The sequence below is a fragment of the Hyperoodon ampullatus genome (assembly GCF_949752795.1).
Source record: "Hyperoodon ampullatus genome assembly, chromosome: 14".
Taxonomy (NCBI): Eukaryota; Metazoa; Chordata; class Mammalia; order Artiodactyla; family Ziphiidae; genus Hyperoodon; species Hyperoodon ampullatus.
Genome location: NC_136927.1, coordinates 53,022,786 through 53,086,676, shown reverse-complemented (window position 1 = coordinate 53,086,676; position 63,891 = coordinate 53,022,786). Strand labels below are relative to the sequence as shown.

Genomic DNA, 63,891 nt, shown 5'->3' with positions numbered 1-63,891 from the left:
GGGACCCTGGGGTCCGACGACTGGCAGCCCCGCGCCCCGCACCCGCCCCTGCGGCAGCTTGGCTCCCGCCCCGGCGAGCCCCCGACCCAGGCGTCCTGCCCCCGGCTCTGACCCCTCCGGGCCCCCCTCCCGCGACCCCTCACGCACACAGCCTCCCCCCCCAACCCCCCACACGCACGCACACAGCTGATAACAGCCCCGACCCCCGGCCGCCGCCGCAGTTCCCCGGGCCAACAGTCCCCGGGCCAACCCCGGCCGGCCGCCTCGCCGCGCCGTCCTCCGGACCCTGGCCCCGGGCCCTGCGCGCTCTGCCCCGACCCCGGCTCGGCGCCCCGGACTGCGGCCCCCTCCTTCGGGCGGCGGGGTGGCTCTGCCCCGCCGAGCTTCCCGGGATGCGGGCCCCCGGCGCGGGCACCCGCCGAGCCGCAGGTCGCTGAGGGGCTGGGCGAGGCGCGGAGATGGGGGTGCGCGGTGAGTACTCCCGCCCGCCCGCGGGAGCGCCCGCCCGCCCGGCCCCTGTTTGAGGAGGAATTTACCGCTGGGGCTGTTGGCCCCAGGGTGGCCGGGTTCAAGGACCTGCGACTTGCCAAGGACCCCGGAAGGGCAAGGGGGGTGGGGCAGCCTTCACCTGCCGGCCGGGCTGGGAGAGTCCCCGGGAAAGTCGGAATCTGAGCTGGAGACGCGGTGGAGGATTGGGGGTCCAGGGAGAAGAGGGGCGGCTATGTGGCTGACGAGGAAGCTGATACCTGGGTCTGGGAGCAACAACTCGGATCTGCGAGAGGGGAAGCCTCTGTCACACCGGGATTGAAGTTTGGCCGGGAGAAGTGGATGCCGGTAGCTGGGGGGTGGGGTGTGCACGCGGCCACGGGATTGAATGAAGGCAAAGGAGGCAGAGCCTGAGCGCTCGCAAGGTTCGGGTCGGGAGGCTCGCGGGGGCAGAGCAGCGGGATGGGTGAAGTGCACGTCCAGACCACCCCTTCTCCCGCAAGTCCCAGCCTCACACTCAGCCCGGCTCTCTCTCCTAGAATGTCCTGCCCTGCTTCTTCTGCTGTCCTTGCTGCTGCTTCCTCTGGGCCTCCCAGCCCTGGGCGCCCCCCCACGCCTCATCTGTGACAGCCGAGTCCTGGAGAGGTACATCCTGGAGGCCAGGGAGGCCGAAAATGCCACGGTGAGGCCCCCACCCCAGGACCTTCCACAGAACTCACCCTCAGGGGTCCAGGGTCTCCCCCAAGATCCAGGAACCTGGACTCCACCCTGGCACTTGGTTCAGGGGTGGAAGCGGGGAGCCAGAGCCCCCAGTAAAAGTAATAAGAGTGGTAGTCCCCAGTGCACACCTGGAAGCTAGGTAAGGGGCAAAGCCAGCAGGACCCCCTGGGGCCCCTGACTCCAGGCTTGTGGTGCATTTCAGATGGGCTGTGCTGAAGGCTGCAGCTTCAGTGAGAACATCACTGTCCCAGACACCAAGGTTAACTTCTATGCCTGGAAGAGGATGGAGGTGAGTTCATTTTTTCCTTCCTCTTGGGGAGTCTCATTTTGGGAACTCCTAGGGCAGGAAGGAGAATGATAGAGAGAGAGAAGAAACAGAGCAGCAAAGATGAGGGCTGAATGGAATATGTTCATTCATTTATTCATTTGTTCATTCATTCATTCATTCAACAAAACTTCTGTTTGCTTGGGGCTGCTGAGAGGGAGGAGGGCGGGACTGGCTTGGGCCAGCTCACTCCAAGTCTCCGCTCCCTTTAGGTCCAGCAGCAGGCTGTGGAAGTCTGGCAGGGCCTGGCCCTGCTCTCAGAAGCCATCCTGCAGGGCCAGGCCCTGTTGGCCAACTCGTCCCAGCCATCCGAGGCCCTGCAGCTGCACGTGGACAAAGCTGTCAGCGGCCTGCGAAGCCTCACCTCCCTGCTTCGGGCGCTGGGAGCCCAGGTACGTGTAGGCCCCTCCCTCGCACTTGTGTTTGCCCTTTCTGTAAAATGGGAGAAGGGCCCTGCCAAGGAATCCCTGCTGCAATTCTGTCCCAAATTCCGTCTCCTGCCGGGGTCCCCACCGGTAACCTTCTGTTCTCTCATTGGCAGAAGGGAGCCGTCCCCCTTCCAGACGCAGCCTCCTCTGCAGCCCCCCTCCGAACATTCACTGTTGATACTTTGTGCAAACTTTTCCGAATCTACTCCAATTTCCTGCGGGGAAAGCTGACGCTGTACACAGGGGAGGCCTGCAGGAGAGGGGACAGGTGACCCGGTGCTCCCACCCCGGGCACGTCCACCACCTCGCTCACCACCACTGCCTGTGCCATGCCTTCTGCACCTCCACTCCCAACCCCTGTTGATGGGCCATCAGCTCAGCGCCAGACTGTCCCACGGACACTCCAGGGCCAGCGGTGATATCTCAGGGGCTAGAGGAACTGTTCAGAGCTCAACTCAGATCTAAGGATGTCACAGGGCCAGCCTGAGTCTCCAAAGCAGGAGGAATTCAGAGAGTTCAACTTAAACTTGGGGACAGCGCCATGCTGGGGAGACACTGATACTCATCTCAGTGCCTTGCAGAACCGTGATGCTGCGTGATGCTGGGACAAGCTGGAGGGCAAATAATTCCTTTTGCACCTAGCAAGCAGGGACAGGATGGACTGGAGAATTTAGGGGGCAAGCCATGAATTCTCCGGGTCTCATGGGGACTCCGTGACAGCAGAGCCCGCTGGATAAGGAGGGTGGTGGGAGCCGTGAAGATGGGATGGGGGCTGGCTCCTGGCTCTCACTGGGTCCAAGTTTTGTGTATTTTTCAATCTCACTGGCAAGAACTGAAACCGCAACCTGGCTCTTGGCTTTTCTGTTTTCCCGGGAGACCCCTACTTCCCTGGCTCTGCCCCCATCCTGGCAGCAGGCAGCAGGTCCGGGAAACCAGAGGTGGAGGGGGCCGGGCCCTACGTGCTGCCTCTCATGGCCTGTCTGACCTCTTGACCCCACTGGGCCTGAGGCCACAAGCTCTGCCCACACTGGTCAATAAGGTGGCTCCATTCAAGGCTAGTCCTCAGTAGGCAGCTGCCATCTGGCCCAGGATGTCTTTTTTTTTTTTTTGGCTGAATCGCACGGCTTGTGGGATCTTAGTTCCCCAACCAGGGATGGAACCTGGGCCCCGGCAGTGAGAGCACAGAGTCCTAACCACTGGACCGCCAGGGAAGTCCCCAGGATGATGTCTTTAGTGAGCCTCGGCTGCTGGCAAGGACACAGGAGCCCGGAGGAGGGGCCCCTTTGGGGGCTGATGGCAGCTGCCAATGCTGCCTGCTGGCCCCGTATTATTTTCTGCCTCTTCTCTGTGGCCTCTTCTTCTAATGCCACAACCCCAGCATCAGCCTTTGCCATCTCAGCACACAAGCCCCTTCTAAATCCAGTGGAACTTTCCTTGCCTGGGGATGGTTACCATGAATGCTCTACCCTGAAACTTGCCAAAGGGGCAGTAGTAGATTGGGGTACAGTGGGGACCAACTTCCCAGACAACCATCTTGTTGATCAATCACTCTGCCTAGAGCTACTGCAGGTAGTTCACTTATATGACCTCATTTTATTCCTCACACAGCCCTGGGAGAATGTCACTGCAGTCATTCCCATGGTACTGATGAAGAAGTAAAATACCTTGCCCAAGGCCAAGATGACAGGAATCCCCCATCCTCCCAGCACTCACCCCCTTCCCTCTTGTGCTTATTTCTGCCACATAAGCCCTCCCAGCTCCCCTGGGATGGGGGACACGGGACAAACTCACTCAAACTCCACACTTGATCCCTACTTGCTTCTTTCTTTCTTTCTTTTTTTTTTTTTTGGGCCACACCGCATGCGGGACCTTAGTCCCCCAACCAGGGATCTAACCCGTGTCCCCTGCAGTGGAAGCACAGAGTCTTAACCACTGGACCGCCAGGGAATTCCTACTTCTAATTTTACCCTTTCCCCTGACAATCAATTTCAAATTCCTTCCCAGAAATAATGTTTCAACTGAAAAGTAACGCCCAAGAGAGACCCGTGCAGACAGCAAAAGCTGTCACAGAACTGTGCGGGAACCCCCGATCCTGGCCATTATCGTACATGGTGGGGGGATCGGTCTTTCACTTATATCACAAAACGGAGAAGTCAGCCTGCACCCCGGCAAATATGCACAAGGCAGGGAATGTTTTGCAATCTACGGCAGGAAGAATATGGGCAGGTTGCGGGGTTGCAGGGTATTTGCCAAGTATATGTGTGTGAGAGGGTAGGGGTGAACTTGTGGTGGGAGGAGTCAGCCAAGGGCAGGACCCAAGGAGAATTTTCACTCTGGCCAACACTGCTTCTGGGCTACAGTGCCCTCTTCAGGCCCTCTTGGGAAATGCTAGAGTAATCTACAAGCTATAGAACCCTGAGGACTCTGACCTTGGGCATTTCAATAAAAATTCGTGTTATGATTTCCACACATGCCATCCGGTTCTTGCTCCACCGCTGTGAATCAGGAAAGAAGGAATCTCTCTTTCTCTCTGGCAAAACTGAAGCTAAGAGAGTTGTCCTGAAGCCCAGGGAATCCAGCTAGTAAGTTACAGCTGGGACCTAAACTTGAGGTTTAGGACTCATAACCCCAAAGTCCTGTCCACCTTTCAGCCTGATGTGCTGCCTAAACATCCCCTGGATCTTTTTTCCTCCTGACCTTATTCCTCGACTTTGTTTCAGACTTCTTACTGCTTTCAATTAAAGAAAAAAAAAAAAAGGAGTTAACGGAACCTAAGTATATGACCTGGGTCAGGTGTGATGGGCGAGTAAGTTAAGAACATAATTTTAAAACATACTTTAGTAAAGCAATTATAATTCAATAAAGATGTTAAACAAAAAAATTAAATCACTTTTTCGACTATAGGACTTCTCACAGACTTTAGTGTGCTAGCATGCTTGATAAATCTCTAAGGAAGGAATAGGGTTTCCTATTTCATGAACTTTTAGACAGGAGTCCTTTTCTTTTTCGTGGAACATCTTGCAGGACAGATGGAACAGTTTTAGAAACTCTGATTTAGTAAATAAAAGAAATATTTTTAAAAAACCAAAAGAAACATACTCTATTCCACATTTATGGAGTGCCTACTGTGTTCCAGCCTTTGCACTAAATGCTAGGAAACTTGGAAAGACGGTCTGTGCCACTCACAGCCCACTGTCCTCCTAGAGCGGGCAGTCCCCTGGTGGCAAAAAGACGGGTGCTCATGAATGTAGGCATAGACATAGCCAGCTTGGCATGTGACTGAGTCCTGAGAGGTGGGGGGCCGAGAGGCCTGGATGGGAAGAACCTGGTGACACCCACAGTCCCTGCGAAGAGACACAGATATGCAAGGAGGGCGTTGCCAGATTTCCCAGGTTCTTCAAGTGCGGGCCAGGGGTGTAAAGTTTCTTCTGCACTACTGTCACGATGGTTAAGAACCTATTAATCTCTGGTACTTACACGATCTGCTCTGATTCTCACCATCACACCATGAAAAAAGGAGGATAGTAGGCATCATCCTCTTTTGTCAGACTGGGAAACTAAAACTAAGTTCCTCCAGGTAAGTGACCAAGCCAGCTCTTCTGACTTCCGGGTGGGACAGGAGCCAGCTCAGCCCGGTTCTGAGTCAGCGGGTTACATAACTGTTTCATGGAGATGCATTCTGTTTGTAGAGTGCTTTGCTGATTTCCAAGGTGCTTTCCCGGGCAGTCTCACATTTGTTCTCCTAACCCCATGAGGAAGGCAGAGACAGGAGAGGATCCCCATTTTGCAGAGGAGGAAACCGAGATCCGGAGAGATTATGAATGGGTCTGGCCCAGGTCGTAAGACACTGAGAGGAAGCGTCAGGACCAGGAGCCAGGCTCTCGGACTCTGGGTCCCTCTTCTACTAGAAGCAAGGATCATGGCGAGAAGAGAAAGCAGAGGGAGTGGACAGATGGGAGGAAACAGCTTCAGTCAGAGAGGCATGAGTCCCATCCATTTCTTGCTACCAACTCTTTCCCGCTCCACCCCCTGCCCCTGGTGCCCACTTCCTCCCTGGAAAGGCAGAAAGTGCCTGTCACCCTCCCCACCACCAAACCTCCCAGCACTGGGGCCCACCTCATCTGCCTCCTGCAGCACCAGCTCCCACCTTGACTGCAGCCTCTTGGCTTTGGGTACCACTGGCCTGAACGCTCTTCCTGGGCCTGAGCATCAGGCTGACCAATGCATCCCCCTGACCCCAGCCTCCAGGCCACCTGGGATTCTCCTGGAACTACTCAGTCTACTGGTCTCCCACAGTAGGTGATTGTTGTTAGAGCTGAGTTAGCTAAATGAGGCCTCTCAGACACTGGAATCTAGGCTGAATGTTAACTACATTATTTCCAGCTAGTCAAGGCTCATTCCTCTTAAAATTCCATCATAAAACTGTGACATTATAAAAGATTATTGGCAACAGAAAAACAGATAGCAGGATGGTTTCCCAGCCTATGTGAGTCGTGCCCAAATGTCTATATCCCTCCTCGATTCTAAAAAATGAGTTATTAAAAAAATTATACCACCCACACACAATTTCTGGTTTTAAAAAAACCTTAGCTGTGCTGGTCTCTCCATCTTACAGATGAGGAAACTGAAGCCCAGAGCAGATGAGCAAAGTGTCCAAGGACACACAGGGAAGCCAGGACTGGCTGCAGTTTCCTGGAGTGATTCCCAGGTTCTTCCACATCCCAGGGTCCCTCACACCTATTCCTGCCAGTCTTGTCAGGTGACAAAGCCTCTGGGGTCTTGCCCGTTCAGGACTCCCCAAAAGGCAGAGCCCGTGGTTCCCTCCCACACCACATTCCTTCCTGTCCTGCCTGAGCACCAACCCCCCACCCCTAGACAGGCTGGAAGCTGTGACCGTCCAGCTCTGCGGCGCCAGAGGGAGGTCAGCAAGAGCAGCCCTCAGAGGACTTATTGCCTAACCTGGGGGGCTGGGGATCAATTGGCTTCTGCTGCTCTTCCCTGGGTTAACCCTTTCCTGGCTTTGTCTCTCTGTTGAATGCTCTCTTAACCTGCTCTGGAGGAAGGGGAGATCGGGGTTTGGGCTGGGCATCCTTTACACCCCCAGCTTTGATATAAAGGGGCAGAGGGTCTCTCTTTTTCGGGATTGACCCCTGCGTGGGCTCTGTGGGCGCTCACTTGGGCAGAAGGAGTCCCCAGGACTCCGAAGGGGGTTGGGACTTCCTGCTCCAACACCTAGGGCATGACAGCACCGGCCCCTCCCTGACAGCTCATGAGAATGGCTGGCCCAGGCAACCCTGTCACATGTCAGGGGCCAAGGCCAGGCACACTGGGCACAGATTTGATAGTAGGGACGGGGGCTGCCAAAGTAAAGGGAATGAAACTGAAGATTTCTAGGAACACCTGGGCGTGGGATACAGGAACTCTGGATTCACGATAGTTCAGGTTGCTGCCAGGCCAGCCCACCAGCCAAGATACAGCCATGAGCAAGCGTCAATGCTGTTTTTAAAGAGCGGCAAAACCACCCTCTTAGCTGCATTCTCATGTAGACTTGCTATTGATGAAACTGATAAAGGCAGATCTGCTCTGGCTGGGATGGGACCCCGCCCCCATTTGGATGCACTTCAGGGAACCATGGGACTTGGCAGGACACCACGTAGGGACCATGCCCTTCTGCTGGGCAATTGACATCAGTTCTCTAGAGCTCAGTTTCCACATGCGGAAAATGAGGACAAGAATTTTGTGATGAAGAGAACATGAGATTGGCACATGAAACAGGCACATGAAAATACGCTCAACATAGCTAATTATTAGAGAAATGCACATCAAAATTACAATGAGGTATCACCTCACACTGGTCAGAATGGCCATCATCAAAAAAATCTACAAATAGCAAATGCTGGAGAGGATGGGGAGAAAAGGGAACCCTCCTACACTGTTGGTGGGAATGCAAACTGGTGCAGCCACTATGGAAAACAGTATGGAGGTTCCTCAAAAAACTAAAAATAGAATTGCTGTATGATCTAGCAATCCCACTCCTGGGCATATATCTGGACAAAACTATAATTCAAAAAGATACATGCACTCCTATGTTCACAGCAGCATTATTCACAATAGCCAAGACATGGAAAGCACTTAAATGTCCACCGACTGATGAATGAATAAAGAAGATGTGGTACATATATACAATGGAATACTACTCAGCCATAAAAAAGAATGAAATAATGCCACTTGCAGCAACATGGATGGACCTAGAGATTATCATGCCAAGTGAAGTAAGTCAGAAAGAGAAAGACAGGGACTTCCCTGGTGGTCCAGTGGTTAAGACTCCAAGGCAGGGGGACTGGGTTCAATCTCTGGTCAGGGAACTAGATCCTGCATGCTGCAACTAAAAGATCCCGCATGCCGCAACTAAAGACCCAGCACAGCTAAATAAATAAATATTTTTTAAAAAGAAAGAAAGGCAAATACCATGTGATATCATTTATAAGTAGAATCTAAAATTTGACACAAATGAACTTATCTATGAAACAAAAACTAATGAAACAGATTCACAGATATAGAGAACAGACTTGTGGTTTCCAAGGGGGAGGGGGCTGGGGGAGGAATGGGGTGGGAGTTTGGAAATAGCAGATGCAAACTATTATATATAGGATGGATAAACAACAAGGTCCTACCATACAGCACAGGGAACTATATTCAATAGCCTGTGAAAAACCATAATGGAAAAGAATATGAAAAAGGATATATATATGTACAACTGAATCACTTTGCTGTACAGCAGAAATTAACACATTGTAAATCAACTATACTTCAATAAAATACATTTTTTTTAAAAGAGGGAGAACATGAGATTCAGTTAGGTGAGCCGGCAAGAATTGCTGATTCTGACTCCTGGAAAGCTCTCGATCCACTTGCATCCCCACTCCCGCTACCCTGACATCAGCGTCCATCGGCCCCTCCCATCTCTCACCTTCCACAACCTCCTCTCCCGTCTCCCTAGCTCTGCCCAGCCCCTCCTTGATCCATATCCACCTGGGGATGCTGGAGTAGCCTTTTGAAAATGCAAGTGGAATCAAGTCACCCTCACTGCTTCAAAACTTTTGGTGGCTCCACAAAGCTATGGCATTCAAGGTCCTCCAAGACAGGGCCCCTGCCTACACACACACACACACACACACACACACACAAACACATGCTCAGCTATCTTCCAAGTGTCATGCTCCCTCTAAGCTTGAACATTCCCTCTTCCTGCAATGTGCCTTCCCAACTTCTTTGCCTAGTTACCATCTCTTGGTATTTTTTTTTTTTGGCCACACCGCATGGCATGGGGGATCTTAGTTCCCCGACCAGGGATCGAACCTGCGCCCCCTGCAGCGGAAGCTCAGCATCTTAACCGCTGGACCGCCAGGGAAGTCCCTCTTGATACTTCAGAAAGCCCCTCAGGTGTCACCTCTTGCCAAAAGCCTTCCCTAACCAGCTCCCTTCCCTTCCTGTCATCAGTGACCTGAGTCACGGATTCCTTTTCCACGCTCCACTCCGTAGCAAAGCACTTATCTGCCCAGCCCCAGGAATGCACATTGATACAACTGTCAAGCCTGGCAGAAGGTGGGAAGGGGTGGGCGGTGGAGAGAGGGCTAGCGTTGGCAGGGCTGGGAGGTAGGGACTTGCTGGCTGTGGGCAGTACCAGCAGGGAGCTCGCCTGGGAGGGGCACTCCTGTGACCTTCTTGCCACCAGAACCTTCTCCATTCACCTCCTACTTCACAGATAAAACAGAAGCTGCTAAATGTGCATCGGCCTGGTGCATCCCTCCACCACCCCCCATCACAGAGCTGGCTTGCCCCTCCTGCTGTTTTCCTTCTGGACTCTTCCCACCCACCTTCCCATGAGTATTTACACAGGCTCAAACTTCTCTTATTTTGAAAAGACCTTACCTCGTCCTAACTTTGGCACCTGCCCTCCGAGTCTCCTCTAGGTGGCCAAACAGCCCCAAAACGCTGTCCCCTCCTGGTGGGATTCCTTCTTCAACTTCCGGTCCCTCCTTGAACCCTCCAGTCTGATTTCCTCCCAACCAGCCCCCTCAAATGGCTTTCACTAAGGTCCCTATAATGAACCACATCTGTTACACAGGAAGGCCTGGAAACATCCTTGTCGTGTGCATAAGTATGCAGAATGCATGGAGAGCCCGGCCACCTCCTCCCGGAGGGAACCATCATGAACAGCTGTCTGTGTGTCCTAGTTCCATCTCTACACCTCTACTCAAAACACGTGCGTATGAAATCAACACGACATTGTAAATCAACTATATCTCAGTAAAAAAAAAAAAACCACATACATAAACATATACCTTTGTTTGGGGAGTTTACATTAATGGGATCATACTATAATTTTTTTTCCTGTGACTCACCTCTTTCACTTAATAATACATCCAGATGCTCTTTCCACTGTCGGAATATATGATCTACCATGATTCCTTTTTTCCTTTAGTCAGGAATGAACTTTAATAAACAATATCATAATATTAATATTTTTATGTTATTTTTTAAATTGTGGTAAAATATACAGAACATGAAATTTATTTTCTTAACTGCTTTTAAGAGTACGGTTCTGGGCTTCCCTGGTGGCGCAGCGGTTGAGAGTCCGCCTGCCGATGCAGGGGACACGGGTTCGTGTCCTGGTCTGGGAGGATCCCACATGCCGCGGAGTGGCTGGTCCCGTGAGCCATGGCCGCTGAGCCTGCGCGTCGGAGCCTGTGCTCCGCAACGGGAGGGGCCACAACAGTGAGAGGCCCGCGTACCGCAAAAAAAAAAAAAAAAAAAAAAGAGTACGGTTCTGCAGCATTAAGTACATTCATATTGTGCAACCACTACCAGTGTCCATCTCCAGAACTTGTTCATCTTCCCAAACTGAAACTCTGTCCCCATGAAACACTAACTCCCCATTCCCCTTTCTCTGGGGCACCCACCATTCTACCTTCTGTCTCTATGAGTTTGACTACCTTAGATACCTCATATAAATAGAATCATGCAGTATTTGTCCTTCTGTGACTGGCTTATTTCATTAGCATAATGTCCTCAAGGTGCATCCAGGTTGTATCAGGTATTTCCTTCCTTTTCAAGGCTAATATTCCATCGTATGTATATACCACATTTTGTTTATCCACTCATCTGTCTATGGGCCCTTGGGTTGTTGTCACCTTTTGGCTATTTTGATAATGCCGCTATAAACATGGGTGTACAAGTATCTGTTCAAATCCCTGCTTTCAATCCTTTTGGGCATATACCCAGAAGTGGAATTGCTGGGCAATATGGTAATTCTACTGTCAATTTTTTGAGGAGTGCCATTCTTTTTAATACCTGTATAATATTCCTTCATATAAATAATATTCCTTGAATACGATCCAAACACACATCTCCTGGCAAACATTTAGGTAACCTCGATTTCTTTTCCTAATGTAAACGATGCTGCAATTAACGTCTTTAAGGTATGTACATCTTTGTGAAAATACGCACGTATTTCTGTGGGAAGACTCCTACAAAGGTAATGCTGGGTCAAAGATAAGCACATTTGAAAGTTAAATGGTCATTGTCAAATTATCTTCTAAGACGTTTTCACCAACTTGCAGTCTTAGCATCAATGTATTTGAGTGTGTCCACCTGCATCCTGGCCAACACTCAATGCTTCAATCTTTTAAATTGTTGTCAACATGAAAGTTGTAGTTTTGATTAGCATTTCCCTTCTTATAACAGAAGCAGAACATTTTAAAATTTTTTATTTAATATTTATTTATTTATTTTTATTTGGTTGTGTCAGGTCTTACTTGTGGCTTGCTGGCTCTTTAGTTGCCGCATGTGGGCTCCTTAATTGTGGTTCACCTGCTCCTTAGTTGTGGCATGTAAACTCTTAGTTGTGGCATGCATGTGGGATCTAGTTCCCTGACCAGGGATCAAATCTGGGCCCCCTACATTGGGAGGGTGGAGTCTTAACCACTGCACCACCAGGGAAGTCCCAGAAGCACAACATCTTTTCCAACGTTTACTGGCTGCTTGTAGGTCTTCCTCTGTGACTTGTCTTTTTCAATTCTTTGCCGAGAAGCATTTTCAGTCCTCACTTTACTCCATCTTTCCGTCGCCTTCGACACTGTTGCTAGCTATAGAACTTTAGGTTTGAAATGGTTTTCTGTTGGAATTCTGCAGACAATGTTCCACTGCCTCATAGAATCCATGGTTGCTATTGAGAAGTCCCATGTCACGCTGATTCCTGATCCTTAGTATGTGACCTGCTTTCTTATGTCTGAAAGTGTTTAGGATCTTCTCTTCAGCCCTGATGTTCTGAAATTTCATGACATGCCTTTCATGGGTCTCTTTGCCTTCATCGTACCAAACCCCTTTTAATCAAGAGACTCATACATCTGTTCTGGGAAATCTGTGGTTTTTCTTAAGTAACTTCTTTTCCTTTGTTCTTTCTTTTTTGAACTCTTCTGGTTGAATGTTAGGCTTCCTGGACCAACCCTCCAAGTCTCTCTCTTCTTTCTTTCTTTCCTTCTCTCTTGCTCTCATTTTTATTTCTCTTGATTTCAATGTATAACTCTTCTACTGGCTTTTAAATTTCAGCCCTCATAGTTTTCATTTCCCAGAGCTTTCTTGTGTTCTCTGTCCAGTTTTCATGGCATCCTCAGGAGGGTGCCAAGCGAGGAGGGGCGGGGGTATAAGGTGGCGTGGGCCCCTCACTCTGCCTTCCTCCTCTCCCCTGAGAGCTGCCTCTGAGGTCCTGCATGGCTCCTCCAGTCTGGACTCTGATGCTGCTGCTGGGGGCTGCCTGGGGCCAGGGCCATATGCCTGCCCCTGCCTGGTAAGCTGGGCTCAGGTGGCAGCTGGGGGTGGCTCTGAGGAAGAGCGAGGGGCAAAGCTGGAAGGGGCAAGCGGGCTAGCGATGAAGGGCACAGCCCTGGGAAGGAAGGCGGGAGCCTGATGGGTGTGAGAAGGATGTTGAACAGGAGTGGGTGGAGCCCCGCAGCCCACAAGCCTGGACCTGAGACGTGTGAGCAGCTCAGTGGGAGCAGGACAGAGCTGAAGTGCGAGGACAGAGGAAGGAGGTGCAGAGCCGGAGAGACAGGTCTGAGGATGGCAGGGGAGGAGAGAGAGGTCGGGCCCTCAGAAAATGGACAAAACCCAGAGCAGACCCAGCGGACAGAGAGACAGCAAGTAGGAAGCAGCAAGAAATGATGGGTGGCTTGGTGTCCTGGAGCTTGTTTGAGGGGATTTGAACGAGCAGGACTTGAACTACTAAAACAAGGGGCTGTTCTACGTGGCCCACACCACCTGGAAAAGGGCAGCTGGCTTCTCTGTGGGATTTGTAAGGTGTTGCTCATTGTGTGTTCAGTTGGGGCAATACCATCCCTGACACCTACCTGGCAACATGGGGCCCATACAGTCCCTACTCTGTGGGGGAAACTTGGGCTATAGCACAGGAAGACCTCGACCTGAAGGAAGGAGATTGCTCAGGTTCCAATGCTTAGGCGCTGTGTGAGAATTCCTATATAAAGAAACTGGTACAAAGAAACTGGTTCTTTCTCATGCAAGAGAACCCCGTGTGACATCCAGGGCATAGAGGGGTGGAGGGACCAGTGGGGATGTGGGGAGCTTGGAGGGGAGATGCTTTCTAGGAGACAGACGACAACTTAAGGTGAGAAGGCTGTGAGTGACCTTTTTGGAAACCTTCAAGTAAATATATGTCACTGCATACACGCTGATTGATACAATATGGATAAAAAGAAAGGAACAGTCCTCCAGAAAGCTCACAATCCTGGAGGCTTAACAGTTCTTGGTAATGACAAGGATCACATTTTTTTTTTTTCTCTCTCTGTCTCCAAATCAATGCCAAGGAAAGAGAAGCCTCTGGATTGGAAGCCCGTCTCTCGCAGCTCGAGGGAAAACTGTGAGTTGGAACCCAGGGCTGCTCAGTCCCTCCCAGGGGTGGCCACCCCAGGTGCCCTCAGGCAGGGTGATGACATAAATATGTAATAAATGTGTGAAGGGCGGCCCTCAGAGGATGGAGGGTGGAGGGAGCCGGGGAGGAGTCGAGTACAAGTCCCTCTTGAAAGATCCACATTCAGATGAACAACAACGGAATGTATGTTGCCCAGACAAGCCTGCCTGACTGGGACCTCCGTTTGCAACCCCTGACCTAGTCATTCTGCCCCTCACCGACCCCAGCCCTGAATTTCTCCTAAGAGAAGACTTATTTCTCAGCTTCTCTTTCCCAAATCTCTGCTCTGGACCCTAAATCTTAGTGGCCACCTTGCAACCCTGCTCTGCTTCCCTCCCCCCACCTCCTACCCCCCCAGCCCCATTGGCTCTGCAGCCGACCCCCTCCCCTCTGCCCTCTCCTGGCCTCACAGTGGCCCTTTCTTCCCAGCCGTTCTCACCCAGTGTGATTTTGAGGATGACTCCAGACCCCTCTGTGATTGGAGCCAAGTGTCCAAAGATGACGGGGCCTGGACTCGGGCCAGTGAGCCCTCCCCCACCAGCAGCACCGCGCCCCCCGGCGGGTATCCCAATGGAGGTGAGGAAGCCAAAGGTTTAGGGAGGCACCTGGGAGGTGGACGCTGGCGGATCTGGGCGCAGGGAGGCGGCCGGAAGTGATACCTGGGCTCTGGGAAGGTGGGGGGCAGGGCCTCACCATCCCTGGCTCTGCCTCCCCCAGAGGGCTACTACCTGCACATGGACTCCAACACCTTCCCCCCGGGCGGGGCGGCCCGCCTGCGCAGCCCCCCCATATGGGAGCAAGGCCCCCTCTGCGTGCGCTTCGCCTACTACATGTTCGGGCTGTCGTGGGGCGCCCAGCTCAAGCTGCTGTCGACCACGGGCCCCAAGGGCAAGGGCCCCAACGTGCTCTGGAAACACAGGAACACCCAGAGCCCCTCCTGGATACCCACCGCCATCACGGTGCCCATCGGGCGCATCCTGCCCAGTCAGGTGAGGCCGAAGGCACAGCCTGGGGTCCCAGTGGGAATCTGGCTGTGGGGAGTCCAGGAGGGGCTGGGCTGGGACAAGGAGGGGGCATGGGGGCATGGGGGCTGGGCCACCTGAATTCAGGCGGGAAAGTGGGAGCCCGAGGCGAAGGGGCTCACAGCGTGGGTGATCCCTCCTCCCTCCCGCAGCTGACATTTGAAGGAATCAGGGGCAGCACGGCTTATCAGGACATCGCTCTGGATGCCATCTCTATACGTTGGGGCTCCTGCAATCGGGGTGAGCCCCCGCCCCTCCTCCTCTTTCTCCCCACGCCTGTACATCTGCCCAGGTGGCAGGAATAACTCAGGGACCATGACCCTGGTTTCTTCCAGAGTTGGGGCGACTTGCTTCCCTTTACTTCCACACCCCACACCTTTGACCCCTGAAGCAACCACATCTAAAGAGAGGTTCTCCTGGAACACAGAATTGTGGTGACACCTGTCCTAGAGTGACCAGCCATTCTGATTTGCCCTGGGCGGTCCCTCTTTTAGCACGAAAGTGCTGCATCGCAGGAAACCCCTCAGTCTTTGGCAAACCTGGACATTTGGTCAACCTGGCTGTTACCCCAGATCCATCCAGAATTAGCACTCTAGGCTGATGTTAGAGATTTGAGGGGAACGAATTCAAGGGAAGGAACATTCCAGAAGCTGCATGTAAGGAGCCAACACTTACTGAGCACAGGAACTGTGCTAGATGCTCCCACACGTGGTGCAACTTACAACAGGCAAGTGCTATTGTTCCCAGTTTATCGATGGGGAAACTGAGGTTTGGGCAGCCTAAGTAATCCGTGCCAGGAACACAGCCGCTGGGGAGCAGGACCATATCTGCCTTGCAAGCCAGCCATGGCTCACATTAGGACTCAAGAGTTCTGACTCCAGACTGAGGCATACTTTTCTTTTTTTTAATTTTTATCTTATATTGGAGTATAGTTGATTAATAATGTTGTGTTTGAGGCATACTTTTCTGAGCTGCCTCCCCTTAGAAAAAGCTAAATCCTTCCTCTTTTCTTTTCCCTCAGTCTGCATGATGCAAACGTGCAGTTTTGACACTCCAAATGATCTCTGTGGCTGGAGCTGGATCCCGACGGCCTCTGGGGCCAAGTGGGTCCAGAAGAAGGGGTCAACAGGGGTGCTGAACGTGGGGCCTGAGGATGACTTCTCTAGCCCTGGTAGTGAGTAATGGCCATGCTTCTTCCGTCCTTTGACTTTCTGAGCTTCTAGTGACCTTTGCGGGAGTTTACGATGTTTGCCTGACCACCCTACAATAACTCTCTTGGGATGGCCTGGGGCGAACGTCAGCAACCTCAGACCTCCATCAGCTTAAGTTACAGGACAGAAAACAGATTCTAAGCACCCAGCCAGCTTCCCCCACTGCCACCCCAAAAGCCCTATACCTGGTAGACCCAACACAGCCGACTCCTCACCTCTTTTCCCTGGCACCCTTCCTTCTTCATTCATCCAACAAATATTTATTGAGCACCTACAGTATGCCAAGTCCCAGGCCCTTGAGATGCATCAGCTTACAAAACAGACAGAGGACGGTGGGGGACAAGGAGGAGACAGTTCCTGAAACGATAAAGAAGTAAATTATATAAGCTTTCAGATGACCAGTGCTATCAGGAAAAAAAAAAAAATTGAACAAAGTAAGGGAATCGGGAGAGCAGGGTAGGGTGGGTTGTAAGTTTTAAATAGGGTGGTCAGAGTAGATCTCAGACAGGTCACATTTGAGCACAAACTTTTAGGAGGTGAGGGAGTGAGGCATGAAATTATCATCGAGGGGAAGAACATTCTAAACAGAGGGGCCAGCCATGCAAAGACCCTGAGGTAGCAGTGGGTTGGGGGGTGGGTGTTGAAGTGCAGCAAGGAGCCACGTGGCTGGGATGGAGAGAATGAGCTCAGAAGGGTCCTAGGAGGGGCAGACCATTGTCAGGACTGATTGTGGCTTATATTCTATGTGGATGGGGAGCCTTTGCAGGATTTCGAGCAGAGGAGTGACCTTATCTGACTTAACGTTTAAAAGGGTCACCTGGGGGCTTCCCTGGTGGCGCAGTGGTTGAGAGTCCGCCTGCCGATGCAGGGGACACGGGTTCGTGCTCCGGTCCGGGAAGATCCCACATGCCGCGGAGCGGCTGGGCCCGTGAGCCATGGCCCCGGAGCCTGCGCATCCGGAGCCTGTGCTCCGCAACGGGAGAGGCCACAACAGTGAGAGACCTGCGTACCGCAAAAAAAAAAAAAAAAAAAAAAAAAAGGATCACCTGGGTATTTTTGTACGAGAATCCACTGAAGGGACGGGGCAAGGACAGAGGCCATTCTTCTCCATCCTTCCCTCCCCCCAAATCCTTGCTCTCCTTCCTCTGATCTTTCCTGCTGCCTGAGGTTTGCTTTCTAGAAAGACCTGGTGAAAACCCCACCCCACGTTCATTCTAAGTCCCTGGAGAGCAGGGCAGGGCCAGCCCATCTCTGCATCCCCCTTACTATTTAGCACCAAATCCCATGCCCAGCAGTTTCAGTAAATGTTGCTGGGTTTGTTTGTTTTTTCCATTTTCTCTCTCTTCCTTTTTCCACCTTGCTCCCTTCCTTACGTTTTTCCATCTTTCCTCTTTTTCTCCGGCATCTCCTTTTCCATTTCTCAGACGTCCCAGTATCGACACTTGTTGCGTTCTTTCACCATTTTACTCTTTCCCTCCTTCTCTGTTGGCTCCTTTCTTTTCTCTAGCAGTTCTGCCCACTCCCTCCTCTTCAGCCGTCTTCTCTCCCTTCAGAAGCCCACCTTTCCGGGCTTCACTCTCCAGGCAGAACCCCGTGGGGCGTCCGGCACGTGCGTGCGCGCGGTCGGAGGCCTCTTTAATTCCCCCCTCCTTCCCACGGCTACCAGTTGCGTCACGGAGCGAGGTCCAGGCTGGTTGGCTGCGTGAGCTGGCGGCAGGGGGCAGGAGATCCCTGCCGGTCAGCATCAGATTGGGACTGTCACTACTTTGCGTGAATCAGCTGTGTCCAGTGGGTTAAGAAAAGGAAGAGGATGTGACTGTGAGGGGACCTCAAAAGTCTGAATCCAAAGGACAGGATTCTGGCTGCTTCTGAGAGGATGCCGCGTTTCCTGGGCGGCGACCGCGTCCTCACCCAGACCTGCCAAGCACTTCTGGAAGGAATCAAGGCCTCAGCCAGTCGTGTGATGGGTTTAGGCCCATCTCAGCGCTGGCTGATCCTAGGCAACTGTTAGGGCTCCCCAGGGCCAGGCTCCCTGCCCTCGCAGCCCCTATCCCTGTGCCACCCCCCACTTTACTGGCCTTTTCCTTCCCAGGTGGCTTCTACATGCTCCTGGACCCCAAGAATGCAAAACCAAGGCAGAGATCTGCCCTCCTGAGCCCTCTGATCCAGTCCTTCGGCTGCCTAAGCCTGTCCTTTCACTACACCCTACATGGCCAGTCTCCTGGCGCAGCCCTCATGGTCTATGCTTCTGTCTTGGGTGAGAGTGACAACGTCATGGCATTTACACTGTCCTGAGGCTCTTCTCCCAGGGTTGGGTTGACGAGGAAACGTGGGGGCATCTCTCGGGGTCTAGGGAAATCTGGGATACTTGCAAGATGATTCTGCGGAGTGGAATTTGGGAGTGGAAGGCACAGGGTTCTGGAAAAATAGATAAAAACGCCAGGAGAGTGAGAGAGAGAGAAGGACGTGCTTGCACGTGGGGGAGGGAATCCACTCCAAGTGGTCCCCCTGCTACTCATCCTTCTGAGTATAAGTTTGAAGTCATTTTCCAGCCCCCGTCATCTCACCGCTCTCTTGGGTTCCTTCCATTGTAGGCAGCATCCGGAAACACACACTCTTTTCAGGACAACCCGGACCCAACTGGCAGCCTGTTTCTGTCAATTACACAGGCCAGGGACAGATTCAGGTACAGAGGAGCAAGAGATCAGGTCTCCTTGGACATGGGAGGCGCACCTGTTATTGACAAGGATTGAAGTTCTGGGCCCTGGAAGCCAGGTGCCTGGGTCCCTGAAGAGAGTAAAATCAAATGGAGGGGGCTGAACATTTGGGCTGTTTCCTCACGCCCGGCCCCTTCTCCCTCTCTCTTCAGTTCACCGTGGTGGGTGTGTTTGGAAAGATCCCAGAGCCAGTGGTGGCGGTGGATGCAATCAGCATTGCTCCCTGCGGGGGTGAGAGCAGCTCTGAGAATGGGGGTTGGGGATGGGGGAGGAATAGAGAGCATGGCCCACATTTCTCACATCTCCCATTTTGATCCCCCAGAGAGCTTTCCTCAGTGTGACTTTGAAGATGAGGCCCATCCCTTCTGTGACTGGGTCCAGGCATTACAGGATGGCGGGCACTGGACCCAGGGAAGTGAAAACACGCTCATCCAGGGTACAGGCCCCTTGGGAGCCTCCCTTAATGGAGGTGAGGAGATGGAGGACCCCTCAAGCCAACGAGCTACTGAATCTGCTCCGAGCTAGGGGGTGGACTGGTGTGACTGACGCAAGATGTAGGTGGTGAGGATCAGCCAGCGGGTGTTTACTGGGAAGTCGCCATGGGGCCAGAGCTGTGGAGGCGACAGAGGTAGAGTGAGTTGAGGATTCTCGTGGTTCTGGGGTCACTTGAAACCCCCAGAAGATCCAGGTATAGTGCTTCATTGAGCCCAAGGCCTCAAAATCCACTGGGTCATTTTCAGTCAAGACATTTACTGGTGCAGCCAACAAAGGAATCTGGGTTGCTGGCTTGGTTTTCCCTTTCTTTCTGATCCTGCCTTCTTCAGTTAGAAGTCTAAAATGAGCAGAGGAAAAAACAAAACAAACAAACAAAAAACCCACTGCAATGTGGGGAGTTGGGGTGTTTGCATCAAATCCCCATTTGGAAAGCAAGATGTCGCTCAAGAAAGCACCAGACTTGTCCTCTGGAGGTTTCTCACCTTGCCTGTTCCCTTCTTTTGCCCAGAGGGTCACTTTGTCTACCTTGAGGCTGACAAGTTCTCCCAGGCAGGCCGGTCTTTCAGACCGGTGAGCCGGACCTTCTGTGCCCCGGGTGCGATCTGTGTGGAGTTTACCTACCACATGTATGGCCTCGGAAACGGCACGAAGCTCAGGCTTCTGCTGGGGAGCCCTGCGGACAGTTCCCCAACTTCTCTCTGGGAACGAGTTGGGTCTCAAAGCGCTGACTGGCTGAACGACTCCATCACCGTCCCTTCGGGACATCAGCAGCCCATGCAGGTGAGAGACAGAGAGAGTCGCTCTTTAAGTGTCACTGTGAGGCCAGGTGAGGGGGATATAACACCTGGGATCAGGGAGCACAACCAGGGCTGAGAGGATGGGACACTGGAAAAACAGCAGAGCAGAGGGCACTCTGTGTTCCCTGTGAGGCTCTCTGGCTCCTGGAAGGGGCCCGGGCCCCCTTTGCACTGTTGAGGCCAGAACAAGGCGACATCTTAGCAGAGGACAGACCCTCTGCCTGGAGAGTCACTGAGTTGACGGGGATTCACTTTCATTTCTCTCTTGCTCCTTTCTCCCTCGTACCTTCAGCTGATGTTTGAGGCCGAGAGGGGCACCAGCACCGCCTTCATTGTTGCTCTGGGTTTCATCTTGATCAGTCACTGGACCTGTCAAGGTAAGACAAAACCCCAGGTCCCAGAAAGGGGGCCGTGCTCCAGGATGACCATCTCTCGGGCTTCTCTGCATGAGCTGCTTAAAATGCAAGTCCTCTTTTGTGCTCAAGTCCTCACGCAGCTTTGTCTTCTATATTCTGCCCACCTGTACCTTCCCAGCCCCATCAGAATGCTTGCTTGAGTGAATGTGACTTTGATGCCGTGGATTTCTGTGGTCAGACCCCTTACCTAGTGAACGGTGATCCTGAAGGGAAGGCCGATATCCTATTTGTTATTTGTTTCCTGTACCCGGCGCAAGATCAGACATATGTTAGGAACGGTGTTTGTCAGTGTTACCTGAGTGGAGGCTGGGGCGGGGAGGAGAAGGAGAGGTGTGAATGAGTTACTGCTTTGAGCGCACCCATTCCAATTAGATGTGAGTCAAGGGGGTGGTGGTACGATTCTGACTAAACTCCAGGGATTTATTTTCTTTGCAGGACCTGCATCAGTAGCGCCTCCTTCCAAACCTCCCATTACCTGCACTGGCCCTCCTGAAACCCCTGTCTGCACAGAGAAATCTGTGGCCCCTGAGGAAACACCCACCGTCCCCACTGAAATATCCACCATCCCCACAGAGAAACCTGTGGCCCCCACAGAAAAACCGACTGTTCCTAGTGAAATATCCACGGTCCCCACAGAAAAACCCATGGTCCCCACTGAAAGGACCACCATCCCCACGGAAAGGACCACCATCCCCACGGAAAAACCCACGGTCCCCACTGAAAGGCCCACAGTTCCCACGACACCCCAGCCCAGCCAAACTCTTGTACCCACCTGGCCAACAGCTTTCATGATGCCAAGTACCTCCATGACCACTGTGACCCCGGCCACCACTGCAACCCCGAGACCTACTCCAGGTTTGTGGTGGAGCATCGGACAAAGAGCTGAAAGTCAGAGACAGTGATGAGGAGAGAGGGCTGGGGAAACGTATGCTTCCAGTAGGAAACTGCAGTCTCAGAGGAGAGAGGAACCAGACACGATGACTTTAGAGAGAATGATGAGAGTGACCCTGAGTGAGAGGGCCGGGGTGGGGGGCATGGGGGAGTGGGAGTTGTTGGGAACCAAGCGCTAGACTTACTATTGCTTTTTTTTTATTGAGATATAATTCACTGCCGTAAAAATTCATCCTTTCAAAGTGTACGATTTGGTGGTTTTAACATATTCACAAGACTGTGCAGCCATCCTCACTTTTCCATTTCAGGATTTTTTTTTTTTTTTTTTTTTTTGCGGTACGCAGGCATCTCACTGCTGTGGCCTCTCCCGTTGTGGAGCACAGGCTCCGGACGCGCAGGCTCAGCAGCCATGGCTCACGGGCCCAGCCGCTCCGCGGCCTGTGGGATCCTCCCGGACCGGGGCACGAACCCGTGTCCCCCGCATCGGCAGGTGGACTCTCAACCACTGCGCCACCAGGGAAGCCCCATTTCAAGACATTTGCATCACCCCATAAAGAAAGCCTGTACCCGTTAGCGGTCACTCCCATTCCCCCCGCCCCCCAGCCCCTGGCAACCACGAATCTGCTTTCTGTCTGTTCGGTACTTTTCATACCGTGGAGCCATATAATCGGTGGTCGCTTGTGACTGGCTTCTTTTTTCTCGGCATATGTTGTTGTCAAGGTTCATCCAGATTGTAGTTTGTGTCAGGACTTCCTTCCTTTGAATGGCTGAATAACATGGGCCTCCTTCTTCAAGAAGAACGGGAGTGGGAGGTAAAGGGGAGACAGGAGGAAAGCCGGGGGCTTGACGGAGGCTGTTTTCCCCTCAGTGAGCTGCCCGCCGAACGCCCACTACGAGCGCTGCGCCTGCCCAGAATCCTGCCAGAGCCCCACGCCCAACTGTGAGCTCCTTTGCAAGCCCGGCTGTGTCTGCGATCCTGGCTTTCTGTTCAGCGACTCCTGCTGCATCAATGCCTCTTCCTGCAATTGCTTCTACAATGACAATTACTATAAGGTGAGACCCCAGGATGCCCAGATCCTCTGAGGGAGACTGTGAGCTGAACACCTGGGGTCCAGCGCCACCTGCTCCCCAGGTGACATGAATTTGGATCCATGGGACATTCCCAAGGGGTCAGCTCTCCGGCAGCTGTGACACGGTGGTGGAGTCATTCATTCGGTGTGTGGTTTTTTTGCCTTAATTTTATTAATTTTTTTCTTGGCCAGGCCACACGGCATGTGGGATCTTAGTTCCCTGACCAGGGATTGAGCCTGTGCCCCTTGCAGTGGAAGTGCAAGAGTCTTGACCACTGGGCCACCAGGGAAGTCCCTCGGCTCTGTTCACACAATAAATACTTGTTAAGCACCTGCTTTGGCCCAGCCTGACACTAGGCTGTGTGGAAGATCCTGTCAGCCCGTGGCCCTGTCCTCGGTGCTCCTGGCAGCTTTGATATTTCTGTATTTCTCCATCCTGCACTGGCAGCCATGATGCATTTGACCATAGACCAGCCAGGTGGTGCAGGGCCCTTATCTCCATCCTGAGGAAAGTCAGGGGTCCCTGAGTATACAGAGAGCCCTGGACACTGAGTGAGTTCAGGCATTTTCAGGGCAGAATGAGGCATTCCAGAACCTTCTTCCAAAGGAACTTGCAAATTTTGATAGGCTATGTCAAAGGAGAGGAGATACTGTTCTTGTCTCTCCTAATTGATGCCCATCCCCATCCCCCCGGGAGATTCTGGTGGAGCACAGGCTCTGGGCCAGCTCTGTCCAAAAGGGATGGCGTGCAAACCTCACACAGCATTTACTTGTCCTAATAGTCACATTAAAAAAAAAAAACTACAAGGAGGGAATTCCCTGGCACCCCAGTGGTTAGGACTTCACACTCTCACTGCTGAGGGCCCGGGGTTCAATCCCTGCTTGGGGAACTAAGATCCCGCAAGCCGCGAGTGAGGCCAAAAAACAAAGAAAAGAAAAAGTACAAGGAAACAGGTTAAGTTAACCCCAGTCATCTACCTGTTTTAGCATGTAATCAATGGTTATCAATGAGATCATTTACGTACCTTTTTTTTTTTCTTACTAAGTCTTCAAAATCCAGTGTGTATTTTACACTTACAGCCTATGTCAGTTTGCACCAGCCACATCTCAAGAGCTCAGTGGCATGTGACTGGTGGCCATTGTATTGGACAGAGCCGCCCAAGAGTCAGGCCAATCTGAGCTCAAATCGCCGCTCCGCCACTCGTTTGCAGAGTGACCCTGGGCAAGGTTCTTTCTTGACTTCTTCAAATCTGTTCCCATATCTATAAAATGGGCACAACAAGATTTTCTACCTCATTAGGTTGTTGTGAAGGTGAGATTAGATCCTGACACAGAGCAATTACTTAATAAATGCTCATTGTTATTGTTAGCAATTTATGGTAAATATATGTGACCTGTAAATTAAAAGTTCAGTCAGCTATTCATTTAGCATCCAGTTCCTCTTCTCAGCTCCGGCGTTCTCCCCATGGGGCGTCCGAGTTTCTTGCTTGCCTCTTCGGGGGCCCCTTCCTCCTCCAGCCCTCTTGACCCGTCTCCCGGCGTCCCTGCGTCAGTGTTGGGAGTAGCTTCAGCTGCAGCCCGGGTAGAACTATCTGTCACAAGCATCAGGACCAAGCATCTCTTCCCTCTGCCCCGGGAGACACATATGAACTTATTGTATGATCACTTATGCATTCAATAAATGTTTATTGGGTACCTTCAACCCTCTCAACATTGGGGTCACCACGAATAGGGCATGTCCTTGCTCTCCTAATGCTGTCAGATTCCGGGGGGCACATAGGATGTTGGTTCGTTCTTTCATTCGGTAAGTATTTATTAAATGAGAACTCTTTGCCAGGCACTGTGCTACATGTTGGGGCTGAGATAGTGAGTAAAGATAGACATGGTCCCTCGCAGGGGCGCTTATCAAATAATCACAAAGATGAATATGATAGTGCAATTGTGGTAAGTCCTGGGAAGGAAAGGTACCCAGAGGTAGTCAAGGAGGTCTGGAGAGTCTTCCTGAGAAGGTAGCAACCCTTGAGCTGAACTCCGCTAGTTGCACAGGAATGGGTTAGAGAGAGGGAGAGGGACACGTTCCAGCACAGCATGTGCAAAGGGCCTGGGTTGAGCAGGAATATGTGGTAGGCGATGAGGAGAGGAGTCTGAGCAAGGTGAGGTCTGCAGGAGGAGAGGGGACTACAGCACGGGATGACAGAGTCTGCCCAGGAGCTACGGCCTCATGACTCCGGCCCCCTTGTCCTCAGCCAGGGACAGGGTGGTTCAGCCCCAACTGCACAGAACGTTGCCGCTGCCAGCCTGGCAGTCGGACGGAGTGCCAGCCCTATAAGTGCGGGACACATACAGTGTGCCAGCTGAAGAATGGCCAGTACGGATGCCACCCCTATGATGAGACCCTCCCCTCAGGCTGTTCCCACGTGGGTGTGACACCAGGGTCCCCATCCCTCCCTCGACCAGGGGAGCCCGGGCAGGCCACTGGGTGGGTGAGGTGGGCCCTGGGGCCTGGCCTGGTGAACCAGCTTCACATGTCCCCGGTGTCCCCTCGGCAGGCACTGCCACCTGCTTCATTTACGGAGACCCTCATTACTTCACCTTCAACGGGAGGCACTTTAACTTCATGGGCAAGTGCACCTACATCCTGGCCCAACCCTGTGGCAACTCGACAGGTAGGACCCTGGAGATGCCCCCCCACGGCCTGGGCGTGGGGTCTGAGATCAGAAGAGCTGGGCATGGGGTGCACTGGCTGGCAGAAAAGGGCCAGAGCCGCTGGCAGGGGCAAGATGGGAGCAAGGCCGGTGGTAGAGCAAGGGATGACACGTCCATCCCCAAGCAGGACTTTGTGAGGACCAGACTATGGGGGAAATGCGGGTTAGGACTCCTCTCTGTATCCATCACTCCCTTGGCTGGCTTGGACTAGGGCGTGCCTGGCAGAGGAGGCCCCTGTCCCCTGGGGGGACAGATTCGCGGCACACAGCCCCACGCTGTTCTGGACAACACCCCACTCCTGCCCCTCTTGAACCGTAGAGCCGCCACCTCTGTGGCCCTTTATCCTCACGGGGTGCAGGGCCGGTTGGGGGTGGCACCCTCAGTGGGTGCTCAGAAATGCTTCTGGAATGAGCCCCTGGGAGCTCTCCACCCCTCTCCCTGCCCAGAGCCATTCTTCAGGCTGACGGTGAAGAATGAGGAGCGAGGACAGGAGGGCGTGTCCTGCCTGAGCAAGGTCTACGTGACTCTGCCCGAAACCACCATCACCCTGCTCAAGGGCAGACACACGCTGGTGAGTCCGTTCTCCACTCAGCCCTGCCGGGCTGCTGGCCTTGGCTGTGGCCTTGTCCCACCCAGCTCCTCCAGAGCATTCCACATGGAGCAGAAGAGGTCATTAGCGTGGCGGTGGGGATCTGGGAGTCTGCTGGGGGTCCTCCTTGACCCCCGGATCTGTCTCTCTGTCTCCTCCCTCGGCCCCTCCTTCCAGGTTGGGGGTCAGCGAGTCACCCTCCCAGCCATACCTTCTAAAGGCATCTTCCTGACTCCAAGTGGGCGATTTGTGCAGCTGCAGATGGCATTCGGTCTGCGGGTGAGATGGGATGGTGACCAGCAGCTGTCTGTGAGAGTGCCCAGGTGAGGGGGCGACCCAGCGAGGCAGCTAGCACTCCTCCCACTCTGCCCCTCCCTCTCCCGGGACCCTCCCATCCCCGGCCCCTGCCATCCCAGGCGCTTATTCTCAGTCATGGGTAGGAGACACCTAGCTCAATGGGCAGGCCTCCCTTTGGTTGAGGAGGGGGAGGAAATGGTTTCAGAGCAGTGTGATAGTAGCAGGATATATACACAAGGCTTTGGGAATGTTCTAGAAGGAGTTGCTGATGAGTCGTGGGAGCCTTCAGAAGAGTGGTCCCTTGACTGCAGTCTTCAAGGATGAGTAGCTCCCCAGCTGGCCAAACAAGGGAAAGAAAGACTATAGAAATAGTGAACAGTCATTGCGAGGGAAAAAGTAGAATGTCTTAGGGGCTGCAAGAAGTTTGTTATGGCTGGAGATGAAGTGTGAGCAGAAGAGGACGAGGGGAGACGTCAAGATGGCTCGAGAGTGAGAGCTTGAGGTCCTTGCGCGCCTGGCGCCTGGCGTGGAACCCTTGTTCCGAGCCTGCACCTCTTCATCCTCCACCGGCCTCGTGCCAGTGGCCTCCGCGACTCATCCCCTCTCTGCTGTAGTCCCTCAGATGCTGGAGGCCCCTTCTCTCCACTAACGCCTCCTCCTCCCCTCCCACCGGCCCCCCGCAGCACCTACTCCAGCAAACTCTGCGGTTTCTGTGGCAACTATGATGGCGACAGTAGCAACGACAACCGAAAGCCGGATGGCAGACCAGCGCGAGATGAGACGGAGCTGGGTAGCAGCTGGCCGGCCTCGGAGGATGAGGATCAGGAGTGAGGACCTCCCCGTCCCCGTCTCCGCCCTCCTGCTCCTTTGCCCCTTCGAGGAACTAAGAACCCCGACTGGCATCACCCCTTTTCTCCTCTCTCCTCTGCTGCACACCCCCACGTCTGTCATTCTTCTCCCCGCTCCCGTTCCCAGCAGAGTTCATTGCCACCACGTTCACCCCCAGCCCCACCATCCGTCAGTCGTCCCCAGGCGATTCTGGGCAGCCCCGCCTCTTGCTCGCCCGGCTCCAAGTTTTCCCACCTCTTGGTATTCAGATTTTCTCCACTAGGGGATGCCGAGAGCTGGGAGACTGCTGGGGCGGGGTGGGCATGGAGGTGAGCCTCGGTCCTTAGGGCGTTTGGGGTGGGTCTCTTCCAGGTGCCAGGAGAACCAGGCATCTCCCCCATCTTGCGACACTGCCTTGAAGGACACTGTGTCGGGGCCAGAGTTCTGTGGACGGCTCACGGTCGCTCACGGAGCTTTTGAGTATGTGCAGGGGCGGGCGGGGTGGCGGGGGCGGTGGCCAGGAAGGGCCGTAGTGGGGGACCAGGTCCTCCGTGGCAGGAGGCGGGAAGTTCTCCCCCTCATTCCTTCTGACCTGGCCTCTCTCCTCAGGGCCTGCCTGCCTCACCTCAGGGCCTCTTCCTTCTTTGACAACTGCATGTTTGACATGTGTAATTTCCAGGGGCTGCAGCAGATGCTGTGTGCCCACATGTCGGCCTTGACTGAGACCTGCCAGGATGCCGGCTATGTGGTGAAGACCTGGAGGGGACCCCAGTTCTGCCGTGATTTGTACCAAGATGAAGGGCCCCTTCTTTCAGACGCAGACGCGGTGGAGGGCCGGCGGCATCTGAGAGTGGTGGCACAGGCTGGGCAACGCCCTGGTGGAACCCCTTTGCCTCCACACTAGGACAGGGAAATCTGCAGAGTCAGAAACATGCACTGAGAAAATCACACGGTCACCTGCAAACTCAGAAAGCCTTCCCAGGGTTTGCTCCCAGCTGTGGATTTTCCAGGCAGCATTTTCATCCTGGATTCAGCTTGGTTTTGTTACCTCTGATTTGGGCCCTGACTACACTTTGACCTCTTTTTGCTCTATTAAAGTCTTAATTAAAGCTCTTTGGGGGAAAAAAAAAAAGAAAGAAAGAAAGAAAGCTTTCCCAGCTACCTGAAGGTACGGGTATGCAGAGCAATGCATATGTGTGTAAATGCACACCCATGTCGAGGGATGCACACGTAAAATACACAAAATGTGCATACAGTACAGACTGGTGGGTGGGATGGCGCGTCATGACGGCCCCACAGCTCCTGGTCGTGGCCCAGCCCTCTGGGGAGCCTGCTTTGGGGCCTTGATGGGGCCACATGGGTTCCCTCTGCTCCCCTCCACCCTACACAGCAGTGCTGCTGAGGCTTCTGGGTCAGTCTGCTCCCGTGGTCCTGCCTCTTGGCAGTTCCCTGCAGGCCCCCTTCCAGGCCCAGGACGTGGAAGCTGAGCTCCTCGGTGGTTTCTACCAGCCACTGTCTTCTTCTCAAGATAGGGCGAAAGCCTCTAGCCACCGGCCTTCTGAACTCTGGGCTGGGAGCTACCTCTTTCCTCTTTTCCCCATCCCGCCTCACCTGTGCTCCCCCCTCTGCCAGCACTGGCCTGTCCACCCAACAGCCGATACACCCTGTGTGCCAAGCTGTGCCCCGACACCTGCCATTCCGAGTTCTCGGGCATGGCCTGCCAGAACCGCTGTGTGGAGGGCTGCGAGTGCGACCCGGGCTTCATCCTCAGCGGTCTCCAGTGCGTCCCCAGGTCCGAATGTGGCTGCCTTGGCCCCACGGCCGGCTACTTCAAGGTGAGCTGCTGGGGCTGGGCGTCTCTCAGCCCTGCAGCCAGAAGGCACTCATTCCAGCTCTAAAGTCTACGGCCAGCTTGTGGGCAGGAGAGAAAAGGCGGAGGGTGGGGTGGCGGGGGTGGTGGGGGTGGCGGGGGTGTTGGGGGTGGCAGGGGGGAGGGCAGGCTGGGATTAAGGAACTTCGGGCTTAGGTCTAATTTTCCTTTTTCTTTCTTCAGTTCTAGTACTTTTCATCCCTGCAGACCGGGATGGAGTCATAGCGCAGTTATTTCCCACGCTGCCCAGCAGAGCCTGGGACCCCTAGTTCTCTCCCCTCCTATCTTCCCTGCCCGTCACATCCCTGAGTCACTTTCCCGGTTTCTCATCCTCTGAAGGCCCAGGCATGTCTGCATCTCACCTGTACTCTTTCTCTCCTACTGAGGGTCCCTTTCTCTGCTGAAGGATTTCAGCCGCTACCTGGGCCCCATCTTCACCATCTTCTCAGAGGCAGCACTTGGAGCTAGACTCTCATCCGTGAAACTTCTCTCTCTCTTCCTTTGCCTGTCCCTCACCCAAGGCCTGGGGATGACACTGATGTCCATCCCAGCGCGCACCCACTTGGTGTCCCCTGGGCTCTCCCTGCTTGGTGCCGCATTCCAGGCCGGCCCACGGAACTCTCCTCGTCTGCGCTTTGCTCTCTCAGCTTCACCTTGTTTTCAGCCCTTCCCCGCGGCTCTGCCTCCCAGGCACTATGCCTGTTAGCCACCTTCACCTCCTTTGGGGCCCTGTTGAAATGCTGCTTCTTCCTTAAAGCCCTCCTGAGAAGCATCTCTAAACTCTCGTGGTGAGTGCGGATTGTCTGTGTCAATGGCACGAAACTCTCCCTGGGTGCCCTGACTATCCTCTTTGGGTGCAGAGTGTGTTGGACCACGTGATCTATCTGTTTACATGTCAACTGCCCTCTCTGGACTGTGAGTTCTGTCAGGGCAGGGACCTCATCCATCCAGCTCATTACTGAATCCCTGACGCCTGGCACAAGGCAGATAATAACTGTCTGTTGAACTAGTGAACAAACAAACAATGGAGTGACTGAACGAGTGAGTGGATGCCAGAGTTTTGCAACTAAGCCTGGAGCTTTGGGATGACATGAATGCCTTCCTGGTGAGCAGGTCAGTGATCTGAATAGCAGTGCTAATAGATCAGGGGATAATTTATTTTCCTTCCTTCGGTCCGTCCGCCAGGTAGGGGAGCGGTGGTTCAAGCCAGGCTGCAGACAGCTCTGCATCTGTGAGGGCAGCAACAGAACTCGCTGTGTGCAGTGGAGGTGCCAGTCCCAGGAGGTGTGTGGTCGGCAGGATGGCATCTATGGCTGCCATGCTCAAGGTGAGTAGTCGAAAGAAGGTGAGCATGGGGGCTGCCCATGTGACCTCGAGCAAAGGCATGGTCCTGTCCTAAAGCAGAGAGCTGGAGCATAACCAGGGGGCTGGAAGGCAATTGCCCAGAGCCAAAGCAGGGTCTTCAAGGACCCAGAGAGTGAGGCTGGGGCAGTCCCTGACCTTGACCTCTCCAAGTCACACCGACCACCCCGATGAGCCATGGGTACCATTCCAATGTGGACTTGCCAAGATGGCAGCTCAGGGTCAGTGCCTCTCTGAACGCCATCTCCTCCTGCCCAGGGTCCGCTACCTGCACTGTCTCGGGGGACCCCCATTACCTGACATTCGACGGAGCCCTGCACCACTTCATGGGCACCTGCACCTACACCCTGACCCAGCCTTGTTGGTTGAGGTCCCCAGAGAGTTACTTCGTCGTGAGCGCCACCAACGAGTTCCGCGGCGGAAACTTGGAGGCCTCCTATGTCAAAACCGTCCAAGTGCAGGTCTTCAACCTCAGAATCTCCATGATCAAAGGCCGCAAGGTCATGGTGCGTGCCTGCGCTGGCCTCCCCGGCCCCACCCGAAGCCCACGCTGCCCGCGTCTCCTTGCCTGCAGGCCCACCTGTCTGGCAGATGCAGCCCCCATTTCTGAGACACACCCGCCACCCCCCTCCTACTCCCTGGTCTTGGCCCCGTTGTTGTCCTTGTCCCAGGCACCTTTCCCTACAGTGTCCTCCCTGCCTCTGTAGCTGGACGGTCGCCGGGTGGCCCTGCCCGTGTGGCCTGCACAAGGCCGGGTGAACGTGAGGTCCAGTGGCTCCTTTATCCTCCTCTACACGGACTTTGGGCTTCAAGTTCGCTATGACGGGAACCACCTGGTGGAAGTGACCGTGCCCTCCTCCTATGCTGGCCGGCTCTGCGGGATGTGCGGTGAGTTCCTTGGGCACCTGCAGGTGAAGCCGGGGTAATGGGCTGGAGCCTATCCCGGTCCTATTCATCCACACATCTGATTAGGCGTCCTTGGTGCTTGTCGACCTCTTACTTGGTTGAAGGTGTCGTGCGCTAGGGTAGGCATGAAGGGAAGCCGAAGATGAAGGAAGAGAAAGGGCTCATCTTGGTTGGTTGCGTGAAGAGGGAGGGATGCTTCTTGGTCCTGGGGCTGAGCTCAAGGCCTCTGCTGACTGCTCCGTCCTGCAGGGAACTTCAACAACAACAGCCTAGACGACAATCTGCAGCCTGATAAAAGGCCTGCAGTCAGCTCCGTGCACCTGGGGGCCTCCTGGAAGCTAAATGAGTTATCTGAACCTGGGTGAGCCGAACGGGGGAGGCGGGGAGCTGGACCAGGGGAGGAGGCTCGGCGGGCAGCCTGGAGGTGTTCCCTGTGTGTCCCCAATCTTTCCTGGAGTTGATGACTGATCTGTCTCTTGGGAAGTCCACCCTGAGATCTAACCTTTTGCTTTCCTGCTGCATCTGCTGACCTTACTACTTGAGGCCATCACTGTTCTCCTCTCCCGTCCTTATTCCCCTCGCTGTTTCCCTCTCCACTTTTGCTTTGGCTTTTGGAAAGCTTCCTCCAATCCTAAACTCCTGTCCTTTCCCCTCCTCCTCTGTCAGCTGCTTTGCTGCGGGTGGCAAGCCCCCCAGGTGCCTGGAGAAGAAAGTGACGGAGGCCTGGAATAAGAACTGTGATATCTTAATGAACCCTCAGGGTAAGCCACACAGGGGGCCCCTTTTTGCTCCCCGGGGGCAGGAGACAGAGGAGGGGCACTGAGCAGGGAGGGAGGAAGGGTGAGACAGGAAGTAGTGGCCCTCAAGAGGCAGGCAGAGGGAATGCAGGGGCAGTGGTCACCTGGGAACGCTGATGGATCTGTGGGGTTTTTTGCATCTCAGGCAGTAGATTCTCAATAATTACGGGTTTTGATGGAAATGGATGTTGAATTTGCCCCAGAGCAGTCGCGTGGTTCTGCTCCCTCCCCAAGCTTAGTCTCAGCTACGTTTCATCCACGACCCTTCTCCCATTGCCACGGGGTGGTGGCCCCGCACTCCAGCTTCACCAGTTGCGTGTACGGCCAGTGTGGGACCAAGGGCGACGCCTTGACCCTGTGCCGCTCCCTGCAGGCGTATGCGTCCCTGTGCGCCCGCGCAGGCCAGGCCCTCGCCTGGCGGAACACCACCTTCTGCCGTGAGTGACCTGACAGCCAGGAGGAGTCCCCGGAGCCCTGCCCTCTCTTCCTCTCCCTAAATTCTGCTCCTTCACTCTTCCCTTCGCAGCCCGGCCCCCAGGCCCCACGTGGGACCCTCCTCTGTTCCCGTCTCCCCAGTCTCTCTGAGCCCAGCTCCCATCCTCTACTTGTCTCCCTCTTCTGGGAGCCTCCATCCGATTCTCACTTCACCAAAAAAATTCTGATCTCCCAGGAATTCCCTGGTGGTCCAGTGGTTAGGACTCTGCCCTTCCACTGCAAGGAGCACTGGTTTGATCCCTGGTTCAAATCCCACATGTCATGGGGCGTGGCCCCAAAAAAAAGTTCTGATCTCATTTGGTTACTGCCTCCTTCCCTTCTTCCCTGGGCCAGCTCTGTGACCTTTCTTCTTTCCCAGAAATGCTTTTTTTTTTTTTAATTGTAGTAAAACATACAGAACATAAAAATTACCATTGTGACAATTTTTAAGTGTCCAGTGGCATTAAGTGCATTCACCTTGTTGTGCAACCATCACCACCATCGCCCCCAGAACTTTTTCATCTTCCCAAACTGAAACTCTGTCCGCATGAAACACTGTAAGTCCCCATCCCCTCCCCCAGCCCCTGGCAACCACCATCTACTCTCTGTGTTTGTGAATTCGACGACTCTAGGGACCTCATCTAAGTGGAATCACACGGTATTCGTCTTTTCGTGACTCGCTTATTTCACTTAGCATTATATCCCCAGGGTTCACCATGTTGTAGCAAGTGCCAGAATTTCCTTCTTTTTAAGACTGAATCATATTCCGTTGTATGATTGGACCCCATTTTGTTTATCCATTCGTTTGATGGACATTCCCAGGAACTCTTTTTTTTTTAAAGATTTTTTTGATATGGACCATTTTTAAAGTCTTTACTGAATTTGTTACAGTATTGTTTCTGTTTTATGTTTTTGATTTTTTGGACTCGAGGCATGTGGGATCTTAGCTCCCCAACCAGGGATGAAACCCATACCTCCTGCAGTGGAAGGCGAAGTCTTAACCACTGGACCGCCAGGGAATTCCCTCCCAGGAACTCTTGATGCCCCAAGATCAGAGAGCTGGAAATCACTCTTCCTTCCTAAACACCGATTTCTTCTTAGCTCTGAACTGCCCACTGGGCAGCAGCTACAGCACCTGTGCCAACCCCTGCCCCGCCACCTGCCTCAGCCTGAGCACTCCATCATACTGCCCGTCCTCGCTGCCCTGTGCCGAGGGCTGCGAGTGCCAGAAAGGCCACATCCTGAGTGGGACCTCCTGTGTGCCCCTCAGCCAGTGTGGCTGCACCAGCCAGAGGGGCTCCTACCACCCAGTGAGAGGCCAGACCACAGGGGGTGCCCTGCCCTTCCCAGCTCCCCAAGTTTGGGGGCCAGAGGGCTCAGAGCCTGCAAAGGGGTAGGGTGGGCCAGTGCTGGGGGCTGGGGGGCAAATCCAGAAGCCAAGAGCCTGAGGAAGGCTAGCGATGGAGATGGGCAGCCAAGGGCAGCGAGCCTCATGGGGGCCCTGGGGTGCGGGTGGCTCCGACCACCTCTGGCTTCCAAGTTTCTATCTGCTCCAATGATGCCTGCGCCCCACAGGTCGGGGAGAGCTGGTACACGGACAACACCTGCTCCAGGCTCTGCACCTGCTCCGCTCACAACAACATCTCCTGCCTCCAGACCGCCTGCAAGCCTGGCCAGATGTGCGGGTGCCAGGATGGGCTGATACGGTGCCGGGCGGCAGGTAGGCCTCCACTGAGCGTGGAGGAGGACCTTCAGCCACCAAGACGAACTCTCCCCAACTCCTCCTCTGTCAAGAAGGGCTCCTCGGGGTTCACTCATGGTTCCCTGTGGCAGCCGTGGACTTAGACGGGATAGTATAAGTCTCTCCCTGGCCGAATGACACCTGCCCACCTCCTCGTGTCTTGACTCTTTTCTTTGTCTCCTTCCCTTCTGAGGCTCCCTCTCCTCCCATCCTTTCCTTGAGGCAGGGGAGAAGGCCTGTTCTTGCTAGAGGCTGGACCACTCCTCAGCCACCTGTCTGTCCTCCAGGGATGGGAGAGTGCCGCATCCACGACACGTCCCACTACGTAAGCTTCGATGGCAGTTACCATGCGGTCAGGGGCACCTGCACTTACGTCTTGGTGAAAATATGCCACTCCACCATGGACCTGCCTTTCTTCAAGATCAGTGGCAAGAATGGGAAGCGGAAAGACCAACCCCACACTTTCTACCTCCGCCAGGTCCACTTTAATACCCTGGTCACCCTGAAGAAGGACCAAGTGCTGGTGAGCGAGGCAGGCGGGGAGGACATGGGCTCTGGGGACGGGGCTCTGGTCCTTCTTCCTGCTCACGGGTCCTGCCCTCCTCTGTAGATCAATGGCACACGGGTCACCCTCCCGGCGACCACCCAGATCCGGGGAGTCAAAGTCATTTCCAGGGACGGCTACACCATGCTCACCATCAACATTGGGGTGCAAGTCAAGTTTGACGGCAGTGGCTTCCTAGAAGTCGAAATCCCCAAAGCCTATTATGAAAAGGTGAGGAAAACACCTGGGTCTCTTCATAGGGGAGTCAGCCTGCAGGGACGGGCGTGCCTTTCTCTTTAAGGGGATGCCAACAAAAAATGCCCTCTGCCATCCCTGGCACTGAGGATCCCTCAATCCCCTCTGCCCACCCAGACCTGCGGCATGTGTGGAAACTTCAACGGTGAGGAAGAAGATGAACTATTGATGTCTAATGACGAACTAGCTCTGGATGACGTCATGTATGTGGATAGTTGGCAAGACAAGGAGATCGACCCAAAGTAATTGTCCCTGAAGAATCTCTGCCTTTGCATAGGAACACGAGTTGGGATTCTAGACTGTATGGCCCACCTGGGATGGGAAGACCAGAGTGGTCCTTTGTGCATGTAATTTGACAGGTGGTGGCGTCTGGGTCCCAGGAACCTATATGGGGAAACGAGAAAGTCTTCCTGTCTTGGCTTCAAAACGTGGGAGGAGACCGAGGCCACGTGGAAGGCTGGCCAGAGCCCAGGCCAGCTTCCCGGTGAAGACAGGAGGGGTCTTCAGGGTGTGGTTTGGGAGCGCCAAGTCATTATCGTAGATGAGGCAGTGGCTGTCCCTGTGATGATGCCCTTTCCCTTCCCAGTTGCCAAGAAGATGACAAGAAGACTGAAGCAGAACCTCAGGAGAAGCCAAATACAAACTGCCGGGCGGCTGACCTGTCAAGAGCCCAGGAGCAATGCCAGGCGGCTTTTCAGGCTCCAGCCTGGGCGAAGTGTGCCACCCGCGTGATTCTCAGTCCCTTCTTGCTCAGATGTACCCACAGCCTCTGTGAGTTTGGAGGTCTCAACCATGCCCTCTGCTAGTCTCTACAAGCCTTCGGGGCCGCCTGCCAGGCCCAGGGGATCAAGCCTCCGATATGGAGAAACAGCAGCTTCTGCCGTGAGTGTGTCCTCAGGCCGCCCCCAAACTGCTCCCAAGCCCTCTTTCCGTCTGTGTATTGCTGAAAGCTCCCCCATTCTCCGTTTCAGTTGTTCCCAACCTATTTCTGACCTCATTTTCTCTGATGTGGACCATTTACAGCAAGCTCTTAGCTAGTGCCCCATACCACCAGGACCGCATGGGCTGCTTGTCAGCAGCTCCTTTCCAAAAGAAATGTGATCATGTTAGGCCCCTTCACGGCTGTTGCCTGCAAGTCCAAGCTCCTCTCTGAGATGTTTGAGAGATCCTGAAAGCTGTGCCCCTCCCCCACCCCCCTTTCCTGTGCGCCAGCATCACCTGCATCAAACCATCCCATTCCCCACACAGGCCTCGCTTTCCCACACCCCTCCCTGCCTTTATACATACCACGCCCTGCACCCGAAAGGTTTTCTTCTCCCCTCCTGGCAGACTCTGAGGCATCCTCCTCTAGCTCTTTCCTTTAAAAAATTTTTTTAAAATTATTATTCACATACCATATTCTTCTACCCTTTAAAAGTATACAATTTACTGATTTTCAGGATCTTCACAAAGTTGTACAACCAGCACCACTATCTAATTCCAGAACCTTTTATTTTTATTTATTTATTTAGGCTGTGCCGGGTCTTAGTTGCGGCATGCGTGTGGGTTCTAGTTCCCTGACCAGGGATCGAACCCCGGGCCCCCTGCATTGGGAGTGCAGAGTCTTACCCACTGGACCACCAGGGAAGTCCCCAAGAACATTTTAAATTTTAAAACAGTGATTACGGTGTTTTTCCTATGTGATGCATTCCTATGGTTCAAAAACTTTGAAAGTATTAAAAGATTCCCAGTGAAAAGTCTCCCTCTCGCCCTGACCCCAGGGGCCCAGGTCCCAGCCTGAGTATTTTTCCAAAAGTCTTTTATTTCTGCACATACAGACAAATACAAATTTATTTTCTGTATTTTCTTACAAACAGGAGACAGGACACCGTAGTTTGCACTTTATTTTTTTTCACTTGACAAACTAGCTTGGCGGTCCTTCCCTGTCAGATATGTAAAGAGTATCCTCATTCTCTTTTGCAGCTGCGTCGTAATTCATTTATCATAATTTATGTAACTAGTCTTCTAGCGATGGACTTTCTAGTTGTTTCCAGTCTTTTGCTATTGCAAACAGTGCTGCAGGGATAACCTCATGCAGATACAATTCTCTACGTGTGTGTCTCTTATCTGTAGGATAAATTTGTAGACCTGGAATTGTTGGATCAAGGATTGTGTGGATTTGTGCTTTTGAGAGATGTTGCCAAATGGCCTTCCATAGGGGTTGAGGAATTTACATTCCCACCAGCAACATACGAAAGTGCCCATTTCCCCACAGACTGGCCAACACACAGCATTATCGTGCTTTTGGATTTTTGCCTATCTGATATGTGAAAGATAAAAAGAGTCTTAATTTGTATTTTTCCTATTATGAATGAAGTTGTGCATTCTTTCATATGTTCAGGAGCAATATGGATTTCCCTTTCTGTGATTTCTTCATACCCATTCACCATTTTTTCCACTGGTTTGTTGGTCTTTGTTGAAATGTTTTATAGATGTCCTTTGTCTACTACAGAGAGTAGCCCTTCATTAGTGCCATGAGTTACAAAAATTTTTTCCAGGTCTCTTTTTTCATCTTTCACTCTTTTTTACCGTGCAGAAAAAAAAAAAAAAAAATATATATATATATATATATATATATATGTATTTGTGAGGTCAAATATAATAGTCTTTGTTTTATGGCTTCTGTAGTTTGAGCCTTAGTTACAAACGGCTTCCCCACTCTGAAGTTAAAAAAGAATTTGCCTATGTTTCGCTCTAGTGTTTGTATGGTTTCTTTTTTTTTTTTATATTTAAATGTTTGATCCATGGGGATTTATCCTGGTGTGTAGGATGAGAACAGAATCAACTTTGTGTTTATTTTTTCCCAGTATTATTAAATGACCAGTCTCTCTTTTTCCACTGACTCAGATGCCATGATTTATATTAAATTCCCACACGTATTTGGATCCCTCTCTGGGCCTTTTTCTCCGCTTCCACTGCTCCATTTATCTTCATTTACTAGCAGCGCAATGCTGTGGTCATTGAGAGTTTAGATAGTGTTTAGATTTCTGGTAAGGACATACACTACCTACTGTTGTTTTTTTTCCAGTTTTTTTTCGTTTTGTTTTAGAATTTTCCCAGCTTTTCTGCTTTGTTTATATCCTCATTTCCACGTTGATATCATCTTGTCCTATTAAAAAACAAAACAAAATCCTGTTGGTGTATTTTTGGGGGATCGTATTAAATGTATAATTAGGGAGGGACTTCCTGGCAGTCCAGTGGTTAGGATTCTGTGCTTCCATGGGGGGCACAAGTTCGATCCCTGGTCGAGGAACTAAGATCCCATGTGGCGCATGGCGTGGCCAAAAAACTAAATAATAATAATAATTAAATTAACTTAGGGAGGACTGACATCTTCCCATTTGTGAACATTTCCATTTGTTTGCAACTACTTCTACTTAAAGGACTTTATTTAGCTCCTCCAGCACAGTGGATACTTCCCTGCCCTGTGCTCCTGTCACACCTCGTACACACACATGCCAGTCACATGCTTACTGACCAGATGCACCAGGGTCGCGCTGCTGCAGCTGCTGGCTGACCTCGGATTCCCACGCCGAGTGGGGAGAACCGTTCTTGCTCTTTTCTGTCCTCGGAGCCAGCACACAGCCCACGCTCAGTCAGTGTTCCCCCCGCCACCCCTCCAGCTCTGGACTGCTCCGCCCACAGTGTCTACACCACCTGCGTTCCCTCCTGCCCTCCTTCCTGCTGGGACCCGGAAGGCCAGTGCAAAGGCTCCAGAGTGCCCTCCACCTGCGAGGAGGGCTGTGTCTGTGAGCCCGGCTACGTGCTCAGTGGACAGCAGTGTGTGCCCAAGAGCCAGTGCAGCTGCAGGGACGCCCAGGGCAACTCCCTCCCTGTGAGTGGGGGCAGGAAGTAGGGGTGGGGGCAACACACCTTCAGGATGCCATGTTCTCCTTTCCTGTGCCTCTCTCGGCCTGGGCCACCCACGCCTCTACCGCTGGCCCTGGGTGTGAAGGCTGGTGATGGGGCAGGGTGGCCTCCTGCCAGGCCTGGGCTAGAGGGTACGTGGTTTGGGTTTGGGGACTGAGAAATGCGAACCACAGGGATGCAGCCAGTAGGGTGGCTTTGATTTGAATCCTGATGGTACCACTCACAAGTCAGGGAACCTCTGTGACCTCAGTTTCCTCATCTGTAAGATGGGTTCAGTACCTCCTGAGCAGCTTGTGTGAGACACACCGAGCACAATGCCTCTAGGGGGCGGTACAGGTCCATAAGGGTGCAGATGGCACCGGGACTGCCTCTGGCCGGAGCCAAGTGAGTCACCAGACTGTAGGCTTAGGCTGAAGTCCTGAAGGAAAGAGAGCTGGCCCTTCCCTTCTCACTCCCCGTTCTTCCTGCGGCGTCTGCAGGTGGGTAAGTCCTGGTTCTCCAGAGGCTGCTCCAAGAGGTGTGCCTGCAGAGCGGGCACCGTTCCGTGCTGGCCCTTCACCTGCCCCTTGGGCTCCCAGTGCCAGCCCAACGAGGACGGCAAAGACTACTGCGCACCCGAGAGTAAGGGGGCCCTCGGGGAGGTGGAGCCAGAGGGGCCTGGGCTGGGGGCTCTGGAGAGGGAGGGACCCGGCACGGGCAGGGGTGGGCCTAGGCTCTCAGGCTCTTACCAGCTCCCTGGTCGCCTGCATGATCCTATCTGGGATCTGCTATCTTAAGGGCAAAAAGAGGGAACCAGACAAGGAGATCCTCTCAAGCTGGGAGAGGGAGAAAGTGGAAGATCAAGTCCACGGGGATCCCAGGGCTAAGAGGGAAGGTGACAGGAGGCCCCAGGCAGGTGAGGGGCTCTGGGGCAGTTACATCGCTCAGGGTGCCTTCTGGGCGTTGGCCCTTCTTTTCAGAGTCGGAGCAAAGCACAATTTATGGGGACCCCAGTTACCACACATTTGATGGCCTCAGCTACCGCTTCCCGGGCCGCATGTCCTACTTTCTGATCAAGACTTTGGACGTGCTCCCTGATGGGGTGGAGCCCTTGGTCGTGGAGGGCCGCAACAAGGTGTATCCGTCCTTCAAACCCATCTTCCTTCACGAAATCATCGTGATGGTCTACGGCTACACAGTCCAGCTCCAGACGGAACTGGGACTTGTAGTAAGAGCCAGGCCAGGCTGGGAGGGTCTGGGGAGGCAGGTCGGGCCATGGGAGGCCACCTGGAGCAGGTGAAGCCAGGACTCTGTGTTCCCTGGGAAGGTCCCAGCAGAGGCTGCCTGGTTTTGGAAATCAGAATCAGTGCCACACTCACCTCCTTGGGGGTTGGGGGGTGGGCAGAGGAGGGCAGTGGGATTACACACAAGGTGGAAGAGAGGCAGGGGGAGAGAGAGAAGGGAAGCTCACGCAGTGTGAGGGTGGAGCTGTGCTGAAGAAGTACAAGGGCAGTTGTACTGCCACCTGCCACCTGCCAGTTTCTTTGCAAGGAAGGGGCTGAGGCTCCAACAGGAGCAGACCTCAGGGAGGCCTTTGCCACTCGGGGTAGCAAAGCTTCCTGCGGTATCTTGTTCCCCGGAATGACGGCACCGAGAGGTTCCAAGATGTGCAGAGAGACAGAGGCCAAAGCGGCAGAGGGTGACCTTGATTCAGGCCTCCGTGCCGCTCCTGTCTGCCTCCTCCAGGTCAACGGTCAGAAGATGGCCGTCCCCTACGAGCCCAACGACCAGCTGCGGGTCACCATGCGGGGCCATCGCCTGTATCTGATCACAGACTTTGAGCTGGTCATCAGCTTCAATGGAAAGAACAATGCAGGTACCTGAGCGTGGGGACCGGAGGGCCGAAGGGACATTCCAAGGATGGGGGTAGGGAAACCGCATCTTGGGCTGAGCGTGGTGAAAGGACCTCTGCCTGGGAGTGGGGCCCCCGAGCTCCAGGGGAGGACCCAGGAGGGGTGGGAAGTGACGAGATGGGGAGTTTCGATTCTGGGTCCCCTTCCTACTGCAGTGATCTCCCTGCCCATCACGTACCGGGGGCTTGTGCGCGGCCTGTTCGGCAACTACGACCAGAACAAGAGGAATGATTTTATGCTGCCCAGCAGTGCCCTCACCCAGAACCTCCTTGTCTTTGGCAACAGTTGGGAGGTGAAGAAGACCAAGGGAGGCCTCCCCCGCTTCTCAAGGTGAAAGGGCTGGGGCTCTGAGCAGGGAGGCCCAGGCCCGGAGGTGGAGGGGCGATGAGCGACACCGTAGTATCTGTTTACACCCTGCTCACCCCCGTATCCTCAGCAGAGGAGTGAACCCCGAGGTCAAGGGCTCAGACTGGCCTGATTCTCCTAATCCCATCGTTTCTTTCCCCTCTCACTGACTGTGGGGCACCTGCCCTGTGGATCCCGGTCTGTGCCCGAGCCCTCCCCTCCCATCTCCTCCTCGGTTCTTCCTAAGTTCACAGCCATGGTGGGCCTCACCTGGCCCTTCACTATCTCTGCCCCAGGGAGGTACAAGAAGAGGAAGTGAAAGAAGAAGAGGCGTCAGGTTTTAATGTATCAGAATGCAGCCCGGAGCAGCTGGAGCTCATCGAGCACACACGGGCGTGTAGGGTGCTGGTGGACCCCCAGGGCCCCTTCGCTGCCTGCCACCACCCTGTGGCCCCAGAACCCTTCCTGGAGTGAGTTGGGGACCCAGGACACGTGGGAATGGCCTTTCTCCAGGTCCTGGGGCCTGTTCTCTGATAGGCTCTCTGTTGGGTACAGTTCTCTCTGTGGCCTTGGTACCTTGTCTCTCTCTCTCTCTCTCTCTCACACACACACACACACACACACACACTTACACTGCCTGGTGGGGCTTCCAGGGCCTCTTCTGTGGGGCCAGGTCTCCTTGCCTCCCCCTCTCTGACAGCACCCAACTGTCCCTGCCATCTCCCCAGGCACTGTGTGTCTGATCTGTGTGCCGCCCGGGACCCCAAAGAGCAGGACGAGCGACGTTGCCAGGTCCTCAGTGGGTACGCCATCATCTGCCAGGAGGCGGGAGCCGCCCCGGTCAGCTGGCGGGACCACACCCGCTGCGGTGAGGCCCTGACTTCCCCAGCAGCGGACTCCTGACCTCCTCCCCCGCCCCCGGCCATTTCCACCCTCTGCTCTGCTCTGAGCCCCCACCGGTACCCGCACCTTGGCTTCCTGCCTTGGTTCCCCCAGGCCTGAACTTTCCCCTTGTCAACGCCCTCCCGAGCTAACTCCTTCTGTGCCCTCACCCGAAGCCTCAGCCCCGTCACCCCGTCACCCCGTCACCCCGGTGCCCATCCTTGCTCCACCTCATGCGCTGGTGTCACAGACATAAAGACACGTAAATCTGGTCCACTCTTCTGGCTCCCCTGCCTCTACCAAGCTCTGTGCTCTGCTGGGTGACCTCGTTCCCCATACGTGGGGGGCCAGCCCCAGCGCAGCCACCTTCTGACTATGACTCTGTGCCCCCTGTCCCCTCAGCCTTGCCGTGTCCAGCCAATACCGTCTTTCAGAGCTGTATGACACCCTGCCCAGCCTCCTGTGCCACCCTGGCGGCTCCCAGGGACTGCAAGGGCCCCTGTGTGGAGGGCTGTGCCAGCCTCCCAGGCTACATCTACAGTGGTGCCCAGAGCCTCCCCCTGGCCCACTGCGGCTGCACCAACAATGGCATCTACTACCAGGTCCGGGCTGGAAGTCGGAGGCCTCGGGAAAGCAGAGATGCACAAGGAGAGCCAGACTCTGGAGGTGAACCAGAACCCCACCTCCCGCCCCTTCTCCCTCTCCAGCAGGGTGACAGCTTCGTGACCGAGGATTGCTCCCAGCGCTGCACCTGTGCCAGCTCAGGGGTCCTGCTGTGTGAGCCCCTCAGCTGCAGCCCTGGGGAGATCTGCACCCTGGGGAACCTCACTCGTGGCTGCTTCCGAGGTGAGCCTGGACCGGTCCTTGGCTTCAAGCTGCCCTCATACCCTTGGGAGCGGGCTGGGGGTGGGGGTGGGGGTGAGGGTGGAGGTGTGCCTGGACCGAGGAGCACCTCCCAGGCCTGTGCCTGGTACTCCATCTCATCAGTGTCAGGAAGCTCATGCCATGCGATCCCACTGTCTTTTTCGGGAGGGGCAAAGGCACAGGCCCTGCCTTCTCTGAGCCTCTGCTCTCTGCCGGGCACTGTGCTGGGCCCTTTGCCCAGCGTTAGCTTCCCAGGATCTCCTTTAGTCCTTACTCACCACTTGGGGGTAAGCACAGCATCCCCACTTTATAGGTAAAGAAAATGGAGTTCAGAGAGGGTAAGCAGTTTCCCCAGAGCTCGGGGCGTGTAGAGCCAGGACTGGAAACCTGGCCAGCGGACCCTGGCGAGTCTCTGTCAGCTGCTGCTTTCTTCCCTGGCGTCCCAGCCCCCAGGCCCCTCTCCCTGGCTGTGGGTGTCCTCTCAGAACCCCCCTCCCAACCCCTTCCATCCTTGCAGACAGCCCGTGCCTACAGAACCCCTGTCAGAATGATGGTCGGTGCCGGGAGCAGGGAACCCACTTCACCTGTGAGTGTGAGCTTGGTTACGGGGGACACCTCTGCATGGAGCCTCGGGATGTGCCACCCGCCAAAAAGCCAGGCAAGAACTTCATCCCAGGCCCTGTATCCTCACAGCCCCTTCCCCACAAACAATGGCCGCAGAATTATCCCATATATATATTAACCTATAATATCTATTATAGATGTATAATAGATAGTATAGTATCCATGTCATATATTACTATATGAAATATAATAATATAATATTATAATATGATCCCTACAGATTAGCCGGATCAGTGTCCTCCAAGTATCTCAGAGTCCCTTTGCCCATCTCCTACCCACACACTCTGGAATCTTCTCTCTGATCCTGAGCTCCCCACTTCTGAGATCTGTATGCCTCACCCTGCTGTTATTCCCCTCTCTTGTGTCCCTCTGAGCCTCCAGTACCTTTTATTGGTATTCTCCATCCCAAACTGTAATTCCTGTGAGCCTCCGGGCCAGCCGTTCTCCACCTTTATCCTCGTGCCTGAGATCGGGGTGGAGCAGGGCTGTCTCCTTCACCTTGTTCATTCCGGGACTTGTCCCCAGAGATTTGGATTCAGTAGGTCTGGAGGGGGCCCCAGAGATCTGCACTTTTCTCAAGCTCCCAGGTGACCGATGGAAGTGATGCCTGGGCTACTCTTTGAGAAGCACTGACCGACATAATACCCTGGACTCCAGGGGACCAACTGGATAAACATCCCCTTAGAAGGTTCATGAGAGTTCTGTGTCCAGAAGCAGGAGGGCAGTGCCAAGGCCTTGAAACCCCTGGGAGCAGCAGCCTCCTAGAGGGAGAACCAGCCACCAGGGATGTAGGGGATGTAGTCCCTCCAGGGTGGCAGCCAAGGACTGAAGGGGAGTGTCTCTGCCACCCCTTCCTATCCCACATCCCTATTTCTCTTCCCCACGCCCCAGAAGCCTCCAACTTTGTGGTCATCCTGTTGGGATTGCTGGTGCCTGTGCTGGTCATAGTGTCAGCAGTGACCAGAGAATGCATTTCCAGGAAGAGGAGGAGGTGAGTTTCAGGAAAGGGGAAGAGGAGGGGCGGCTGGTAGGAGAGCAAACATGGGGGGCGGGCGCCGACCTTCAAGCTGGTGTCTGTTCCCCACGCCCTCCAGGGAGAAAATGCACAGCCAGACCAGAGACAAGCTGCCAGGTACCGGTGAGCACCAGCCCCACCGTCCACAGCTTTGGCTCCGGGAAGTCGAGTCTGCCTCTAATACAAGGTTTTCTCACTTTCTCCTCAGATTTTGCTCCAGAGCATGCCTTCAAAGTCGCTCAGTTTTGAGTTGTCCACAGAAGAAGGAGACATAAAATTATTTATTTTTGAGATGTGAATTTGTACATGGTTCTGGTGGAGAAAGGCTCTGTGAGGGGGGTCTTGAGGGGAGAAGTAAGAGGGAGATGGGGTGTGAGGGTCTAGGGCTGGGGGCTCCACAGAGTGTCCAGAAGGAAGGGGAACAGAGGTCTGAGGAGGTGAGGGGCTGTCTGTCCCTTAGACAAAGCCACGTGAGGGTGGGCCACCCGCCCTCAGGCTTAGGGGATACAGGAGAAAAGACTTGACGCCAGGAATCCTCGTTCTTGGCGGACTTGGCCTCAGAGGTCCCCACCGGCAGGTAGTGAAAGGTGATCCTGAGGTTTTACATTTCTAACGATGAGACTAAGGCGCTGGGCAGAGGCTAAGGACTGGGAATGTGGCTTTTTCCAAAGGGTGAACCGGCCGGCCTGTGATCAAAAGGGCCTTGGGGTTCCTATGGTAACTGAGGGTGGAGTCTGAGGGCTGGCTTGGGAGGAGTTTGGAGCTCCATCCTATTAGGAGTGAGCAGCTCACCTCAGCCAAAGGCCAAAGTGCAAACACTCCCACCCTGACCCCTGTGCCTCGTGCCTCTCACCAGGCAGGTCCTGGGGGAAAGGGTGGGACATCCTGCTTGGGCTCTAAGAAGAAAAAGAAGGTTGTCAACTGGGGGCGCTCAGGATGTGGGACCCCCAAGGACAGGGGACGCCAAAACAGGCAGGACCCTGGGTTCTAGAGAGGAATCCTTATTCTGTGCTTGTCCTCCAAATGACCCCAGCAGCCACCTTCATGTAAGGAAGCAAGACCCAAGTTGGTTGGGGAAAGGGCTCCAAGGGAGGGGTGCCCCTGGCCAGGCCACCCTGCCCCTTAGCTGGGGGGAGCAGCTCACGCTCTGGAGCTTGTGACAGGAAGGCTCAGGCATTCTGGAACTGGGCTGGACGCCACGGGGCTCCCAGCTGCATGCCTGCCCCCACTGAGCGCCCTTCTCCTGCGCTTTGGCCCTTTGCCTCTCTGTTCTTCATCTATATCCTGCCCCCTTGATGTTGGTTCCTCCCCTCACCCAGCTAAGGTCTCCTTATCTAGCCTGGATGTCTGGTTGGCAGCGAAGGAGGTGGCCTGGACCAGCATCCTCGAGATAGACTTCCTCCTTCCAGAAGTAGGGGGACCCAGACCCCCGCTATCATCAGCAGGACGGACTCCCACCCACCCCCTTTTAGGGGTACAACACCTGGGCCATGTCATCGAGGGAGGGGACAGAGGATTCCAGAGTATTATACTCCCAAAGGCAGTTGAAGAGGCAGGAAATCAGGGACAGGATCACTGCCGGAGGCTTCCTGCGCTGGGAGAGGCAGAGATTGTGATTTGGGGTCCTGTACTGACCCCAACACGACAACAGGGGTCAGTTGAGATGCAGAAATGGCAGGGCTGCACCAGCTTGACAAACCTGACCAGGTCCAGGCCTCCCCCTGCAGTTGTCCCCTGGGGCGGGCAGGCTGGGAGACCAAAGAAGCTGAGAAAGACTTCAGGGGATTGACCCCCATCCTCATCTCATCTTCCTGTTTGGGAGGGAGAAGTTAGGGGAAGATACTCAGGTGGTTTCCCCTCCCTTCCCAAAAGGCTGGGAGAACCTGCCTGGGCAGCATCTTGAAAGGGGGAATTGTCCTCCCAACCCAGCACACTGTCTGTACACACGTGTGTGTGTGTGTGTGTGTGTGTGTGTGTGTGTGTGTACTTGTGGGGGGTCCACGTCCTCCACTCCAGCCTCTGCCCCTCCTCCACAGCCAATGCAGACACGCCCCCCACATTGCCTCTAAACCAACCCCAGCTGTCAACATCTGGCCCACATCTGTCTCTTTCATGTGACTGGACCTCCACCCGATTCCCCCCTCCCCCGTTCAGGGAGCTGTAGGGCAGGGCTCTGAGCTCAAGGCCTCCCCTGCCTCACAAAGCCCCCTGCCAGGGCTAGGGAACCAGGGCAGGGGAGGGAGGGCAACCCCATCCCGGAGGTGCCCCAGGCTATTGGCAGAGCCATCTGGAGCCTTTAGAAGCAGCTGCCGATGACTCATCTTCCACTGCCCCCACCCTACCACCTCAAACACACCGTGGGGCCGGGAACCAAGCACCCAGCCCCGTCTCCAGACCTCCAACCCCTCTCAGCCTGGCTCAAAAGCTCCTTCACAGCAGTCCCCACCCTCCACAGAAGTCTATCCCCCCACCCAACCCCACTCCCAATCATCCCCAGAGCCAGGACACTTCCCATTTTCTTTTATTTATACAAAACAATTGTTTTAAATATAATTTAAGAACCCCTCCAAGCACCAGTGTCTGTCTCTTGTTTCTACCACCACTGCCCCCCACACCCCCTCATGGACACAGCTTAGGGGTACTTGGGGGGGGCAGGGAAATGTCTGGGGTTGTGGCGTGACCAAGGCACTGTTCTGGAAACACACAACGATGGGTCCCTGTTTCAACTTGGGCAAAGGAGGTGATAAACAGGTCCCCTCTAACACAAAAAGTTACAAGGACGGTAAAAAAAAAAAAAAGGGAAGGAAAAATAAGACCGAAAACAAAAAATAAAACTCAAAAACCTTCAATATGAAGGCAGCAGATGGGGAAGGGGCATTTACAAGGGAAAACCGAATTCGGTGGAGACAGCAGCAAGGTTGGCACATCCAAGTCCAATGATTTTGTCACTGGGCCATGACGCCCCTTCCTGCCTCACGACTCGCAGGCTAGTCCCCCCTTCTCTTTGGTCTGCAGGGTCGCTGCCCTTCAAGGTGAGGAGGGGCACCTGGGGGCTCTAATTGGGGATCAGAGGGAGGCCGTGGGGATTGTGCCCAACCACCTCCGGGATGTTGGCAGATTCCGGGCACTTCTTTTCCTCTGGTCAGACCCAATCCCGAGGGAAGGGCTCCCACACCCTCAGTTTGGGGTTCCCCGCTTGGGGAGCGTCAGATTTCTACACTCCCGTACGGCAGAATCCCCAAATCCCGTCTCTCCAAATTGCCAGCTCCCCGCCCCCATGGGTTCAAAGTGCAATCCAGTGGGGCCCGGGGGTGGGAGCCTCTTGGGTCCCCACCCGATTCTGCCCCAGGAAAAAGGGGAGCGGTGTCTCCAGCGTGGGAGTCCCTGCTGCTCCAGAGCTGGGGGGCTAGGCGAGGAGGCGCAGGTCAGTACTGGGGCGCTGGTGCTCCCGACCCTCCTGAGGCTCCAGGCTTGGCCTGGGACTTCATGTGCTGGACACTGGCCAGGATTTTTTTCTGATGCCCCGCCAGAGTGACTCCGATTCGGAGCAGGTCCCTGGGGAAGAACGAACAGCTAGGTGAGGCCACTGGGCTCCCGGGGCGGCTCTCCTACCGAAACCCCATCCTCGCCTCGGGATTGTCCGCCAATCAGAATGGCCGGCGGGGAAGGGGGCTGACGCTAATAGTTGCCAGTCAGTTTCCGGAGGATTTAGGAGCCGCCACAGTTCTGCGCAGCCGCAGTAAGGGGCGGGGCTAGGTACCCGCGGGGGTCGAGAAGCAGGAGGTGGGGCGGGCTGAGAGAGAGAGAGAGAGAGCGAGCAAGAGAAAGAAAGAGCTGGGTGGGTGGAGAGGAAGGGGCGGGAGAAGACAAAAACAAACTGCTCCCAGCCCCACCCTGATGCGGGGAGACAGGGCTAAGGAAAAAAGAAGAGGTGAGAAATGGAGGGCAAGAACTCCTGTCAGGGAACCCGTGTCAAGGCGAGGCTGGAGCAAGTCAGGGAGGAGGTGCCCAGATGTGGTGGGGCAGACTGGCCCGGGACCTGCCTTCCAGGGAGAGGGATGGCCTCCTGGACCCTCTGTGTCTGGATTTATATTCCTTCTATTTCTGTGATTCAAACCCGGGGCAAGAAGAGTCGTTGGGAGAGAAATGGAAAGGCAGAAAGGAGGACCAGGGAGAGGCCAGCTAGGGAAAACCAGTATTTGGGAGGCGTTGGAATCATAAAACCATTTAACATTAAAGCTGGAAACGACCTCCAAAACCTAGTCCAACCTTCACCTTTTATGGGTGGGAAAACATCCAGAGTTGACACATCGTTAATGTGAGAGCAGGGTCTGGAATGCAGATAGATGCACAAAGATAGATACAGATTGCGAGGTGCGAGCGAGATGGCCCCGGGCTGAGATGGTGCAAGGGGGTGAGGCAGGCACAGCTGACTGGGAAGAATCCTGGGGCTCTCAGCCGCTGCACCTGTTACTGCTTTGGCAGGGGAGGGGCTTTAGAAAACAGAGTTGGCACCAGGAGTTGACCCCAAAGGCCCCTGCTGAAACTGTGGGCCTGATTCTGGTCCCCAGGCACCACCCCTCCTGGCTGCTTGGCCCTCAACACTCCCCCACCTCCATCTCCTGCCACGACTTACTCAGTGGAGATCTGGCTGACCAGCTCGAAGGAGCCAAACCCAGCGGCTGCAAAACTTTCTTCGTATCTTCCCATCTTGATGGCTCGAAGCCACTCACCCACAGAGCCAAAAGCTGAATAGTGAGGCTGCCGCTGATCCAGGAGGGGGTGCGAGGCCCTGGGAGGCAAGGATGGGGAGGACACACTGAGAACCAGCCTGTGTCAGGGTGCGGACGTAGAGCCCAGCCCTGGAGAGGTGGACAGGGACCATCCCACATACCACCAAAGGGACGGATACTTCTCGGGGGGAAGCGAGGTTCTCAGGGAATGGCAGAGTGCAGGAAAGAGGGCCCATCCTCTGGGGTCCTCACCCGCCATTCTCGCGGGCCACGATTTTGAGGCTGGCAGGGTTCCGGATCATCTTGTCGAGGGCACTGACCACCTGGGGGAAGCGGGGCCGTGCGTTCCGGTCTTTCTGCCAACAGTCCAGCATAAGCTGATGCAGGGAGGTGGGGCAGTCTGGGGGCGGGGGCAACCGGTAGTCCTGTTCAATGGCATTGATCACCTGGAATGACAGGCAGAAGCACTGGGTGAGGACATCAGGGAAAACGAGGCTGCCAAAGGACCCCAGGGAAATGGCGACTCAACAGACGCTGGGATGGCTGCTACAGCCCCCCCAGAAGGGCAGATTTGGGGGGTGCTCCTGGCCAGGGCCGAGGCCACTGGCTGTGGCTCAACGTCCCAGAAGCTCTTGAGCTATGATCCAGACATGTAACTTCCCAAGGCTGCCCTCCATCACTGTGTCCTTCTGCGACCAGATAGGCTGTATCGAACTCTTGGATACAGAGATCAGCTCCTTAGAGCGCCACCCTCACCACCTCAAGGACCAAGCAATGATGAGCTGAGAACCAACTCCCCCCACCACCACCCATATCCCAAGAGAGAGGACGTTCCAGGAAAGCTTGGTAGGACACTTACATCCTGATTGCTCATATCCCAGTATGGCCGTTCCCCAAATGACATGACCTCCCACATCACAATCCCATAGCTCCAGGCATCACTGGCAGATGTGAACTTCCGGAACGCAATGGCCTCAGGGGCTGTCCATCGGATGGGAATCTTTCCTCCCTAAAGATGGGGGAGGAAAAGGTGAGCCGAGGGACTCACAGGACTCAGGCATTCTGCCTCCCACCTTTGCGTTTCCCCCAGCTCGGGCCTCCTTTCTTTCTGGGACCCAAACACCCAGCTCCCCAACTCTTGTTCTTTTCCTAGACACCCGGTAGCCAGGTTCCTTAAGCTGACCCCCCTGCCCCGACAAGGTCTACTCTTACATCCTGTCTTGGACCAGAGCTGTCAATCCCTCAGCCTCCCAACTTTCCAACCTGCCCTGCTCACCTGGCCCTAAGAACCTAGCTCATATGCCTGTGTCCCAGCCTCACCAGAGAGCTCGTGTAGGTGGGATCAGAAGAGTTCTCCTCCAGGAAGCGGGAGAGGCCAAAGTCTGAAACTTTGCAGACAAGGTTGCTGTTGACCAGGATGTTGCGGGCAGCCAGGTCTCGGTGGACGTAGCTCATCTCAGCAAGGTACCGCATGCCCGAAGCGATGCCCCGTAACATGCCCACGAGCTGGATGACGGTGAACTGGCCGTCGTTCAGCTGGAGGTGGACATGGTGGGGGCATGGTTCAGACAGCTCACCCACCGCTCCCCCTTTCTTCCATGTTCTAAACAGTATTTGTCCCTCCCAGACCCAACTCGCAGACCCACCTGTAGGACAGGCCTGCTGACGTCCCAGGTAAACCACTCCCTTTCTTTTTTTTTTTTAAAAAATTTATTTTTATTTATTTTATTATTTTTTGATTTTATTATTTGAAATCTATAGACGGTTTATTTTATTTTATTTTTTGGTCATGCATGCGGGATCTTAGTTCCCCGACCAGGTATCGAACCCGGGCCCCCTGCACTGGGAGTGCGGAGTCTTAACCATTGGACCGCCAGGGAAGTCCCTCCCTCCTTTCTTTTACCCTGAGTTCTCTCAGCTCTTACTATGGTATCGTGACACAATGCTTAAAATGGTCCCACTTTCAAATATTCGCTTTCAGTCTCTCGTAATTAGATTATAAGGAGACATTTTAAGATTTTCTTCCATTTAACCTAGTACAGTGCTTCACATCCAGGAAATACTCAACAAATGCTTTTGATCTATGTTCTCTTTATTTGACAGCAACAGAGCACTGACAGTTACGAGTGTGCTCTGAAGCCACCCTTCTACAGGTGGAGATGCATGTGTTGGTGCTGATCCTCCCATAGTCTCACTCAGCCCTCCTGGACCAACTGTATGCAGGACGCAAGGGAACAGTGAGGAATTGGGTGTGATCAGTGACCACAGCACCAAAACCAAGGTCTAAAGCCCGACCTTGAACTTTATAGAGTTGGCTCTCACCAGGTAAGCCAACCAGTCACGGACAGTTAACTCAGCCCATCTTCTGGGTTCAGCTAGCATGCAGGGGACCCTCGGCAGCCCTCCAGGGCCAGCAACACAGAGTTCAGAAACCGAATTCTGAATCCATCCTCCAAGCCTGCACCCACCCCACGCCTCGCATCTCAGCTGGTGGACTCACTTCCAGACACTCAGGGTAGAGACCTCGGAGTCTCCCGCATCCCTGGCTTACAAGTTCTGCTGGCTGTGCCTCCAAAACGCACCCCAAACCAGCCACTTCTGCGCATTCACTGCAGCCCCCATGGCCTGAATGATGCCAGTCTTCTCATCGGCTCCTATCCCTCAGCATCCATCAGAGAGATCTCCTGAAATCACCTCCCTCTCCTGCTGAAAAGCTTCCCCTCAGACTTCTAATCACATCCAAATTTCTAAGGTCACGAGGCCCAGCCGCCAACCACAACGTGATCCACTATCACTCCTCTGCTGACCTGGTTCAGCTTCACCGGCCTTTCTGCTTCTTAAACAGGCTGGGATTCCGCCCACCCTGGGTTGCTACTCTCTGCCCCCGACACGCTTCCCCCCCACCTTCTCATGGCTGGCTTTCTCATCTACCCAAACGTCATCTCTTCTAAGATAGACCCCCTTCCCTTTCCTGCAACCGGACAATGGAACAGACTCCCGTATCCACAAGGGAGGGTCGGGCCATCCTGGCAATGCTCCAGGGTCTGCCTCAGCATCCCTCGTGCTGGGAGCCGGGTAGCCTGTGTCTCCTGATGCGGTGCCACGGGAAGTACACGGCTCCCCCTGATGTAGGCTGGCCACAGAAGTTTAATTTTGAACTTATCACAACATTAGACATTGCTTCCCTTACAGGAAACACAGAGAAACAAGCTAGATGACCCCACAAGGAAGAATCCGATAAATCCAGAAGATAAGACATTCAAGTGGACAAGTGGCCCAGCCCTTCAGTGTATCAGAACCCCAGCAAGGGACTGTCCTAGATGTAGAAAAGGCTCAAAACAATAACCACAGGTGCAATGCTTGATCCTGAACTGGATGCTGGGACATTTTGGGGACAACTAGAGAACTATGAGTATCAAGTGGGCATTAGGTGATACCAAGGAATTGTTGTAATTCTGTTAAACACAATGTTACTTTGCTATGTAGAAAAACGTTTTGGGGACTTCCCTGGTGGTCCAGTGGTTAAGACGCCGCACTTCCACTGCAGGGGGAGCGGCTTCGATCCCTGGTCAGGGAAATTCCGCGTGCCGCGTGGAGCGGCCAAAAAAAAAAAAAGTTTTGTTTTTTTCCAGAAGATGCATAGTAAAGTTTAAAAAATAATAAAATTTCATACAATTTTGTTAAGGTAGCAAAAATGAGCTCTTCTCTCTCATTTCTATGATCCTGTTCAATTTTTTTCACATCTGAAATCACGTTTACTTTTTGTAAAACCTTGCTTGTACTTGTTAATCTTCAGTCTCCCCCATTACGCCACCAGCTCTCCAAGAGCAGAGGTGCTCACGGCTCTATCTCCCGAGGCCCAGTACAGGGGCTGGTACACAACGAGGTGCTCAGTAAATATTTGTCACGAGGACAGATGACAACCCCTCCATATCCCAGGGTCAGCCGGTCCCACAGGGAGACCAATCCCAGGACTCAACCTTCCCTGGTGGAGAATGAAGGGTAGAGGGGCGGTGATGCGGGACCCACCGTCTGTCCCGGGTTCTGAGCTCCTTGGCTGCACTGCGGGAGCACAGGGTGGATGCGGAAAGCCGGGAGCAGGGGGTCTCACCCTCAGGAAGGAGTCCAGGGCGCCGTTCTCCATGAACTCGGTGAGAATCATGACGGGCACGCTGTTGGTGACCACGCCCTCCAGGCGGATGATGTTGGGGTGCTCGAACTGGCCCATGATGGAGGCCTCGCTCAGGAACTCCCGCCGCTGCCGCTCCGTGTAGCCGCCCTTCAGGGTCTTGATGGCCACGCAGCTCTCCTTCTTCCCGGGGGCCTTCAGGCGCCCCCGGCACACCTCCCCAAACTCGCCTTCAGGAAGGAGGCCGAGGGTCAGCTCTCCTCCCCCGCCCCCCGACCCCCCCCAGGTGCGGCCCTGCAGTCCCTCCCCCCACCCCACCCCCACCCGGGCACCCAGGCGTCTTCCTCTCACCTGCGCCAATCACCTCTTCAATCTTGACATAGGAGACATCGATCTCTTTTGCAAATTCCCTCACAGCCTCATTAGGGTCTTCGTAAGTGAAGGGGTCAATGTAGACCTTAGTACCTGAGGAATCACGCGGGGCTTGTCAGCCACCACTGCATTCAGATGCCCGGGTCCCTGGCTCACAGCTCTCACCCCAGCCTTATCTCCTCGAGGATGGGCCTACCCACCGTGCCCAATGAGATACTGTCCGTGTTTGTCTGAGTATTCAGCTTCTCTCCCGTTGCTCTGCTTCCTGTAGCCGAAAGGGAAAGAAGAGATAAACTGAGTCACACGTCTCAATGTTCCCAGAGGGGGAGGATGGGAATCAGAGAAGATTCCAGGTGAAAACAGGCTCCCGGGACATCAGGGGAGGCTTGCCCTGGAGCAAGAGGGCAGGTGGCCAGCTATACGGGGCTTCGCAGGGGCCTCCAGGTGCCCAGAGCCCTCACCTGAGGCAAAGGACAGCGATGACGATGACCACGAGGACCAGCACCACGCCCACGACCGCCGTGCCAGCAATCAGGGCCAGCTGCTCCCGCCAGCTCTCATGCTCTGGAGAAGAACTGGTGATCAGGGGGACCCGGCGGGCCCGTGGGCTCCACTCAAGTCCCTCAGGGCAAGCAAAGAAGTTTCCCAGCCTTGGTGGGTTTGATTTTGTTCTGTTATAAATACTGGTAACCACAAAAAGTCCCACTTGAACAGAAGGTTCCAAAGGCTAAAAATGAAAAGGTTCGTAGCCAAAAAGTGGAAATAACCCAAATGTCTATCAATGGACGCGTGGATAAATAAAATGGGCCACAGCCATTCAATGGACACGAGACGGAATGAAGTCCTGATATGTTCTACAACACGGATGAACCTTGAAAACGTTATGCCATGTAAAAGAAGAAGCCAGTCACAAAAGACCGTATTGTATGCCTGCATTTGTATGAAAAATCCAGAACAGGCAAACTACAGAGACAAAAAGTAGACTAGTGTTTGCCAGGGGCTGGGAGGTAATGGAAGAGTTATAAGCATCTCTTTTTGAGGTGCTGAAATGTTCTAAAATTAATTGCGGTGATGGTTGCACAACTCTGTGAATATATTATAAGTTAATGAATTATACATTTTATTTTTTTTAACTTTAAAATTTATTTATTTTTATTTTTGGCTGTGTTGGGTCTTCGTTTCTGTGTGAGGGCTTTCTCTAGTTGTGGCAAGCAGGGACCACTCTTCATCGCGGTGCGCGCAGGCCTCTCACTATCGCGGCCACTCTTGTTGCGGAGCACAGGCTCCAGACGCGCAGGCTCAGTAGTTGTGGCTCACAGGCCTGGTTGCTCCGCGGCATGTGGGATCCTCCCAGACCAGGGCTCGAACCCGTGTCCCCTGCATTAGCAGGCAGATTCTCAACCACTGTGCCACCAGGGAGGTCCATGAATTATACATTTTAAATGGGTGAATCATGGTGTATGAGTCGTATCTCAATAAAATTGTTAAAAAAATTTCAAAGGTTTAGAAAACCACTGGGCCAGCATACAAAAACTATCAAAGTGTCACCTCAGTTAATCCTTGGAGCCCTGTGAGAGAGGCCTCATATTTCCATTTTTTTGGATGAGAGAGCTGGGGCTCAGGGGTCAAGTTTTTGCTAAAGGTCACATAGCTGGAGAGCCGCTGAGCTGGCCTTCACACCCAGCTGTTGGTTTTGGTTTCTACATCTTAGCCCCAGGCCAAAATGCCTCGTGGTTGAGAGCAAGAGAAGCATGGGGCTGTGGCTTTGGGGGTCCTGAGGGCAGAGCCAAGGCCTCCCGCCTGGTGGGGTCAGCCAACCCCAGGCTCACCGTCCAGCTGGGTCTGGCTGTGGTGCTCCTGGCCGAAGGGCCCGTAGCCAGCCTCGGAGCGCGCCCGCACCTGGACCAGGTAGCTGGCTCCCCGCTTCAGTCCCCGCAGCTCTGCCCGGTTCTCCGACGTCTTCAGGAACCGCACACTGCTGGGGCCCTCTGCGCCCTGTTCAGGAGAGGGGACTGGCTGTGAGCCAGGGCCCCCAGATTCCACTGCTCTTTCTGCCTCCCCCTGCCCTGGGCCTCCGTCCCTAGCATCTCTGGCCTGCTGAGTGGCAGGTGAGGCCTTTGTGCTCACTTATGTATGCACTGTGCCTTGTGTTTTGCATTAATTATATCATTTAATCCTTGTAGCGCTTCTGTGGGATAGGTTCCATTATCCTAAGCAATTTTTGGGGGTGGGGAGGCCTCGCCGCGTGGCATGTGGGATCTTAGTTCCCCGACCAGGGATCGAACCCATGCCCCCTGCAGTGGAAGCAGAGTCTTAACCACTGGACTGCCAGGGAAGTCCTATCCTAAGCATTTTACAATGAGGATATTAAGCTCAGAGAGGCCAAGGGGTTGACACAAGGTCACTTAGCTAGGATGTGGCAGGTGACTGCAATTCAGGCGTCCTGGTCCCTGGAGCGGGTCCCACTGCCCACCCCCAACCCTGGGGCGGGGCCTGGTCTCACCTTCTCATGATACTTGACCTCGTAGTCCAGCACTGCCCCGCTGGGTGCCCGGGGAACAGCCCATGCCAGGCTCAAGCTGCTGGGTGATGACCGAGTCACCCTGATGTCGGACACTGGGGGCGGCACTGCGAGAGACAGACACCTTGGGGCCCTTGATCGTGGCAGGTCTGTCTCTCATCTTTCCCAGCTCCTCCTCTACTGGCCACACTTGTCTCGGTCCCCCAGCTGTTTCCGGAATTCCTTCTGGCTCTCTCTGCCCCGTCCTGAACTCTCCAGTCCACCTTTGCATCTTTCTAATTCTCTTTCTGCCTCTTGCCCCAAAGGCCTTGACCCACTCTATTTCCTGGGGATCCCACTCCCAGGTGCTGCCTTTTCCTCCTCAGGCCTTTAGACTGTCCATATCCCTCGCGAGCCTTTCCCACCAACACCTCTCCCATCCGACCACAGGCTGCCCCCTGCCCCCAGCCCCCAGTCTCACCCTCACGGTCAGTGGTGACATTCACAGCCTCAAATGGAACTGGCCCGCTGGCTAAGGAGGACACCCCGTTCACGGCGGTGACCTCGAAGGTATAGGTGAAGTCAGGACGCAACCCACGAATGGCCACCCAGGGCTCCACCAGGTCCCGGGGGCCGGGGTCGAAGGTCAGGTCTCCCCCGCAGGGCGTGCAGGAGCCGCCGGGGCGGCACTCCCGGCACCGGAGCGCATATGTGAGGTCCTCTCGGCCTCCCGACTCGAGGGGGGCGCTCCATTCCAGGCGAAGGGAGGAGCCGTTCAGGCGGGGAACCACGCTTCTCGGGGCGGACGGAGGGGCTGCAGGAGACCAGGACATCAGGCAGAGGCTGAGCAGACGGGCAGGGCATGGGCAGTGGGACAGACAGGCAGCCATACTGATGTCTTGTCTTGGCCGGGTACCAGGCCAGGGTCAAGAGGAGGAAGGTGTGGGAGGATGGGACTGGGGTCGGGGGTCCACCCCAGGGGTCACTGGCCACTTACTGGTACAGGGTGCACCTCGGGGGTCTGTGCGGGCCCGGAAGTACCCGATGCGACACTGGCAGACGGGTGAGCCAATGGTGTTGGAGTGGCTGTTGGCTGGGCACGGCTGGCAGGACCCCTCCCCAGATAGGGGCTTGAAGGTGCCCTGAGCACAGGCTGCGAGAAAGCGTCCATCAGAAACTTGCATCAGAGACATTCAGCAGTGGGGTGGGGGTGGGGGATGGGGACCAAAAAAAGGACATTCAGCAGCTATTAAAGTTGCGTGAGGTGCAAAAGGGAGAGCAGGGAGGGAGGAGCTCAGAAACCTCGCCTCTAAGAGGAGAAGACCTCCCTCCAGACCAGGGGTCGGAACCCTGACGTGTACCCCCGGCCACTGCATGGCAGCCTGGTGAAACCCAGACCCCTGCTCCGAGGAATGATTTTAAATGCACACCACAAAATACACAGATTACCAAGAAAACCAAATAACTGAAAATACAGTGATCAAAACATGAAGAAACTTTGCAACACAGCAATGTGTGTGTTTCTGTACTAACAAGATACAGCGGCAAGGCTGACAGGCAAGGAAATACTGAAGTCACGATGAGCGAAAAACAACATTTTGCCATTCTTGCATCATCTCTAATGGGCTGTGAAAACACCCAGGATTTGAATGGGGCCCAAGTCTCAGGTCCTGCTCGACCGCTGGGCCGTGGCTGACACTCCGTAAGAGGAGTGGCCAATTTCAGGTAAAGATGAGTGCAAAGAAATGGTCATTTTTTTTCCCCTTCCACCAAAGTTCACAGATCCCCTACATTCTATCTACAAAACCCAGGTTAAGAAACTCTGCTCTGGAGAAAAGACTACGTGAGAATTCAATATCAGTAAATTAGACGAAACCATAATGAAAAAGACTACAGACCATGAAGCCTTTGTCCTCTGAGTCCAATAAGGTACCCCAGCCCTGAGGACAGTCCCACAGCCCAGGAAGGAATTGGACATAGTTAGAAGAATGAGTGTGGAAATGATGGAGAGCTCAGAACTGTGCTGGGGGCCCTGAAAACACGCCCTCCAGTAACTGAGTGCCCAGGAGAATAAAGAACTTTTAAAATGGAAATTTAAGAAGTGGATCCAAGAGCAGGGTACCAGCCAGTGCCTCCTGCAGAGATGGGCAAGCTTTGTGGGGGAAGTGCTGGCCCTCACCTCGGCACCTGGTATTCCCCTCGGCGGCCTCAAACCCTGGAGCGCAGCTGCAGCCCGTGACCGGCTGCTCAGCCCACTGGCCATCCTCCCGGCAGTAGAGGCTCGGGCTGGGACCAGGGGCGGGCACGGCATCGGCCACGCAGCTCCCCGCCACGGGCACCACCAGCTCACGAGGCACGGTCTCCGGGAAGCAGGTGAGGTTCACAGTCAGCTGGGCGCACTTCTTATAGAAGAGGTGCAGGGACAGCAGGGCCATGCAGGCGCCCTGGTCCTGGAAGGCCAGATAGAAGCCGGCCTTGGTGAGCGGGCCCAAACGCAGTGTCTTGACGTTCACCTTCCCGGTGGCCTCGGCCCCGGGGCGCTTCCGGGTCAGGTGCTCAGCAGCCACTGTGTCCACCTGCCAGGTTGGGGAAGAGACTCACTGCCGCTGTCCTCCACTCCCCCAGGACCCCGCTGGACTGTCTTCTTCCCAGCTCACCCTCTCCCTGACCTGCCTGGCTCCTGTTCCAGAACCTTCTCTCCACCTTTCCCAACGTACGCTTTCCTGCAGGCCCCAACATTGTCCATTAACACCTGCCGAGCTCCTATGATGCATCCAGCCACTGTCCTGCACCCCCTTTCTGTGCATTCACTCATCCTACAGACACTTATCAACACCTACTCTGTGCCAGGCCCCGGACTCCACGCCAAGGAAACAGAAATGAAGGAAACGCTGATAAGCTAATGATAAATTAAAAGTATGATGAGTGCTACGGCAGGCGGGACCCCACGGCAGGGAACATCAGCAAAGTCGTCCCAGGGGGCACCTCGGAGCTGGAAGTTACAAGACGAGGAGTTGGGTGGGAGAGGCAAAGAGAAGGCATTCTAGGGTGAGGCATCAGCTGGTGCAAAGGCAGAGGGCTGTAAAGGGGCGAAGTGTACTCAGAGAATGGGGAAGTGTAGGGAGACCCCAGCACACGGAGTAGAGTGGCTGTTCCACCTAGCAGACCACCGTCTTCCCTCCTCAGACCCGGCCTCTTGCTTCTAGCCCTCAGCACCTCTAGACCACAGGACGGCCCCAGACCCCACCTTGGCCTGGGGCACCTGGGTACCTTGATGTAGGGGTTCTCCATCCAGGCTGGCGTGTGGGCTGTGGCCGTGTCCGCGTCGCTCTCAAAGTAGAAGACAGTGAAGGTCTCCTTGCAGGAGCGGCCAGCCCGCGGCAGGGAGAGGCACTCCAGCATGGTGAAGCGCAGCGTGGCGTACACGTGCACGGCGCCCCGGCGGGGCACCCAGCCCGTGCGCAGCCAGTGGGCCAGGCCCGGGGCGCGCTGCACGTCACACACCTCGTAGGTCCGGACACTGTGCTGCTCCTCATCCAGGCCGCTCAGCTCCTCCCACTGCGGGGAGAAGGGTGGTCAGCCTGGGGGTTGCTAAGTGGGTGGGTGCAGGTCAGTGCCATAAAGCCACGAGGGGCTGAGGGGACCCCTGGAGAGCAAGGGCTCAGAGGATACCTGCTTCGGCTGCTGCGATGGCTGTGTGTGGTGTGTGTGTGTGCGGTGTGGTGTGGTGTGTGTGCGTGTGTGTGTGGCCTGGGAAGCAGGAGCACAGGTGGCCCCCCTCCCTCGGTTTCCCTCCAAGCCCCAGCTCTTACCTGTCCCTCCACCTGAGGGAATGTCACCCACTTCAGATCGGCAGTTTCCAATTTTGTGTTCAGTAGGGTCTCTAAGACAGACAGACAGACAGACAGACAGACAGAGTCAGTCAGCGCTTGGGAGAGACACCAGGAAGCCCAGATCCCTGGGAGCTGAGACAGACAGGCTGAGGAGGGGAGCAAGCCCTGCCCTCTGCCCCCCCAAGCAAGCCCAGATTTCCAGCCTCTTTTCTGAGTGCCAGCCCCGCCCCTGACAGCTGACAGGCACGGAGCTGACCTCCGGGACTCCCAGATCTAGGCCTCTGTGAACTGCTGTGCCCCAGAGCAGAAGCGGAGACACAGATGCTAAAAGGGGAAAAAGGCAAACAGCTCAGAAAGGGCTAAACTAGAGCCCAGACCTGACCCTCACCCCGAGGTGGGATACAGGGACACCCCTCCCGCCAGGGCCTGCCTCAGCCTCTGCAGTCCGTTCACCGTCCCCACCCCCCTTCAGACCAAACACCCCAGCCCTTCAGATCCTTGAAGATGGTGCTGACCTCCTGAGGCCCAGCCCTGACCCCCCGTTCCCTCCCCACCGGCTAGCTGCCCTCGGAGGAGGAAGTGCTGGAGGCCAGGACGCTTGGGTTCCTGCCCTTGGCCCCTGTCTGCAGAGGCCTCACATCTGGATTTGGTTATGGGAAGGAACAGGGGAGGAGATTTTAGGGGTGTGTGTATGGGGGGGTGAGCACACCTGGCTCTGCTCTGGCCTCTCTCTGGGGAGGGGCGGGGCGGGGCTCTGGTGGAAGGTGGGGATTAGGAGAAACTGCACAGTCCCCCCCGCCCCCCCCTCCGGCTGAGGAGGGTGGAGGGAGGGTAGGGGAATCCCCTCGGAGATTTGTGGGTGGGGTGCTGCAGGCCTGCCCTGGGAGGAGCCGAGAGAGGGCCCCCAGGGGAGCCAGCAGCACACCTGGGACCAGGGCCCCCCCACTGGTGGGAGCTGCAGGAGAGAAGGGAAGGCAGGTGGGTGGGTAGCCTCCTCCCAGGGACCAGGTGATGTCCACGGAGGGCAAGGGGTCACGAGGGACCCCGGCCAGGCAGCTGGGGGTGAGGCCTGGGCCCCCATGGATGGCAGGAGACAGCCCAGCACGCTGGGGACAGGATGCCCGGGTTCTGGGAAGGGGGCGGATAGAGGCTGCCGTCTCCACCCTCCATTGTTCCAGACTGGATAGTGTTTTCCTGTCTCCAATTTACACACTGTCTCTGTTTCAGGCTGTCCCGGGCGCTCTGAGCGGCTCACTTTCTCTCACCCTCTCTCCGTCTTGCCGGCCTCCCTCTCTCTTTGATCTGTCACTTCTTTTGCCTCTCACCTCTCTCTCCCACTCTCCATCCACCTCCATTTCTCTTTCTGACTGTCACTCTGCTTTCTGTCTCCCACCTTTCACCATCCCTGGGGCACAGAGCCTTGGATAAAAGACTGAACTCTTGTCTCAGTCTCCTCATCTGTAAAATGGGAGCAACAATACATCCCACCCACAGGGTTGTTGGAACCATGAAAACATAAAGCACTCAGCATGGGCCTCGGGCCCGGAAAGCAGTGAGGTGATAGAAATTAGAAGTTACTCCCTGTTCCTCTTTGCATCTTTCTTTCCCTCTCACCACACATCATCCCGACGGGTTTTCTCTCTGCTTTACCTTCCCCTCTCTCTCCCACAGTTCTTTCCCCATCTTTCCCCGAGCCCAGCAAGTCTCTCCTCTTCCCCCACACCCAGCCTTTGATCCCCAGCCCAGAGCAGCACTGCCCAGCCTGGGGGAGAGGGGTTTCTAACTGCCTTTGATTCCTTCTCCTCAGTAGCCCCCCATGGCCCACTCCCCAGAGACCCCTTTGATTCCAGGCAGTGAAGGAGGGGAAGGAGGCAGCTCATTGAAAGGAGATTAGGGCCATGGGAGGAGGGTTTATAGGGCTCTTGGCTCCCCCTCTAGGGGCTGGGGGGAGAGCAGAGACTCATGGATAAAGTAACATTTTGGCCGGGGGGGGATGCAGAAAAAATAGAAGTTTAAGAGAGACAAGTAGACAGTAGTTAAGCTGAGTTCAGGGGACACGAGGACTGTGTAGGTCAGTTTCTGACGGCCTAGGGTTAGAGGAAAGGACTCTGGTGGGACTGGGACAGGGTCTAGATAGTATTTAAAGGGCTGGGGTGCAGCTTGGGGAAACCAGGGAAGGGGCCTCCCTGGCGCAGGGGCCATGGCTTTGGGAGAGATTTGGAGGTTTGGAGTGTGAGTGCAGAAGGTGGCCATGCCCACGGCGGTGTGTGGAATTGTAGGGTCAAGGTGTGAATGCTCCGGAATGGGGGGGCGGGCTAATTTTATGGCCTAGCACAAAGTTCTGCCTTGTCCTCTTGTTCCTCCAGAAATGTTTCCTCCTGTTTGGCAGAGGTGGGAGGAGGGGACAGAAACTTTGGAGAGAGTTTCGAAGATTGGAGTAGAAAACTGGAGAGAAAAGGAAAGGCTGCCAAGGGCGTCTGGAGTCAGGAGTAAGAGTGCGGGGAGCCGAGACCGGGGCATGTCCCGGGACGGAGCTCGCCTCCATCTCTTTCCCAAACAAAAGAAAACTTCACTCCCCGCTGGGCCGCCTCCTCCCCGCCCCCCTCCCGGGCTAGCACTATTGGTCCGGAGTGTTCGCTGTTGGGGTGCCCGGTTTGGGGGAGACAGATGTTGGCCCTTCCACCCCGAGGCCCATCTTCGGGGGGCCCCAGAAGTGGCGGGGTGACCCCAAGGAAACTCACCTTCTAAAGCGGCTACAAGCGAAGCCCAGCAGAGCAGAGCCCGGAGCTCCATGGCGCCGCCTCACTCTGGTTGGATCCGATCCGAGTTTGGGGGGCGCTAGCCCCCCCAGGTCTAACCCCCCCCCGAGCGGGTGGACGTCGACTCCCCGCGCTGAACTCGGTCGGGGCCCTCAGCGCGGGCCCATGCGGGCGCTCCGGGCACCCGGTGGCGGCGCCCAGGTGTGGCCCCGCGTCCCAGCCGCGCGCGCAGACAGGAGGGCGGGGGCGTCCTGGCAGCGGTCGCGCCGGGCGCGAGCAGAGCAAGACGTGGCTGCAGTCGGGGTCCCTCCGGGGCCTCGGGGTCCCGCCCCGGGTGGCTGGGGGAGGGCCGGCCGCTCGCGGTCTTCCCCCCTCCCTGGAGTGGCGCTGCTCGCGCCCTCGGGCCGACTGCGCTCCGCGCCGGCAGGGAGGGTGGGAGCGGAGCGGGGACTGGAGCGGGAGGGAGGGGACTGCGGCGCGGGGCCGAGCAGGCTGGGGCTGGGCCGGGCGGTGCCTGGCCGGGGAAGGAGGGGCGCGCGGGGGGCGGGGGGAGGTACCCCCCAAGCCCGGGATAGGCGAGGGGGCCGGGGCGTGCTGATTGGAGCACGCGCTGCTGAATAATTCATGAGGGAAGCGGAGCGGGGCGTCGAGCTGAGCAGGTCGGGAAGTTGGGAGAAAGTTTGGAGAAGGGGGAGGGGCGGCGGGTGTGGAGCCCGGGGACCGCCCAGACCTGCCCCGTGGCCGTGCGCCCCTGATCCGGACCGCGCGTGTCGGGGCTGGAGCCCAGGGACCCCCGGAGCAGGTCCGAGCCCGGCAGACACCAGGGAGCAGAGAAACACACCCCGCAGCATGGAGGGCCGCACGCTCGAAGCCCTATCCGATCTTCCTACGGACTTCGGATTCTTCTCCTGGATTCACCCACCACCCCCTCGTTGGCGCAGGGGACCGTGTTTGGGGGAATTTTTGAAGATGGAGGGTGGCCCAGCGGGCCCCAAGGCAGAGGTCTCAGCTTAGATACGCCTGGAGCGAACGTTCACACAATCATTCAACAAACATTAAGTATTGGGGACCTACTGTGCGCGCAACGCAGCGCTGAAAAAT

The 63,891-nt window shown here is 55.0% G+C and overlaps 3 protein-coding genes across 4 annotated transcripts; 2 read left to right on the top strand and 1 right to left on the bottom strand.

Annotated features, from left to right (window-relative positions):
• Positions 1–458: 458 nt before the first annotated feature.
• EPO (erythropoietin) lies at positions 459–2,231 on the top strand (the record flags this gene model as incomplete). The annotated part of the gene is made up of 5 exons (XM_079719059.1): positions 459–471; positions 1,026–1,168; positions 1,409–1,495; positions 1,744–1,923; positions 2,073–2,231. 5 exons carry the CDS (start codon positions 459–461, stop codon positions 2,229–2,231), a joined length of 582 nt encoding a protein of 193 aa, XP_079575185.1.
• Positions 2,232–12,725: 10,494 nt separating this feature from the next.
• ZAN (zonadhesin) lies at positions 12,726–44,734 on the top strand. The gene is given in 48 exon segments (XM_079719058.1): positions 12,726–12,808; positions 13,842–13,894; positions 14,375–14,521; positions 14,663–14,934; positions 15,120–15,207; positions 15,989–16,141; positions 18,271–18,435; positions 18,773–18,864; positions 19,048–19,126; positions 19,218–19,364; positions 19,899–20,170; positions 20,480–20,564; positions 21,114–21,458; positions 22,363–22,547; positions 24,811–24,952; positions 25,114–25,230; positions 25,717–25,841; positions 26,037–26,182; positions 26,840–26,983; positions 27,357–27,464; positions 27,594–27,763; positions 28,617–28,819; positions 30,040–30,181; positions 30,475–30,722; positions 30,924–31,104; positions 31,372–31,483; positions 31,789–31,883; positions 32,165–32,356; positions 33,495–33,703; positions 33,969–34,113; positions 34,422–34,657; positions 34,745–34,909; positions 35,051–35,175; positions 35,520–35,736; positions 35,740–35,815; positions 38,596–38,807; positions 39,322–39,463; positions 39,802–40,049; positions 40,568–40,697; positions 40,890–41,064; positions 41,376–41,549; positions 41,808–41,947; positions 42,364–42,563; positions 42,669–42,807; positions 43,343–43,483; positions 44,341–44,440; positions 44,544–44,581; positions 44,673–44,734. Coding segments are annotated over 48 exon segments (7,338 nt in total). The 5' UTR covers positions 12,726–12,731; the 3' UTR covers positions 44,714–44,734.
• A 2,235-nt stretch (positions 44,735–46,969) lies between these two features.
• EPHB4 (EPH receptor B4) lies at positions 46,970–62,824 on the bottom strand (the record flags this gene model as incomplete). 2 transcript variants are annotated; one of them, XM_079718675.1, is made up of 17 exons in its annotated part: positions 46,970–48,019; positions 49,101–49,256; positions 49,450–49,643; positions 50,057–50,206; positions 50,518–50,733; positions 53,309–53,556; positions 53,678–53,791; positions 53,899–53,963; positions 54,160–54,262; positions 55,528–55,693; positions 56,202–56,326; positions 56,647–57,012; positions 57,196–57,351; positions 58,378–58,774; positions 59,469–59,756; positions 60,011–60,081; positions 62,773–62,824. In XM_079718675.1, the coding sequence occupies 17 exons, from the start codon at positions 62,822–62,824 to the stop codon at positions 47,890–47,892; spliced, it is 2,997 nt and encodes a 998-aa protein (XP_079574801.1). In that variant the 3' UTR covers positions 46,970–47,889. The 2 variants fall into 2 exon arrangements, with proteins under 2 accessions (XP_079574801.1, XP_079574802.1); XM_079718676.1 differs by having other exon boundaries at positions 56,680–57,012.
• Positions 62,825–63,891: the final 1,067 nt, after the last annotated feature.